The sequence below is a fragment of the Jaculus jaculus genome, chromosome 9 (genome assembly GCF_020740685.1).
Source record: "Jaculus jaculus isolate mJacJac1 chromosome 9, mJacJac1.mat.Y.cur, whole genome shotgun sequence".
In the NCBI taxonomy this organism is placed as follows: Eukaryota; Metazoa; Chordata; class Mammalia; order Rodentia; family Dipodidae; genus Jaculus; species Jaculus jaculus.
In genome coordinates, this window is record NC_059110.1 from 75103481 (window position 1) to 75169344 (window position 65864).

General features: G+C 38.9%; 1 protein-coding gene across 1 annotated transcript; it reads right to left on the reverse strand.

The window, feature by feature from the left end:
* Nucleotides 1-27526: 27526 nt before the first annotated feature.
* Nucleotides 27527-60686, reverse strand: LOC101614807 (putative ankyrin repeat domain-containing protein 19). Its single transcript, XM_045159522.1, has 13 exons — nucleotides 60442-60686; nucleotides 57900-58014; nucleotides 57565-57738; nucleotides 52455-52561; nucleotides 50443-50580; nucleotides 47590-47651; nucleotides 44385-44415; nucleotides 41489-41561; nucleotides 36583-36676; nucleotides 35820-35858; nucleotides 33564-33592; nucleotides 33398-33467; nucleotides 27527-27609 (listed from the first exon to the last, which is right to left on the reverse strand). The coding sequence occupies exons 1-13, from the start codon at nucleotides 60684-60686 to the stop codon at nucleotides 27527-27529; spliced, it is 1260 nt and encodes a 419-aa protein (XP_045015457.1).
* Between the last annotated feature and the right edge of the window lie 5178 nt (nucleotides 60687-65864).

A 65864-nucleotide genomic window follows, 5' to 3' on the forward strand; every position in this document is an offset into this window, starting at 1 on the left:
ACCAATGAAATACAAGAGATGATCCAGAATGAACCTCTACAGCCATCACCCAATTTCCCACAGGCATCAGGACATACACTGGGAAAAGACAGCTTGTTCTGGGAATGGTGCTGGCAAAGCTGGAGATCCACCTGCAGAAGAATGAAGTGAGACCAACATGTCTCACCCTGCATGGTTTCTACAAAGTAAATTGCCTATTGGCAGAGTGAACATAAACCTTAAGATAATGTGAATAAACATACCAGCTACACTTTAGACAAAAGGTTGCAATCAATAACATAAATAACTCAAAATATCCAATACACAACACCCCCAAACTGACCATCAGTAACTGGCTAAGAAAGTGAACAGGCAGCTCTCAAAAAAAAAAAAAAAGAAAAAGAAAAAAAGAAATGAAGAAGCAGAAGTTCAGTTGGCCAACATATGTTTATAAGTGCTTTAAAATGATTTGAAACTATATTGTATTGGAAAAATATTCTTCCTCTACCAGCTTAGGTCTTGTGATAAGGAGGATTATAAATTTACTGACTACAGATTAAAAGAACAGGCAAGATATATATATATATATATATATATATATATATATGTATGTATACACACACACATGCATGCAGAAGCAAGCATTTGGACAATGCTAGAGACTTACGTTTATAAAAAAAAAAACATACGAGAAAGGGAGGGATGAGAAAAGGCTTTCATATAAAGCAATACTATACAAATACATAGTAGAAGCTGGGCATGGTGGTGCACATCTTTAATCCCGGCGGCACTCAGGAGGCAGAGGTAGGAGGATCACTGTGAGTTCAAGGCCACCCTAAGATTACATAGTGAATTCCAGGTCGGCCTAGGCTAAAGTGAAACCATATCTCAAAAAACAAAAAAAGTAGAAAAGAAGAAGGGTTGATAGTTCGTCTACACCACTTCTCATCCTGGTGCTACTGGTGTTGGGTGTGTAGCAGCGTCAACCCTTGGAAGGCTACACCTCTACTCAGATAAGGGAAGCTCCAAAAGGCTGCTTTTCATATCTCTGTACCTTAAATTTTATTTCCCCTACTTGAAACTTCCCAGGAAGTTTTACAAAGAGCTGGGTTAAGTGTGGCGAAGAGGAGACCCAACCTATTAGTTGAAAGGAAAACTGAAAAAGAGAAGGAATGTGGACAACAGTTCAAGTGAAGTTGAGAAAAATCTGGTCTTAGAGTGCTAAGTGCAAGAATAGTGGTAGTCACAGATGAGGTAAGATAATAGAGAAAAATACTGCTTAACATCTACTTTGACTTATTAAAAGGTGTGAGCCCTATTTGAAACTTCACTTGACAAAAGATTAAGGAATTCAGTAATTCTTGATCAGATATTAACAGGTAAAATACAAGTAATCCTACTGAACTTGAAATTAAAACTTCATAAAACATACTTAACATAAAACCTATTTGTTGATATTGATCAGTTGATTGATAGTTTGATTAACTGCTAAACATGACAGTCCTACTTGACATTCACTTCCTCAATCCTGAATTGTCCAAGAACTACCAGCAGGCTTAGTGAGTAACAAGAGGCTGGTTTTATGTTCCCAATACTCTGAGGAGAAAAAAAGGTTGTGGTCGGCCTAGAACACCAGACTGGGTGATCATCTCTAGACCCTACGTATCTGCCACTGCCCCTCTTGTCAGACCTTCTGACCACTGGAACAGTAGTTCCTACACTAGCTGTTTACCCTGCTTATGTTATGACAAGAGCCACTGTCCCAGGAAACTTTTCCCCATGAACACAAGTCTTCACCCCAGCTATGGTTCAAATGACAGACCAAAGTACAATTATACCAATACCAGTTTGGTGAACCCATGAGTTTACTGGGGTTACTTACTGTGGTGGTTTGAATAGAATAGATGGCCCCAATATATTCAGTTGTTTGTTTATAGTTTGCATCTGTAGCCACCTGCTGGAGGCAATGTCACTGGGTGATCTTAAGGTGTGGTGGTGGGTTTCTGATTTCAATCTAAAGATATGCAAAGTGTGCCTAGCGGGAGTTCCTGAAGTGTGCTGTGGCTTTTGACCTTTAGGCTTGTGCTTCTCTCTCTGTCTGCTTGGGCCTCTGAAGGCAGGCCAGCTTCTTCTGTCATTATGGAACTTCCCCTGGATCTGTAAGCTTCAATAAATACCTTCCTCCATAACTGTGCCTGGTCTGGAAGTTCATCTCAGTGAACCTGAATCTGTCTGCTACACTTACAGAGCATGGAGAGGGGTTATTTATAGAAAGATGGAACCCTCAATGTCAAGAGACTCCATGTCAAGATTACTCCTTGGGGACTGGAGAGATGGCTTAGCAGTTAAGCACTTGCCTGTGAAGCCTAAGGACCCCAGCTCAAGTTCTGGAGTTCATTAGTAGTAGCTAGAGGCCCTGGTGTGCCCATTCTCTCTATTTGTTCCTCCCTCTCTCTCTAATAAATAAAAAAATTCTTTAAAAAAAAAAAAAAAGCTTACTCTTTGGATGCTCCTCCAACAACCACAGGGTGAGGGCTTGTTACAGAAAACCAACCCACAGTGACATGGCACTAGAATGGAGAATCAGAAAATTTATCCATGATGACAAGGACTCAGGGTAATAACTTCCAAAGCTTGAGTACTGAGCTCTGATGGCTAATAGTTTCAGAAAATTCCTTAGCAATAAGTCAGTGATAAGAAAGTACAAATGTAGGGCTGGAGAAATGGCCTAGTGGTTAAGGCACTTGCCTGAAAAGCCAAAGGACCCAGGTTCGACTCCCTAGAACCCACATAAGCCAGATGCACAAGGGGGCGCATGCATCTGGAGTTCATATTGCCTGTTTCTGTATCTCTCTCTCTCAAATAAATAGGTTAAAATTTTTTTTAGAAGAAAGTAAAAATGTAAAAGGAAAGCTGTTTGTTCATGGGTATCTGTGCCTGTGACTGCACTAACCAGATCCAAGCAGGGTGCAGCTGCATAGATAAGTAGGGTCATGCTGTCTCCCAGGTCAAGGCTGTGTTACAGAGGATATATGGGTCTGGTTTCTTTGTTAAATTTCTTCTACTACATTCTCCTCTTTTGATGTCTTTTGTAGATTTTATCAAAAGATATCACCTATTTTAAAGCTGGGCATGGTGGCACATCTTTTAATGCCAGCACTCAGGAGGCAGAGCTAGGAGGATTGCCAAGAATTCAAGGCCACCTGAAGACTACATAGTGAATTCCAGGTCAGCATGAGCTAGTGTGAGACCCTACCTCAGAAAACAAACAAACAACAAACAACAAAAAAAGATATCACCTAATTTGGTATTACCACATATCTTAATCCTCTGATATCCCTAAAGGAGTATTTGGAATTTTACAGATTTTAATTGAGAGGACACAAACTACAATCATATGGAGAATATAAGGACCAAACAGAAGAACCATGAAGAGCATCCGGAGGGGCCAGAAAATAAAAGAAGGAAGGATTTTCACCATGTGCCTGCCCCTGACTTCTAGAGCTTAATAGGGCACAAGCTGTTATCAGAAGCAGATAGTTTCCCTAATCAAGCATAGCAAACCCATCAGGAACATGGTTAGAACTGTTTTTTGTTCCAGTGGGACTGGCGGATAACATTTCCATTTTCCCCAGCATCCCATGTCAAATTTCTCAGGCTTCTGCTATTTTTATACCAGTCAGCTTCCAGGATTGCCACTGGAACAGGGCTGAAGACTCCTCAAGATTTTGCCATGTGCAGACTAGTCAGTGTCTGGAGTGGCTAGGGCCTGGCTATAGTCTCCCTCTCAGTGGGACAGGTGTCCTTTGGTGCATGACCCTGAAGAGACTCTTTGGGTCCCTGATACTTGTCAGATGTCACAATTAGCTGAGAACATTGTCCTCTTGACTCTGGTGTGATGAATCTATTTCATTTCTGGAAAGGCTGTCAGGTCTGGAGCAGTTATTAGATCTTTTTATTTTAAGGCAAACATTAGCTGATTAATCAGGGCCAGGCAGAGACAGAAGTCATGAGTTAATGTAAGAGTTTAGTATTGTAAGCTAGTATCAGACAGGGGAGCCTATTAGTCTGAATATTTATTTATATTGTGAAATTGTGTGGTTATATTCTCTTAATGCCTGCTTAAGACCATGTAGGCAGTCAAAATTAACTATGTATTGTGTTGTAGAGGTCAGTAATGGCTATGTAGCAGAGATGCTTAGGAACCTATGAAGAGCTCTATGACTCTCAGCATTGTGTCTTCCTTTTGAAGCATTTATTGTGACTCTCTTCAAGTCACTGACTTGAAGTCCATCTCCAGGTATCCATCTCCTCCCTGGTCAAGGACACAGGTAACTTACCAAAGGCTGGAAGCTAGAAGTGTCCCATCATCTCCTGTGACCTTTTGACCTAGGTGCAGAAACCAAAACATTGGTTATCCTTTTAAACTCCAATTTGGCTTCTATATATGGTTATTAGTCACTCAGAGAGACTATACACATCTGGTTAACAATACAGATCTAATTAAAGAAGTACATAATATATCTTATTAACATTCAAATTTAGTTGTCAAGTGACAGAATAAGCCATATCTACAACATAGAAAGCAGACATACTTTATCCCTTAATATCTGTCAGGTTCAAGTACAAGGAAAAACATGTTAGTAACCCTGGAAACAATATTTACTGATAACTTTAAACCAAATGATTTAATCTAGAAACTGTATGTCAGGAAAAAAGAAGTATAAAAATCTTGATACCTGTGTTTGAAACAGTATGTGTGGGTACCAATTGCCCTAAGAAAGCTAGAAGCAGAACAGTAGAGCTCAAGATCGTTTTTTGACGACCATTTGAACATGAAGCGTTATCCTGGAGCAGGGAACATGTCCTAAGGATGAATTTATCTATAAACACTGAACTTGAGTTACCAGAATTGAGACCATTACTTAAGCAAAACCTTGACTGAGACTGTTTAATTACACACAGCTTAAGAACAGAGCAAAACCTGGTCATGGCTGAATTAAATCAAGCCTGATTTTAACATACATTAATTAGAGACATTTTGATAGACATAAAGCAATTTTTTTTTTTTTTTTGAGGTAGGATTTTGCTGTACCCAGGCTGACCTGGAATTCACTATGTAATCTCAGGGTGGCCTTGAACTCTTGGCGATCCTCCTACCTCTGCCTCCTGAGTGCTGGGATTAAAGGTGTGTGCCACCATGCCCAGCTCATAAAGCAATTTTGTATACAAATACCTTTAACTATTGAAACACTTTTATAAGTTAACATAAAGCAATATTTATGACTGTTAGAATATATGAAGCTTAGACAACTATACCAACATTATTTGTACATAACAGGTTTTCTTAGGACACAAGAAGTTTCCTCAGTTCCATAAGAACAAAGTCACAATGACTAAGTCCCTTTTTGTAAGACTTGGATTATAACCTCAGTGATCATCTCCTGGCAGAACCAGCATGAACAAGACAGGAATCATCCCAAAGTTACAGTGTTTTTAGACATAATAATCTTCTAATAGAAAAATACTAATGATTACATCTTCAGAGTTAGTTTGTTTTAGTAGTCAAAAGATTTACATATAGAGGAATAGCTAACTTAGTTGAGCACTCTAAAATCAGTATTTTACAACCGTTATCATGGACAGATTGACATCAGTGATTTGAAGTTTTAATTTTAACCCCTTAAGGGTTACATGGTGACATAAATTTTTAACCTCAATACCTATAACCAGCCAGGATCATCCTTTCTTAGCTACAAGCCCTAGGCAAATTCAATAGCCATCCTATATAACCCAAGGAGTCTGTAATCTGATCAAGTACTTTAACTCAGTTTATCTATGTTGTCTTTTTGTCTGGTAAAAATCTTATCTGACAGAGATGTCTCCAAGTGACAAAAGGCAGAAGGGAAAATACAAATTTATACATACATAAAAATATATTTTTAAGTCTTGTTACTGTTTAAATTTGGTTTTTTTTCTTGTATATCATGTCTACATATGTCTTTAAACCCTCTGTTTAAGCTTACTCATACCTTTGATCTACATAGTTTTACCTGACAATCTTATGTAACCACTCTGTAACAATCTTATTTTATTTCCTTATTTAAGAGATAGAAAGAGGACAATAGAGAATGAGCATGTCAAGGCCTTTAGCCCCTGCAAATGAACACCAGACACATGCACCACCTACTGCATCTGGCTTTACATGGGTACTGGGGAATTGGACCTAGGTCCTTAGGCTTTTCAGGCAAGCACCATAACTGCTGAGTCATCTCTCTAGCTTCAACAATCTTTTTTTCTTTAAAGATTTATTATGGATTTAAGAATTTCACGAAAATCAACAAAAACTATTTATAAAACTAGAAAAGTTATTTGGAATTCAAAATAGATTCAGGCATTTTGTTATAAACTGTGTTTAAGGATTTTTTTCTTTCTCTTTTGTTAATTACTTTTTTTATTTTTTAACAGATTATACTCTTTTTAAAAAAATTTTTGCTTGATTTTAACTTATTTGAGAGAGGCAGAGAGAACCAGAGTGTGAGAGATAGAGAGAATGGGCGCACCAGGGCCTCTAGCCTCTGCAAACAAACCCCAGATGCATGCACCACCTTGTGCAACTGGCTTATGTGGGTCTTGGGAAATTGAACCTGGGTTCTTTGGCTTTGCAGGTAAGTGCCTTAGTCGCTAGGCCATCTGTCCATCCCAGAAGATTATAATTTTATCCTTTTCTCCTGTTTCCTTTTCCCTGGGGCCTAACAATCTTTTTTTTTATCAAACATTCAACATACAACCTTTAAAGTTTCCTTTTCAGTTGATCCTTTTAACCATTTTATCTCATAACTACCAACAAAAATCTTTTATTTGAGAGGAAAAGATCATGACATCAAAATAAAAGAGAAACTAATTGAGATGGGTTGGGGATATGATGGAGAATGGAATTTCAAAGGGGAAAGTGTGGGAGGAGGGTATTACCATGGGATATTTTCTATAATCATGGAAAATGTTAATAAAAATTGAGAAAAAAAAATCCTTTATTTGAAAAAAAAACTTTAATTATATAAACAAATCACATGTTTGTTTTATTTCCTTATGTTATTTTTTTTTTCTTTCTTATTCCCATTTCACTGAGGACCCTTCTCAGTGGGCCAGTCTCTGTGGGGGAGATAATGTCTCAGAATACTCCTTACAATTAGATAAGATTTTTTAAATTTTATTTTATTTATTGATAGAGAGAGAAAGAGAGAAGAAGATACAGAGAGAGAGAATAGGTGTACCAGGGCCTTCAGCCACTGCAAACGAACTCCAGACACATGTGCCACCTTGTGCATCTGGCTTATGTGGATCCTAGAGAATTGAACCTGGGTCCTGGGACTTTGCAGGCAAGCACCTTAACTACCAAGCTATCTCTCTAGCCCCCATAAGACTTTTGCTGTTGATTGTTTTTTTAAGGTAGGACTTTTTAACAAAATTACTTAAAGTTTTTTTTAAAGTTATTAAAAAGCTCTTTAAAATACCTTTTTATAAAAGAGTAAACCAGACTTTATTTATAATGTTTACCTACTATACATTTATATATTTTATCATTTGTTGATTTTTGAACCTCTTTCCTTATAAATTCTCTGAAAGACATTTTTAAAAGTATAAAAACAGGTTAGAACATTATTAGAAATTTTCTGCTGCCAGGCATGGTGGCGCATGCTTTTAATCCCAGCACTTGGGAGGCAGAGGTAAGAGGATCTCCATGAGTTTGAGACCACCTTGAGACTCCATAGTGAACTCAAGGTCAGCCTGGGCTAGAGCTAGACCCTACCTCAAAACACCAACAAAAAAAGAAAATTTTCTGACAAACTCAATATTGAATACACCTAAATATAAGCATAAGAAGTCTTCAAGCTGTGAATGCACAGTCTGATATATACAAAGAGGTATAGTGCTACAGCCTGTCATCCAGACATTTGGGGGTTCGGAGAGGCAGAAGCAGGAGGCAAATGAGTTAGAAGTCTAGGCCACATAGTGAGATTCTGTCTCACAAAAGAAAGCAAACAACAAAAACAACAGGAAAAAAAGAAAAACAAAAAACTTAAGGATCTAGAAAATTTCAACAGAAAATCAATTTAATCCAATCTTTTCAAAGTAATATATGTTAGTTTAATCTTGTATTATGGGAGACTGGCAGGAAGAAAAAAAGTTGGAAACAGAAACAGACACAGAGAGATACAATAGACCAACATTTGTTTTAATAATGGTTTGGATGAGATATTACAGTGGGAAGGGGAATACTGGGGACAAAAGGGTACAGCAGGGAAAGGGGAAGGAAGATGGGACTGCGGAAGAATAACTGAAACAATATATATGAAAATGCCATAAGAAAACCTATGACTTTTTAAGCTAATTTAGTAAATAATAATTTTTTAAATTTATTACCCAGTTCAGAAAAAAATGTGATACATCTAGAAACTGATATTTTCTTTTTCTAAAAAAAAAAAAATACTTTTATTTATTTATTTGCAAGCAGAGAGAGAAAAGAGACAGAGCGAATGGGCACAGCAGAGCCTCCAGCTGCAGAAAACTCCAGATGCATGGGCCACTTTGGAATTGACCTGGGTCCTTTGGCTTTGCAGGCAAGCACCTTAACCACCAAGCCATCTCTCCTGCCCCAAAACACATTTTCGATGTCATTTCAAATAGGGGACAATGTACTTTTCTAAAGCTTTTAAAAGATGGGTTTGTTTGCATGTGTATGTGTGTAAGCCTATGCATGCGTGCGCACGCACGCACACACACACGCCAAGACCTCTTGCCACAGCAAATGCCAGATGCTTGTGCCTCTTTTAAAAAAAAAATTAATTTATTTACTAGAGACAGAGAGGGGGAGAAAAGAGAGAGGGAAAATGCAAGAATGGGCACATCAGGGTCTCTAGCCACTGCAAATGAACTCCAGACACATGCATCACCATGTACATCTGGCTTATGTGGGAACTAGAGAATTGCACCTGGATCCTTAGGATTTGCAGCCAAGCACCTTAACAATTATGCCATCTCTCTAGCCCCTCGTGCCTCTTTTTGCATCAGACTTTTTGTGGGTTGTTTGGGAATTGAACCTGGGCCACCAGACTTTTCAAATAAGAGCCTTTAACCAGTAGGCCATATCCCCAGCTCCCACAATGTGATTTGAATTAGGATATGTGTAGGGAGTAAGGGTATTGTAATTACCTCATGTTCTAAGACAAAACACCCACCAAAAGTGCAGTTACTGGGAGGAAAGGATTTATTTTGTCTTGAAGCTTCATGATGGCAGGAAAAGATGGTAAAGCCGAGTCTGAATATCACCTCCTGCCACAGCAGGTGAAAAAAAGCAGCAAGTGAGTGAGCTGATCTATGATAAGGTGGAAGCTGGGTTTTAATTCCCCAAAGCTAGCCCCCCACAACTCACTTCCTCCAGCAAGGCTCCACCTCCCAAAGTGCCACCAACTGGGTTCTTAATAGGAGGAAAAATATGATTTGAGATTAAATATTTATATAATGGACATATGACTTTGGGAAATTACTTTAACATCTCTGGACTTTACTTTCCAGAATCTTCAAGGTCATTATCAAATCTTAACATGAAACTTGTAATGTCCGGGTCATACATAAACTAAAATCCTCCTGTTATCACTCCGTCTACAGACTTAGGATTAAAAAATATTCACTTTACATTGGGAGATAGACACACCTAAGGGAAGGAATAAGAGTTAATTGGAAATTGTTTTTATAATACCATGTCTAAGAATAGAATTTTATATAAGTACTTACCCATAAGATTAAAGGTTAAAGAAACATTTTTATCCCAATGATGTAGAAACAAAAATATACTGACCAGGGCTAGAGAGATGGATTAGCAGTTAAGTGCTTGCCTATGAAGCCTAAGGACCCTGGTTCAATTTCCAGTACTCACATTAGCCAGATGCACAAGGTGGTGCATGCATCTGGAGTTTGTTTCAGTAGCTGGAGGCCCTGGTGTGCCCATTCTCTCTCTCTCCTTCCCCCCCCCCCCTCCGCCTTCCTCTTTCTCTGTTGCTCTCAAATAAATAAATAAAAATTTTTTAAATGTGCTGACCAGAGAAGATGTCATTTTTGATTGTTTTGTTGTCATTCTTATTGCTTCTTTTTAAAATTGTTCTATGGTTTTTAGAAACAAAGTTTGCCATGCAACCAAGGTTAGCCTCAAGCTACAGTCCTCCTGCCTCAGCCTGCTGGGTGCCAGACATACACATACATAACCACCACACTCAGCTCAAAGCAGACGCCTTTCAAAATATTTATTCATTTGCGAGCAGAAAAAGAGATAGAAAGAGAGAAAGAATGGGCATGATATGGCCTCATACAAATGAACTTCACATGCATGCACCACTTTGTGTATCTGGCTTTACATGGGTACTGAGGAATTGAACCTGGGCCATCAGGATTTGCAAGCAGTCACCTTTAACGAATGAACTGTCTCTCCAGCCCAAAGCAGGTGTCTTTTTTTGGGGGGGGGGAGTAGAATCTCACTCTAGCCCAGGGTGACCTGGAATTAACTATGTAATCTCAGGGTGGCCTCAAACTCACGGTGCTCCTCCTACCTCTGCCTCCTGAGTGCTGGAATTAAAGGCATGTGCCACCACTCCCGGCTTAAAGTAGATGTCTTTCAATCTGCATGGCAACTCTTCTTGCATTAGCCAGGACTGCCAGAAGGTTGAAAGACTTTGGTGAGAGGACAGATTATTTCCTTGAGTGTTTCCTGATCTTGAAAAGCAAAGTCCTGAGTTTCTTGCCATTAAGTGTAGGCTTAGCTATAGGTTTTTTAAAATGTTAAAGATGGTAATGTTGGACTAAGGACATTGTTCAATGGATAAAGCAACTGTTGCTCAACTCTGAGTGCCCGGGTTCAGATCCCAAGAGAACACAGGAAATCAGCTAAATGAAATAAGTAGGTCAATACAAGATATTAACTACTGAAGGAAGGCTAGAGAGATTTCTTAGTGGTTAGGGCAGTTGCCTTCAAAGCTTAATGACCATGGTTTGGTTGTCCAGTACCCACATAAAGCCAGATGCACAAAGTGGCACATGTATCTGAAGTTCATTTGCAGTGGCTAGAGTCTCTGGAGTGCCTATTGTCTCTCTCTCTCCTGCTTTCTCTCTTTTTCTCTCTCCTTGCAAATAAATAAAGATTTTTAAAATACTGAAGGAAAACCAATTTGAAATATTGAAAATGGAAAACACAGTAAATAAAAAAAGAACTCTGTGGAAAATCTCATCAATATTATGGATCAAGGAGAAGACAGAATATCTGAGCTGGAAGGGGCAGTATAGCAGATAAGTAAGTAGAGGGTGGGAAGTCGGAGAAAGCTGATGGAAGAAAAGAAGGCATAGGAGGAGGTTCAATCAAAACTAAGTGGTTATGAATAAACCATATGGAAGCCTACTTACTTGTTAGCTAGTTTTAAAAACTGTGTAAGTTTTAGAGAGAGACTGGCAGAATTACCATGTAGGGTGCAAATGCAGGTTGTTGCAGAAAAATTTCAGTGCCAGGGTTGGGATACCTCTCAGTGAGTTTTTCAGGACCATAAGGTCCCCAGGAACAATACAGACTATTGCCCAGATGCTTGGTTGCCCACCAGAACTAGACTGCAAGATCCTGCTGCTGAAGACACCACATGCTTTGGACATAGAACATAGAAATCAAGCTGGAGCTGAGCTGGAAGCTTCCTCCCTGCTGACTAGCTGTCGTGGTGCTAGAAAGTAGTCTACAGCCCACTGGGAGATAAAAGTCACTAGTGCTCTTAACAAGGACCCCCAGGATACACAGCTGGGCAAATAGGCAAAATGTGCCCACTAGTACAATCATGGTATGTCTGTTATGGGGGTAACCAACTGCTAATTGGATATGAGGCCCACTCCATGGGGGAAAAAAATCATGCCTAGTACTGAAAACATAATCAAAAGCCTATAGCTAGAAAGTGCATAAGTCCTAATGGAAATTCCTGGTATCATTTGACTACATGGATACATTATTCCCAGGAAATTGCCCTCTTAATACTTAAGTTTATGCCTATGAATTAGTGTGCTCTCCCTTTTGGTTAAAGAAGCTTCTCTTCCACTGGGAAGACTTAGAACTTGTCAAGTGCTGGGAAGTGACACTTTAGTGTTCAGAAATTAATGAGACATCTCTATTACACCATCCAATGGATCAGGAACAATAGTGGAAGAGGTGGCAGAAAGAATGTAAAAGCCAAAGGATAGAGAGTTCTCTGGGATATTATCTCTCAGACACACACAAAATGGTCATGGTATTCATGACCTCACAGCAGCTCTTGTTACCTACATGAGGCCTGCATAATATTGGATTAATCAACATGGTAACATGGATGATGAAGTATGGGGGAAAAGGTATCAATATAGAAGAGGGAATAGTAAGAAAGAAGAGGGGGTTCACTGGAGGGAGTGGAGGAGGGGGTGAAAGGAGGGTGATTGTAGAGGATTATGTTAATTTTTAACAAAGTATTTTACTTTAACAAAAATAAAGAGGACAACCTACTCACAGTGTCAAGAGCCTATTTGAAGTGAACAGTATTATGCTGTCAGCATGCCATTCTGTCAAGCTTTCTCATTAGATAGGAAATTGCTATCATAATTATGCTTTTATTTAAATGTGCATTGTTTTCTATCTGTGGTGATTTGAATGTGAAATTCTCCTCCCCCCATAGCCTCATGTATTTTGAATACTTGGTCCCTAGATGGTAGAAGTTTGGGAGGTGAAGGCTTGCTGGAGGATGTGTCTTAGAGGGAATGGGCTTAGGGATATTATTGCCAAGTTCCCCTTACCAGTAGTCGCTCAGCTCACGCTTACTTTCTGCCAGCTGCTGTAGCAAGATGTGATGCCCACCCTCTGCTCTACTATTCTTTCCAGCCATCATGAAGCTTCCTCTCAAGACTGGAAGCCAAAGAAACTCTTTCTTCCCATCAACTGCTTTTGTGACATGTTTTGTCCCAGAAACACTATGGTCACTACAACACTATCATATTTCAAGTAACTTCTGTAGTGTCTTTATCAAACTGTTCAAAATATTCTCCTTAACTTTTTTCTTCTTTTATAAAGCCATCACTACTCTTTTCAAAACAGTCTATAGAGGGCTGAGATGGCTCATTGGATAAAGCACTTGCTGAGCAACTCTGAGTACCTGAGTTTGAACCTGTGAAAGCCAGAAACTGTGGAGGGCTTCTATAATCCCATGAGCCTACAGGCAGAAGACAGATTTGACAGAAGCTCATTAACAGAGCAGCAAATGAGAGATCCTTTCTCAAATAATGAAAGGCAAGAACCAACCCAAAAGTTGTCCTCTGACTTCTACACATGCACCCATATCACACATATACATGCACATACACATATACACAACAAATTAAAAATGAAATTTAAAAAAAATTAATAATCTCTAGGTATACAGACTTTAGTCATTCCATTTTATATCACTTTATGCATTATTGTAACAACTTCCTTCATCTCTATCTAGCAGCTATATCTAAGAATTAAAATTTTTTAATTACAGAGCATTCTGACAGCATTCTGAGAAGCACATACAATTTTTATTTCTATGCCAGTTTGCTCCTTTGCCTGTGGCTAGGTATATGCTCAAATGTAAAAGCAAAATATGTGCTGTCCTTTTGGCTTACTTTGACTTTAATTACCATGCAGTGGCTCCTTATATAGACCTCTTTCAGAGCATGTGCACACCTCTCTTCGTAGTGTGGAAGGACACCAGCAGCACTAGCCTCTCCTGAGAGCTCATTGACAAGGCAGGATCCAGGAGAGCAAAGTACACATTTGTAACCCGATCACCAAGAGGGACTCATCAAAATATGTGAGGTTCTGGTGACTATGAAGCCTCCTCCCAAACTACTTACCTTCTCTTTTTGAAATCTAAAGCTTCCAGTTCCCCCCAATTGAAATGGCCTTGGCAATGACATACTTTCTAGTTGGCTTTTCCCTTGTGGGTGACTTTCCTGACCTCTCCATAAGTAACCCATGATCTTATTTCCATGTTATTATTTCATCTAAAACAATTATCCTGGGGCTGGGAGGTTGCTCAGTGGCTAAAGGTGCTTGATTGCAAAGCCTGATGGCCTAGGTTCAATTCCCCATTACCCATGTAAAGTCAGATGCACAAAGTTGTACATGCATGTAGCATTCCTTTGCAGTAGCAGGAGATCCTGGTATGCCCATGTGTGCATTCCCCCCCGCCGCACTTTCTCTCTCTGTCTTTCCCTCTCCCTTTCTCTCACTACCTATTTCTTTCTGCTTGCAAATAAATAATTATATTTTTAAAGAAATACAAAAAAATTTAAAAAAAATAAAAAAAGAAAGAAATACCAACAGACCCAGTTATACCCTTACTGGGCATCTACCCTAAAACCTTCAAACCACAGGCCAGAGAGATTTGCTCAACCATGTTTGTAGCCGCTCAATTTGTAATAGCTAAAAGCTAGAATCAACCCAGATGTCCATCACTAGAAGAATGGATAACAAAGATGTGGTATATCTACACAATGGAATTCTATACAGCATTAAGAAAAAAATGACACAAAAAAATTTGAGGAAAAATGATTGAACCTGGAACAGATCATTCTCAGCAAGTTGGCGCTGGTTTCTGGCCTCTTATTGGTCACAGCTGGTGTAAATCAAGCACAGTGCGCATGCTCCAACCCGTCGTGGGCCGATGCTAATGAGGCATCCAGAAAGTAACCAATCACTGGTGGCCACATATCCGCAGTTGACCAATCATTTGTGGGTAAGCGGCCTAAAACCCTATATAAACAGTTGCCTTTCGTGGTTCTGGGTCTTCGCGTCTTCGCATCTAGCAGCTTGGCAGTCCCCAATAAAGTGTGTTCAGAAGAATCCTGATTGTGGCGTCCTCCTTGCTGGCGAGGCGGGCGTGACAAGTGGTGCCGAAAACCCCGGGAATTGAAGAACATCTTGCACCAGCGAAGACCCCTGTTTTAAGGAGGATTCAGAACTGACACACGGGACGGACGGATCCGGACTTTTTTCTGAGAGGTATGCTGCCCTGGGAGGTTGATGCTATTGTTATGATTTTCTTCTTGCCCTGTGTGCTCATTAAAGTGAAAGAGGGCCAGAGGACTTTAGCGGAACATCAGGACAGTATGTCAGAAACAGAAAAAAGGGAACAAAAAGGAAAACAGAATAAAAGGAAAGAACAAAATGTAATGAAGGGTAATGATAAAAAGGAAACTAAGGTTAAAGATTTAGAAGGTAATAAAAGGAAGGAACAAAATGTAATGAAGGGTAATGATAAAAAGGAAACTAAGGTTAAAGATTTAGAAGGTAATAAAAGGAAGGAACAAAATGTAATGAAGGTTAATGATAAAAAGGAAACTAAGGTTAAAGATTTAGAAGGTAATAAAAGGAAGGAACAAAATGTAATGAAGGTTAATGATAAAAAGGAAACTAAGGTTAAAGATTTAGAAGGTAATAAAAGGAAGGAACAAAATGTAATGAAGGTTAATGATAAAAAGGAAACTAAGGTTAAAGATTTAGAAGGTAATAAAAGGAAGGAACAAAATGTAATGAAGGTTAATGATAAAAAGGAAACTAAGGTTAAAGATTTGGAAGGTAATGATTTGTATCCTTTATTAAGTGAATTCAAACATTTACATGTGGCAAGCTCATCAAGTTCTGAGACTGCTTCTGTAAGATCTTTTGAATCTTCAGATAGCGAAGGGGAGTTGGACTTATATGATGAGGCTCTGTTAGAGGAGGAAGCTGACAGGTATCAGGCTGAGAGATATCGCCCTGACCCGCCTGTTGTGCCTTCCACCCCACCTTTAACAAATAGGGAAGTACTGAGATACATGGAGGGAACTTCTTTCTGCAAGCCAAAAGAAATAAGAAAAATTCAACAAATATTTCCAGTGTTTGACGATCCAGCTCAGGGCCGATATCATGAGCCCATAGGACATAAACAGTTAAAAGATCTTGCAGAGTCAGTTAGGACGTATGGGACTAATGCCTCCTTTACTCAGGCTCAGGTAGAGAGGCTCACTGCTCATGCAATGACTCCTGCAGATTGGTATAATACAGTGAAAGCCTGCTTAACAATGGGACAATATCTTGATTGGAAATCTATCTATCAAGATGCCTGCGCCACTCAGGCTAGACACATTTAATTTTTTAAATTTGGACGTGATGGGTAGGTCAGCAGCAGACAGGCATTGTCTGCCACCATCACCAGTTTCAGAAAAAATAAAATGGAAAGATGTTATATCTAATCAATGGAAGGGCCCGGATCTTGTTTTAATAAGATCCAGGGGAGCTGTTTGTGTTTTTCCACAGGATCAAGACAATCCCATTTGGGTTCCTGCCAGACTGACGCGAGTGGTCAAAGAGAGTCCAAAAAAGGATGAAGATCGTGATTGCTGTGCTGATGATATTACCCCTGTTCAACCTGCTGGAAATAGGACATTTACCTAATTACTACAGCCATTGTGGCTGCTATTACTATATGCTGTTTTCCTAGTTCTATGACTTTGTTTAAAACCAAAAGAAATTTTGGGATTACTACAGCCATTGTGGCTGCTATTACTATACAAACTGCTGCGACTTTGAATAATTTATCAGCTAATGTAGCTAATACTTTGGATGTTCAAACTTCTATTAATGCACAATTAAGAGGAGGGTTAATGATTGTTAATCAAAGAATTAATTTAGTGTAAGAATACTTTATGGTAATTGGCACAATTGGGATGTGAATGGAAAATGGATTGTGTATAATCTGTCACGCCAGTTATCACATTATTTGCTTACTAACTGGACTGCTGACCCATGTGAATTCAACATGAGTGGACTTGTTTTTGGTTATGGGATTATTGGACTGGATATAGAAAGCTACCCTTTATTTGAAGGAATGGGCTGGAATGGGTTCCATGATGCTGTTTATGATTGCTGCTGCAATCGGGTGTTTTTGGTGTTTCTGTAAAATGCGAAGTCAAAGACTCAGAGATATTGCTATGCTAGTGCAAGCATTTGCTGCACTGGAAATAGGACATTCACCTAACGCTTGATTGATAACTCTGAAACAATAGGGAGCTGAAACCAGTGATTGGTGCTTACTCTGGGCCTCGTTGGTACTTGCATGATGTGCCTGTGTGTAATTTTGCTATTGCTTGACCTGGACGTTTTCTCCCTTCGTTTGAGCTGTCTTGTGGCCTTTGCACCCTGAGAGCTTATTCTCATTGCACCAGGTTAGGCATAAGACTTTTAGTTTTATTTCACACTCAGCCTTTGCACATCCCTGAGGAATAACTCATTGCACAGGATAAGGTGAGTTGTGAGTTTTCCAAGGCCTTATAACCTTGATCGCCTGTTGCCAGAAGTGGGAAAGGCTAGATCGGTGATTTGGTCCCTTGGTGTCTAAATAATAAAAAAGGGGGAGATGTTAGGAGCCGTGCAGACGCTATTACAAGTTGGCGCTGGTTTCTGGCCTCTTATTGGTCACAGCTGGTGTAAATCAAGCACAGTGCGCATGCTCCAACCCGTCGTGGGCCGATGCTAATGAGGCATCCAGAAAGTAACCAATCACTGGTGGCCACATATCCACAGTTGACCAATCATTTGAACTTACCCAATCACAGAAAAAAAACCGACACATAGTCTCACTCATCTACAACACCTAACCTGAATCTACCCAAGATACCTTACATACCCAGCAAGCACCTCATGGACTAGACAATAGGATGGATGGGGAGGGCAGGGAGGGCATCGAAGGGTGGAAAACAGTAATCTGGACCCAAACGTCAATGGTACCATAAAATTCTACTTCCTAAAAAACAGACCAAATGGCTGAACCTTCACTAGACCCTTACAGGAAACACCTGAACCACAAGACACTGGAGAGGGTAGGATCAAGACTAACCTAAATCTTCTACATGTTCCCTCCCTCCCTTTCCCCCTCTCCCCTCTATCTCTCTCCTCTCTAACTCTTGTATATTAGATATGTTTTTCCTCAATTTCTTAGTGGGCACTGACCTGTAACCCCCACTTCCAGCTTGGGGCTACCATCCACAATGAGCTTTTGACCAGAGAAACCTACAATGTTTCCCAAAACAATGACAGACTTCTGTCAGAGTACTTGATGACCCACCAAAGGCCAGTGGTAAGACCCTATTGCTGAAGACTCCATACGCAGCTGACACGTAAAATGGAATGGCATGGCTGGAAGCCAGGAGAGAGTCAGTCCCCAGACAGTCAGCATGTCTAGTGCCAGAAGGTGCTACATGGGCGACTGGGGGAAATGACCAATATCTGTCTAAGCAACTCATTGTCTAACCTAATTAGCAACAAATAACCTGATGTGATGCCCACACAAGTGCAATAGTGGCACACAGCCATGGTGGGGAACCAACTGCTCTTGATTTGGCCAACTGATCCCCTCAGTGGTACGAGACCCATAGCTGGAGCTGGGAAACAAGTCAGAACCATACCCAAACACAAGCCCACTCTCCAATATCAAGCTACCATCAATCATGGGGTACAAGAGGGCCTACACCTATCAAACTCTCTATCAAAAAAGTAAGTGTTATCTCAATTTTCCAGGTGCTAACTTACTCTCCGTTGGAGAATCTGCTTCTCTTTTTCAGATAGATGCAGATCCTAAGGAGAGAGCTGCCCCAAAATACCTCAAAAGGGGCCCAATTGAAACTAAGGACAATTGGCAAAACAAGCAAGGGTGATGTTTTCCTGTGAACTGGATACCAGCACAAAGGGGAAGGAGACCAACACCGAGAAAAATCAACTCCTACCAAATCAGAGAGCCAGAGCCTCAGAGGCCCCCAACACCTCAGCACTGAAGCAGACCAAAAATGAACCCAACACAGCTCAGGGAAATTTTGCGGAAGAGGGGGCGGAAAGAATGTCAGAGTCACATGTTGGGTCATGATATGCAGACACATTTATCGTACCAATAACTGTGGGCTAACTCCACAATGCATGACCCATTTACATCAACAAGGAGGGTCCAATGGAAGGGGGTAGATCATGGATGAGCCTAAACAATGGTACCAAACTGCCTGTATTTGCTGAAAAGAAAACTAATAAATTAAATTTTAAAAAAATTAAAAGAAAAGAAAAAAAATAATGAGATGTTTAAGGGGCAGTAGGGATGGCTTAGCTGTTAAGGTGTTTGCCTGCAAAGCCAAAGGACCCAGGTTCGATTCCCCAGGACCCATGTTAGCCAGATGCATAAGGGGGCATCTGGAGTTCATTTACAGTGGCTGGATGCCCTGGCACACCCATTCTCTCTCTTTCTCTGTCAAAGAAAGAAAGAAAGAAAGAAAGAAAGAAAGAAAGAAAGAAAGAAAGAAAGAAAGAAAGAAAGAAAGAAAGAAAGAAAGAAAGAAAGAAAGAAAGAAGGAAGGAAGGAAAGAGGGAAAGAAAGAGATATTTAAGATGCTAGTGATAATAAGTCTGAGATCTTTGGAGCAGGAATTGTAGTTTTTCTTAAGACTATTACATAATATATAAATGAGTTGAGCAAAAAGAAAAAAAAAAAACCTAGCTGGGCATGGTAGTGCATGCCTCTATTCCCAGCACTTGGGAAGCAAAGGTTAAGAGGACTGCTGTGAGGTCAAGGCCAGCCTGGGATTACTGAGTGAGGTCAGCCTTGGCTAGTATAAGACCCTACCTAGAAAACAAAAATACAAAAAACTATCCTGGACTGGGGAAAAAGGCACTTTTTTCAAAACCTGTCAGCCTAGCCACCCACATAAATCTGGACAGGCATCCATTTGCAGCTGCAAGAAACCTTGGAAAGCCCATGTATATCTGTGCACATGCACACATGCCTGTGTGTACACACACACACACACACACACACACACACCACTTGCAAAGTAAGTACAAAGTTTTAAAAATGATCATATGAAGTTGAAACATATTATATGGCATTAAACTCTTTAAATGTAGGTCTGACAATACACAGTTTAATCCATGGTACATACAACATAGTTTTGCATTGGAGATACATAGTTCCAAATATGGTCTTGATGAATGTGAGGCACATAATAATAAAGAGAGGCAGATGAGTTTGTATGAGGCAGCAATGTAAAAACTCAAGAAGACCTGCACTGAATAGTTATGTTCTTAATTTTCCTATGTCTACATTTTAGTTACCTTTTAGTAAAGGAAAATATTTACTAAATGGTATTCCTCGAGTTTTCATTCTAATGTATCTTTTTTGTTTATTTGTGAGAAAGAGAGAGAATGGGTATTCCAGGGTCTATTTTTGCTGCAAACAAGTTCCAGATGCACGCGCCACTTTGTGCGTCTGACTTTACACGAGCACTGGGGATTTAGACCTTGACTAAACTCGTACGAGCAGGCTTCATAAACAAGCACCTCTGACCACTGAGCCATCGCCCCTGTCTTCTTATGCATCTTTAACCAAAGGTGTTTAGTTTCAAATATTACAATTTCCATTTATAATGAGCTCATGAAGAAATAAGGGCAGTGTTGGGGGGTACCTCAGTGGTACAGCATGCACTCAGCACGCAAGAGTCTTGGGTTTCATCACACCACTACCCCTAAATGAAGAAAGAGAGAAAAAAGAAAAAGTGAAAATGACACTTTTATGGATAAGTGTCCTTGGAATTACAGCTTGATGGCAATTATACAGCATCATATTTTATAATTTACTGTTATAAATATGATATATAATTAACTGATACAAAAAATATAGCACACTTTTAACTCCAGGTAACAAATAGACTGGATGACATTGTAGAAATAAAATTGGTTTTCTTTCTTTTTATGAGACAGTCTCTTGATTTCAGGACACCTGAGCACAAGAATCTCTAGGCATCTGACATTAGCAGGTACATGGCTTGGTAGCCATAGCTCCAGAAACCATTTTTTAAAATAGTAGCAAAATCTTACCATATATCATAGTTAACCTCTGTAAATCCTTAAGTAGAGATTAAGTGCACTGGGGAGTTTGGAACATAAAAGTAAAAACATCCAAGTTGAACATGCAGTTTTTTTTAATTTTAAACTCTTTTATTGAAATATATATAACCTCTCCCACTATACTCTTCCTCCCTCTAACCTACATTTTTTTGATGTCTCTATTTTATTTATTTTGCCTTCCTTCATCATCCACGATGAAATGTTGATGGGCCTATTATTATACAGGTAACATCAGCTACTGCGAGGCTATGAATGTAACAGCCACCAAGAGTCCTGAATTCAATGTACCAAAGTACTCCTCCATGTCCCATGGCTCTTGTGTTCCTTCTGCCACTTTTTGCATGATGTCTGAGTCTTGGTGGGTTTTATGGAGATGTCTCATTTGGTGCTGAGTACCTCTTCTCAGAACTCTAACAAATTTATGTCTCCTCTCTGGTCACCACCATCTGCCAAAAGAAGTTTCTCTGATCAAAAGTGAGAACAGCACTACTATATGAGCATAAACATAAGTATTTAGAGGATAATTTGATGGGAACAACATACCCATTTAGCCAACAGTAGTAGCTTCTCCACTAACATCTATGACCTTCCAAGCCATAGGCTATTGTCTAGGGTTTCAATGCCAAGAATAAGAGATGCCCAATGGAACAGGTCTCAAATGCAATCAAAGAGCAATTCATTATCCTCATAACTAACAAGCCATAAAGGCACCAGTTGGCACATCATGCCTGGCTGGTCAGGCTATATAGTTCTCAGGGCTCACTGCTGGGTAAGACTGTTGATGAGTTTGCTCCCCAGCAGCCTGCATAGCACTTTCCAGCCCTATGGCAGCTAGCCAGCAGGCAAGAGGCTTCATCTCAGCTCCAGCTTGATTTCTCTGTTCTACAACCAGTTCATGTGGTATCTCCAGCAATAGGGTCTAGTTATGGTGGTGAGATGGGAGTTGGCAAGAGCATATATTGTTTTGCAGGGCTCACGGGCTACCCTGACCAACATTTCCCTAGAAAGTTTCCCAACCCTGGCACTGGAATTATGGCTTGAATTTTGTTTTTGATTATCTAATGAGGAAGTAGTTTTCCATATAGTTTATTCATCTTACTGTTGTTTTTTTTGTTAAATATCTTTCACCCCTTCCTCTCCTCTATTCCCCTCCCCAATCACCTTGGATATTTGCACCCCCAGTATTCTGTCCTTCTACTTAAATATCTACTTTTCCCTCCCCTAAATTCCTACAATCTTCCCTCTTTCATGACCCCCTTCTAGTTTCTTGGCCTCTGTACTCACTCTTACTCCATCTTACATACAAACCTAAAAATTAAGTGCTAGGATCCACATATGAGAAAGAGCATGCACCATTTGTCTTTATGTATCTGGGTTTTACCTCACTTAGTCTATTTTGCAGGCCTGTCCATTTTCCTGCAATTTTCATACTTTCATTTTTCTTTGCAGCTGAATAAAATTCCACTGTGTACATGTACCACATCTTCACTATTCATTCATTAGTAGATGGACAAATAGCATGATCCCATTTCTTACATATTGTGAATAAAGCAGCCATAAATATCGTAGCAACTGTCTCTATAATATAGTGTAGAGTCTTTTGAATATATCCTAGGAGTGGCATATCTGGGTTATATGGTAGATCAATTTTTAATGTTTTTAGAACCCTCTATACTGATTTCCATATTGGCTGTACCGATTTTCACTCTTGCCAATAGTGAATAAGGGTGCTTTGTTTCCTATATAATTTTTTGATGACAGCCAATCTAAATGAAATGAGATGGAATCACAAAGTGATTTTAATTTGTATCTCCCTAATGGCTAAATATGTTGAACATTTTTAAAGATACTTATTTGCCATTTGTATTTCTTCCATTTTTATTATATTTTTTTCTGTGACTTTTTTTTTAATGAGAGGGCAAGAGAGAGACAGAGACAAAGAGAGAGAAGAGGTACACCAGGGCCTCCCGCCACTGCAATCGAGCTCTAGACATGTGTACCACCTTGTGTGCATGTGCGACCTTCCTTGCACACTGTGTCACCTTGTGTGTCTAGCTTACGCGGGACCTGGAGAGTCGAACATGGGTCCTTAGGCTTCACAGACAAGTGCCTTAACTGCTAAGCCATCTCTCCAGCTTTGCCTTTCTTCTTTTAAAACACTCTGTTCAGGTCCATGACACATTGTTTAACTGGGATTTTTTTTTAATTACTTAACTTTGAGTTAAGTATATATTCTAGATATTAATCTTTTATATTAGAATCATGTTATCAGCAAATAGGGATAACTTGATGTCTGTTCTTATTTATATTTTTTTCAAAATATTTTATTTATGTATTTTCAAGGAAAGAGAGAGGGAGAGAGAGAGTGATAGACACGCCAGGGCCACCTGCCTACTGCTCTACTCTTCCCCTACTTCTGGCTCAGAATTGGCTGCTCCCCTTTCTTGCCTAATCTGCTCCAGGTTTTGCTACACCTGCCCACTGTACCAGCAATCCCTGCCACAACAGAAGTGTCAGCAGCTAGAGTCTCTCTCTCCTGCTCTCCCAAATAACCCACTCCTCCCCTCTTGAACAAACCGCTCTGGCCAGCAAATAAAATGGATTCCTCCATACCAAGAAGTTGTGTCCCAGAACCTCATATTTTGAACAACAATAAAAATAGGAATTACATTATCTTCTCAGCAGCCCATGGAGCATTTTCCAAAATGGATTAAATGAGGCAATCCCTTGTATTCTTTCAGATTACAGTGGAATAAAAGTAGAAATTAACAAAAAAAAAATACAGAAGGTACACTAATTCTTGAAGATTGAATAACATTTTTGAGTGAATAATATGTTATCCAATAAATCAAGGAGGATATTTAAATTTTTCTATAAACAGGACTAGGGAGATGGATCTGTAGTTAAAGGCACTTACTTGCAGTCTGTCCACCAGGTTCAATTCCATAGTACCCATGTAAAATCAGATGCACAAAGTGGCCTGTGTATCTACAGTTGATTTGCGGTGGCAAGAGATCCTGGAGCATGCATGCTTGTGCTCTCACCCTCTCTCCCCATCTCTCTTTCTCCCTCTCTCTCAAATAAGTAAATAAGTAAAAGTACTTTATATAAACCCCTAGCCAAGCTAACAAAGGAAGAGAGAAAATTCAAATTAACAAAATCAGAAGCAAAAAGTGAAGCTATTATAGCAGTCCCCAATGAAATCCAAAACATCACTAGGAAGCACTTTGAAAAGTTATACTCCAAATGCTATAAAATCTAGAAGAAATGGTACAAATTTCTAAATAATAGAAATAGAACCTCCCCAAGTTGAAAGTAGTGATATTAATCACTTAAACAGACCCAAAACAAGCAATTACATCAAACATGACAAAAATCTTCCCACAAAGAAAAGCCCAGGATCAGAAGAATTCACAGTGGAATTCTACAGAAATTTTAAAGATGACTTAATCCCAACTCCTCAAGGTGTTCCACAAGATGGAAATGGAAGGGATACTTCCAAATTTATTCTCTGAAGCCAGCATTTCCCTGCTCTCTAAACTGGATAAAGACACAACTTAGAATGAAAACTTCAGACCAATTTCTCTGATGGACATAGATCCAAAAATTCTCAAAAAGATTCTTGCAAACCAAATCCAAGAGCACATAAGAAAATTATTCATCACAATAAAGTAGAATTCAGCTGGACATGGTGGCACATTCCTTTAATCCCAGCAGTCAGGAGGCAGAGGTAGGAGGATCACCATGAGTTTGAGACCACCCTGGGTCTACATAGTAAATTCCAGGTCAGCCTGAGCCCAAGTGAAACCCTACCTCGAAAAACAAAATAAATAAATAAAGTAGGACTCATACAAGAGATGCAAAGTTAGCTCAATATATATATAAATCAATAAATATAATACATCATATAAATAAATTTAAGGATAGAAATCACATGGTCATTTCAATGAATGCAAAAAAGTCATTCACAAAGTTTGACCCCTCTTCATGTAGAAAGCCCTAGAAAAAAGTCAAATAGATGGAAAATACCTCAAATAATAAAGGCAAAATCTATAGCCAACATTATATTAAGTAGAGAAAAACTGAAGCCATTTCCTTTAAATGCAGAAATGAGACAAAGATGCCTACTCACTCCACTTCTATTCAATTACATGCTTGAGGTCCTAGCTACAGCAATAAGACAAGGAAAAGACATACAAGGAATGAAAATAGGAAATAAAGAAGTTACACTACCCTTGTTCACAGATGCTATGATTCTATACTTAAAAGACTCAATAGAATCAATCAAAAAAAAAAAACCCTTAGAGTTAATAAATACCTTCAGTAAAGTTACAAGATGCAAAATTCAATGTACAAGAATTTTCAGCCTTCATATATACCAAAATGAACTCATAGAGAAAGAAATAAAGGAAATACCCTGCATACAATAGCTACCAAAAATTAAATACCAGGGCATAAGCCAAAGTTAAAATGTGAAAGATCTCTACAGTGAAAACTTAAGACACTAAACAAGGAAGTCAAACATTCCACACTATGGAAAGACTTCCTTTGCTCCTGGATTTGCAGAATAGAACAATGTGAAAATGGCTATCCTACCAAAAATAATCTACGGAGTCTCAATGTAATTCCCATCAAAATTCCAATGATGTTCCTCACAGAGTTCAAAAAATGAGTCCAGGAATCCATACGGAAGCACAAAAGACCACAAGTAGCCAAAGAAATCCTAAGGGAAAAGAACACAGCAGGAGGTATCCTAATACTAAATCTCAAATTATATCACAGGAGAGTAGCAGACTGCTGCTAAAACAGACATGTAGACCAACGAAACAGAACAGAGGATCCAGAAATTAAGCCACAGTAGTTTCACTGCCTAATCATTGACAAATGGACCAAAAACCTTCAATGTAAAAAGGACAGTTTATGTAAATGGTGCTAACAAAACTGGATATCCACCTGTACAAGAATGAAATTAGGTCCATATATCTCTCTGTGTACAAAAGTCAAGTTAAAATGGATCAAGTTAAATGGATCAAGGACATTAATCTAAAACCAGAAACACAGAAAGAGCTGGAAATATGCTCCAGAATATGCACATAGGAAAGAGCTTTCTGAATAGGACTCCAGTAGCACAGAAAATGGTCCCAGGGACTGCATGATATTAAGGTTAAAGAAATCATCACCCGGTTGGAGAGATGGCTTAGAGGTTAAAGCACTTGCCTGCAAAGCCAAAGGACCTAGGTTTGACTCCCCAGGACCCACATAAGTCAGATGCACAAGGGAGCACACGCATCTGGAGTTCGTTTGCAGTGGCTGGAGGCCCTGGAATGTCCATTCTCTCTCTCTCTCCACCTGCCTTTTCTGCATCTCTCTCAAATAAATAAAAATTTTTTAAAAAAAGAAATCATCACCAAAGTGAACAGTCTACAGAATGAAGAAAAAAAATCTTTGCCACCTACACTTCAAACAGTTGGCTAATAACCAGAGTTTATAACAAACTGCAGCAAAAATGAAACACCAAAAAAAAGTTAAGTTACAATCACAAAATAGGTGAATGAACTGAACAGACAGTTCCAAAAAAAAGAAACACAAAATTACCAAGAAGTATTTAAGAAATTGTTCAACATTCTAGCTTGGCATGGTGGCTCATGCTTTTAATTCCAGAGTTTTGGAGACTAAAGTAGAAGGATCACTGTGAATTCAAGGCCAGCCTGGGCTATGTAGTGAGTCCCAGGTCAGTATGGGCTAGGGTGAGGCTCTGCCTAAAAAAAAAAAAAAAAAAAAAAAAGAAAGAAAGAAAGAAGGAAGGAAGGAAGGAAGGAAGGAAGGAAGGAAGGAAGGAAGGAAGGAAGGAAGGAAGGAAGGTAGGTAGGAAGGAAGGAAGGTGTTCAACATCCCTAGAGATCAGGAAAATGCAAATCAAAACAACTTTGATATTCAATCTTATCCCACTTAGACTGGCTGTCATCAAGCAAATAGCAAATGCTGGCAATGATGAGAGGATGATGAGGAAAAAATGAAAGAAGAAGAAACCCTCCTCCACTGTTGGTGAGAATGTAAAATAGTACAGCTACTGTGGTTTTGAGGTATATAAAATTGTTAGAAATATCCAGACATGATGGCACATGTCTTTAATCCCAGCACTCAGGAAGCAGCGATTAGGAGGATCACTGTTATTTCAAGGCCAGTCTGGGACTACATAGTGAATTCTGGGTCAATCTGGATGATGTAAAAAAAAAAAAAAGTTAGAAATAGAACTTCCATGTGATCTAGTAATAACATCACTCCTGAGTATGTATCCTAAGGACTCCATACTCTACTACAGAGATACCTGCACATCCATGTTTACTGCAGCTGTACTTACAACAGCTAAAAATTGGAAATGGCCTAGACGCCCAGCAACAGGTGAATGAATAATGAAAATGTCATACATATACACAATGGAATTTTATTCAGCAGTATGGGGAAATGAAATTATGAAATTTGCAGGAAATTGATGGATCTGGAAAGAATCATATTAAGTGAAGTTACTCAAAGTCAGAAAGACCAAAATCACATGTTCTCTCTGATAGGCAAATTTCGTCTTGTAATATCATCAGTATGTATATGTGGGGGAGGGCAAATATCGATAATACCTATAAACATAGAGCCATAACTAAAAGTGAATATAAAGAGATAAGCTAGAAGGGAGGGAAGGGCAAAATGATACATATGGCATGTAAAGAAAAGGAGGATAATACAGGAGGAAATTGTGGGGAAAAGTGAGAGGGGCAAAGGGAAGATGGGAATTAACAAAAACAAGTTGTATGTGAAAATGATACAAATTAAAAATGTATTTCATCCATTCTTTTAATAGTTTTGTTACTAGGTTTATTTGTTTCTACTTCATTGATTTCTACCCTGATCTTGACTCTGTTTCCATCTGGTACATTTGGATTTGGTTTGCTCTTGTTTCTCCAAGGCCTTCAGAATCATCATTAACTTATTTGAGATCTATTTTGTTATGAAGATATTTAGAGCTATAAACTTCCCTCCTAGGACTGCCTTCAATATGTCCTATAAGTTTTAGTATATAGTGTTTTCACTTTCATTTAGCTCTAGGAATTTTTAAATTTTTTTTTATTTGAGTGAAAGAAAGCAAGAAAGAGGCAGAGAGGGAGAGAAAGAAAATGGGCACAACAGGGCCTCTAGCCACTGCAAACGAACTCCAGACACATGCACCACCTTGTGTATCTAGCTTTATATGGGTCCTGGGGAATCCAACCTAGGTCTTTTGGCTTTGCAGGCAAGTGCCTTAACTACTAAGCCATCTCTCTAGCCCATAGTTTGAGGAATTTTTTATTTTTTTTATTTCTTCAGTGAACCATTTATTGTTCAATAATATATTGTTCTGAAAGGCCCAAGAATTCAGAAGCCCAGAAATACTATCACGCTCCAAAGGGAGCTTAAGCGGGCCCCTGCATACCTCAAACTCCAGGCTTTACTCTCTGTTGAAAGCAAGTAAAGAATCCCTCTTCTCATTATATCAGAGCCCGCTCCTAATATAAAACTAGGTAAAAAGGGCATGAGATAGCCCTCAAGGATGGGAAATGAGTAATAAAGTAAACCACTTATTTGGTTTCTGTAAATAGCCTGCACCATAAGCCTTAATAGCCCACACTGTAAGCCTTAGTAGCCTGCACCATAAGCTGTAACAGCCTGCCCCAGACCACCAAGGTCATAGGAGACTGATACCACACTCTGCTACCCCCACCCAAGGACCTGCGCAAATGCTGACCTCCAACGTCATAGGAGACTGATATCACACTCTGCTACTCCCACCCAAGGACCTGCGCAAATGCTGACTACCAAGGTCATAAGAGACTGATTGGTCCATGAGGGGTTTGAACAAATTAAACTAATTGGCTTAGAAACTATGGAGTGGCACAAACTGACTGGCTCGCACCCCGTGGGCTCCTGATATTAAAAAAATGATTGGTCTAATGCACAGGCTTTGTTAGAAACCCTATAAAAACTGTCCCGTTCCTGCATTTGGGGCTCTGCAGTCCTCTACCCCTGTGCGGTGTACGACTGTGGGCCCCAGCGCGCTTGGAATAAAATCCTCTTGCAGTTTGCATCAAGACCGCTTCTTGTGAGTGATTTGGGGTGTCGCCATATCCGGGCAGAGCGTGGGGTCCTCGTTTTGGGGGTCTTACAGTTCAATCTCCAGAGATTTGTGTATTTGTCTTCTTGTTCATTTCTACTTATATTTCATTGTGTTCAGATAAAATACAAAGAGTTATTTCATTGTTTTCTGATTTTTTTTAATACTTGTTTTGTGTCCTAATATGTGATTTGTTTTAGAGAAATGTCCATGGGCTGTTGAGAAGAATGTGTATTCTATAGTATTTGGATGGAATGTTCTGTCTGATAAATGGTGTCACTTAACTCTCTTGTTTCTGTTTATTCTCTGTCTAGGTGACCTGTATATTGTTGATAGTGAGGTATTGAACTTGCCCACTATTATTGTAGTGGTATTTATCTCTGACTTCATACTCGGTAGGTTTAGTTTTATAAAATAAGGTGAATTTGTGTTTGGTGAATATGTGTTTATAATTGCAATGCTTTCTTAGTATATTTTTACCTTGATTAGCATGAAGTAACCCTCTTTATCATTATCTGATTTTGGTTTGAAGTCTATTAGCATAGCCATACCTGCTTATTTTCTAGGTCCATTTGCTTGAGTTATCTTTTTTTTTTTTTTTTTCGAGGTAGGGTCTCACTCTAGCCCAGGCTGACCTGGAATTCACTATGGAATCTCAGGGTGGCCTCGAACTCATGACGATCCTCCTACCTCTGCCTCCCAAGTGCTGGGATTAAAGGCGTGCGCCACCACACCTGGTTCGAGTTATCTTTTTTTAGCCTTTAACTTTAAGGTAGTACTTGCCTTTGACAGCGAAGTAAGTTTCTTGAAGGCAAAAGGATGGATCCTGTTTTCTGATCCAGGATGTTGGTCTGTCTTTTCATTTGGGTACTGAAATTATTTTTTTTTTAATTTTTTGTTCATTTTTATTTATTTATTTGAGAGTGACAGAGACAGAGAGAGACAGAGAGAGAAAATGGGCACGCCAGGGCTTCCAGCCACTGCAAACGAACTCCAGACGTGTGTGCCCCCTTGTGCATCTGGCTAACGTGGGTCCTGGAGAATCAAGCCTCGAACCAGGGTCCTTAGGCTTCACAGGCAAGCACTTAACCACTAAGCCATCTCTCCAGCCCAAGGGTACTAACATTATTAATATTCAGAATTATTGGTAAATGTGTGTTGATCCATGATGTTAACAATATTGTTGAGTTTTGTATTTTTTTGTTCTTCATTTGCTTAACAAGTGCTCTTGCTTTGGTTATTTTTTTCCTCCTATAGCTTCTTAAATATGTATTCTCTTCAATGTTAAGGATTCCTTCAGTGTCCTCTAGGACTGGCTTAGTGGTCATAATTCCTTTAACCTGTTTTTATCATGGAATGTTTTGCTTTCTCCTTCTATTAAGAGAAATGATTGTGCTGAGAATAGTAGTTTGGGTTCACAATTGTGGTATTTCAATACTTGAAGTGCATCATTTCAAGCCATTCAGGCTTTTAGAATTGCCAATGAAAATTTAGCTGTTATTCTGATGGGTCTGCCTTTGTATAACTAGATGTTTCTCACTTGCAGCTTTCAGCACCCTTTCTTTGTTCTGTGCACTATTTTGATTATAATATGACATGGGGAATTTCTTTTCTGGTCAAGTCCATCTGATGTTCTATCGGGCTCTTCTTCTTGCCATGGGCATCTCTTTTCTTAGATTTAGGAAATTTTCTTCTATAATTTTATTAAAAATATTTTCTGTGCCATTGCCTGAAGTTCTTCTTCTTCTATGCCCATAATTTGGACATACGGTTTTTTTCAACGTGTTTCACATTTCTCTCATGTTCCAATCATATTTTATAACTTCTCATTTGTTTTGACTAGTTAATCCAGTTCCTCTTGTCTTCAAAGGTTGGTACTCGGTCTTTCACTCCACCGATTCTACTGGAGAAGCTTTATAAGGAGCTTTCTGTTTGACTTGTTCTATGTTTCATTTCCAGCTTTATTTCATTGTTTGTTGTTTTTTTTTTAAGATTTCTACCTCCTTACTGAGTTCCATTTTCATATTTTTTTTAAAAAATTTTTTTTTATTTATTTGAGAGCAACAGACACAGAGAGAAAGACAGATAGAGGAAGAAAGAGAGAATGGGCGCGCCAGGGCCTCCAGCCTCTGCAAACAAACTCCAGACGCGTGTGCCCCCTTGCGCATCTGGCTAACGTGGGACCTGGGGAACCGAGCCTTGAACCGGGGTCCTTAGGCTTCACAGGCAAGCTTTTAACCGCTAAGCCATCTCTCCAGCCCCCATTTTCATATTTTGATTCATGTTGTAGTTACCTTCTTGTTGCTGGAACAATACCCCCAAAAAAGAAGGTAATGGGAGGAAAGTTTTGTATTTTGGCTTACAGTCTCAAGGGAAAGCTTCATGACAGCAAGGAAAACATGGAAGATCAGAGGCTGGACATAACCTCCTTGCCACAGCAAGTGGACAACAGCAGCAAGAGAGTGAGCTGAGCAAAGGGTAACTAGCTATAAAGCCCCTAAGCCTACCCCTAACAACACACCTTGCCCACGAAGCCTCCACCTTCTGAACTGCCATCACCTGAGAACCAAGCATTCAGAACACATGAGTTTATGGGAACATCAGATGTGAATAACCACAGTTAGACTTCCTCATTTTATCTAGTTTTTATTTGTATCCTCTTTGAGTTTATTCATAATTTCATTCATGTTTTTATTCAAGTCTCCTTTGAGTTCTTTGTACATATTTATAATCACTTTTGAGCTTTTGTCTAGAATTTCCTCTTGGTAGCTCTCATGGATATCCTCTGCTATGGTACTGGTATTTCTTGGGCAGATGTATTGCCTTGGACTCTCATGTCACATTGAGCCTTGCCCATTTGGAGAAAGTGTGTTGGTCAGGTCTTTCTGTGTTGGAACCTTACTTGATTTTTCTGTCTTCATTGTTCTCTGCCCTGCCTTGTACTTAGGGTTCCATTTTGGTAGGACTTGGTTCTACTTCATGGCCCAAGTAGTTGAAATGGTCTCAATTCAGTTACTGTTGTGCATGAACATGCATCTGGGTCCTTGCACAATTGGGATGATTGACAGTGGGATGGCAATTGCTGAAGAGCATCTGATCCTGAAACTCAGCACAGGTCCCAGCCTCAGTGGTGTTCCATGGTAGAGCTAAGATTCCTGCAGAGATTCTAAGTGCAGAACACAATTGTAATGTTGCATTATGTGCGCCTTCACAGGTGAGGGGAAGAAGATTTGCACAGATCCCACTCACAGTATAACCATATCACAATGTGTGTCTCTCTACAATAGCCAGTGATGAGGGTACATTCAGGTGCAGAAGCTGGGGACAGTATTCATGCCCTTCACAAACCTGTCTGTCTCTCCACTATGGCAGGTGGTGAGGAAGCACACAGGTGAAGGGGTGGGTTTGAGAGGTCTCATGCAATGGCTGCTAGTGAGTGTGCACTCAGGGGCAGGACGGGATTCATGCCCTAACAAACTTGTTTGTCCCCCATAGTCCATTTTTTTAAAATTTTTTGTTTATTTGTATTTATTTATTTGAGAGCAACAGACAGACAGAGAAAGAAAGAGGCAGTTAGAGAGAGATTGAGAATGGGTGCACCAGAACCTCCAACCACTGCAAACGAACTCCAGATGCATGTGTCACCTGTTACATCTGGCTTACGTGGGTCCTGGAGAATCAAGGCTTGAATCAGGGTCCTTAGGCTTCATAGGCAAGCATTTAACTGCTGAGCCATCTCTCCAGCCCAACCCATAGTCCATTTTTTATTTTATTTTTTTATTTTATTTATTTTTTTTTACAGTATTTGAAACCATGTTTATTAGAATAATATTACTATACATAGTCCATTTTTTAAATTTTTATCTAGTACTTGTAAAATACATGTTTTACAGAGGCTAGCAATGACATGTGCATGTTTTATGTCAAAACCTGCCATCAACTTGGGAAAAAATAAACCAACAGATATGGGGCCTGGGGAAATGGCTCAATGGACAAGACGCTTGCAAAGCCTGCTGACCTAGCTTTGATTTCCCCAGGACCCATGTAAATCAAAATATACAAAGTGGTGCATGTGTCTGGAGTTGGTTTACAGTGGCAGAAGGCTCTGGTATTATACCTCCCCTCTTTCTTACTAGCTCGCTCACTTTTGCTCTCTCTCTTTTTCTCTTTCTTTCTCAGACAAATAAATAAAATTTTCAAAAACAGAAGTGGGAAGACTGCATGTATTTCAAATACTTTAAAGTACTTCTATTGAAAATAATTTCTATTACAAAACTTACCTGACATGATGAGTGGTAACTCTTCTTCTCCTGGTTCTTTCAAAACAGATTCTTTTGCTTCAGTGTCAAACTGGAGGGTTTTAAAGAAGGATATTTAACTGTTGTATGCTTCCCACAACACACACTTAGCTTGTATTCAAGATAGAAAACAAAAATGATTGATTACCTTTAAAAGAGGAACAGTCTCATTCAATGCTAAAAAGAAAAATGGAGTACAATCATTTGTGTATAAATACAATTCCAATCATACTTACAAAGAGTTGGGATGGAATTAAATGCTCACTCTTATGTTTCTAAATGATTGAGTTGTCTTGAGGTCTTTTGTGGTTTTATTACAGGTCTGGACACCAAAATGACAAAAATATACTAATCAAAAAGTATGTAAACACTTATGCAGCATTTAATAAAAATAAAAATCTGGGGACTGGAGAGATGGGTTAGCAGTTAAGCGCTTGCTGTGAAGCCTAAGGACCCTGGTTCGAGGCTCAATTCCCCAGGACCCACATTAGTCAGGTGCACAAGAGGGTGCACGCATCTGGAGTTCATTTGCAGTGGCTGGAGGCCCTGGCGTGCCCATTCTCTCTCTCTCTCTCTCCCTCCCTTTCTCTCTCTGTCAAATAAATAAAATAAATAAATAAATAACAATGTTGGCATACCACAAATGAACTAAAGTTTACTCTTTCATAAATTAAAAATTTTTTAAATATTTATTTTTATTTATTTATTTGAAAGTGACAGAGAGAAAAAGAGGCAGAGAGAGAGAGAATGGGTGCGCCAGGGCCTCCAGCCACAGCAAAGGAACTCCAGTTGCATGTGCCCCCTTGTGAATCTGGCTAACATTGGTCCTGGGGAAACGAGCCTCCAACTGGGGTCCTTAGGCTTCACAGGCAAGCGCTTAACTGCTAAGCCATCTCTCCAGCTCCCAAATTAAATTTTTTGATAAATCACCTTATTCTTTGAAAGATTTTCACTAATATCTTATGAAAATATGAACTATCTTTATATAAACAGCTAATGCATAATGAAATAAGCCAGGCTTACAAAGACAAACCAAATTGTCTCTCATATTTGAAATCTAGATTTATATGTATAAAAGTTATAAAAGTATACAAGGGACCTAGGGGAATGGTACAAGTTGGAAGATTAAAGAAGAACAATACAGTTTAATGGATGATAAATGTGAACAAACTACAACTTGTATATACAAAAATATCATATTTAAACCCATTAAATTTTACACCTTAAAAATCACTTAAATGTTTTAAAAGAGTGTTTCTGAATTGAAATTAATCTCTTATGAATATGTAATATCAATTCAACCTACATGGTAGATGCCTGATACTTACGTAGAGGTGAAATGAGTGGCTGCAGTTTACCCCAATTCTAGAATTCCTTCCTCCTACCACTAATCCCAAGAGCAGTGTTAAGTGTGCCTTTGATTTGAAGGTAAATATATTAAAGTCATCTGAACTGAATCTGTAAAGTTCCACATCATTTATTCCAATATTACCTTCCTAGACTTTTTCTTCCTTCTTTCCAATAAAAAATTCAATCTTTTCAAATGTAATTTCCATACCTGTTGTCTTTATACTTTCCATCTTACATTGACTTCCAATCATAAGTTAACTCTTATTTATCATGTTATGTATCAGAATTGTGATTTCTATCTATTCCTCTCTATTTCTTCCATGTTTCCTACTATCATGCTCAGAAATAAAAACAAATATATTTCTTTTCTTGATCTTTTTGTGTCATGACCAATGACCCAATAGCTTTTTCTCTGTATATCTCTAAAATTTGATGCTGCTACTCAGAGACTGGATGAAGCATTGTTATTACCTTAGGAGTTATAGAAAATGTAGAGTCTCTATCAGAAAAGTGTGTTATTTTTAAACCATTCTCATATTCTGTAAATTTGAAGAACCACTGTTTTTTTATGAAGTCTACTTACATGCACATCCCTTTACCTCACAACCTATGTTTGAGTCTAGCCTATAGTTCTTCCCTATTAGGTCTTCAGTGCTTTTCCTGATCTTTTCATGCTGACTCAGCTTTTCTTCTTTTCTTTTGTCCTATATATATGTTACTATCCACTAAAGGACATGACATTGAATTCTATACATGTATGACAGACCACATATATTTGTATTTATCTATAGTAAATTAAACATATCTCTGCATGATAAGGTACAACTTATTTATGGCTTTGTAACAAAATAAGAAAGGAAGGGAGTAAAGATTGTTCTCTACTTCTCAAACAAGTTTTGTTATGGTAGGTAATATCAATATATTTCTCCACACTCCAAATATCCTGTCCTTCCTTTCTCTGTTGTTACTTCTTTTCCACTCCCCAAAATATACACTTGACTATTTGTCCTTCATTTACTCCTTATTCTTTATTTCTTCCTTTGTTATTACTCACTCTCCGTGTTCATGTCCTCTTCCTCATTCCTGATGTTCCCTGGGAATAAGCAAATGTGGAAATGGTAATCATAGTTTAGCTTCTTACCTAAAATTCTCAGGTTAAACTGTTATTGAAATTTGATGTGATATACAACGTTTGGGCATTTTACTTCTCTCCTACATTACAACCCATTAAAAGGGAAACTTACTTCAGCTTTTTAAATTTGTCATTGCTCATGTTATAAGCAGACATTCTGTTTTTATAAAACATTTTTATAAAATAAAAAGGCTCATAGATGAGGGAGGGCAGAAAAACATTAAGACCTGGAAAATATGGAGAAGTATGTGAAGTGCTGGTTTATGGACAGGACATAGTAGCTACACTCACTCAAACCAGCTAGTTTACCTGCACAAGACCTACACAATACAGGACCTTTCAAACTCCATCATGGAGCTATGCCCCTCCCCCAAAAGATATCAGCAGTTAATGGTTGCTGAGAAAGGGGGAATCATGTTCTTTAGTGGTGTAGACAGTAGTGAATAGCCTATGCTTCAGTAAGTAACCTCCAATTATTAAGCAACTTTCGTTTAAATTCAGTGAACACATAAAATTATGAGGGCTCTAGATTAAGAAGAAAAAGGGTAACAGCAGAAAAAACGAAATAAGACAAACCAAATTGTCTCTCATATTTGAAATGGAGGGAAATATGATTAACATACATTATATACATTATGAAATTATCAAAACTTAATATGATATTAAAAAAGTATAAGGGTCTTACCTTCTTCCGTATCATGTTTTCTACAGTTATCTCTGCTTTCTGGAGTCCCGGATGAATCACCAACAAACTTAGTGTCACTACTCTCATAAACATTCTGTCAAAGTTAACGTTAATGTGAGATGCATGACGTTATCTTATTCATTTCAAGATACATGAATTATATATTTTAAAACAATTGTATAAAAAAGAAATATACACTTTGAATCATAATATTTCTTTTTTTGAATCATAGTATTTCTACACCAAGCCATATATATATATACATCTCAAGCCTATCTTTTATCTCCAGGAAACCTAGTCATAGACAAGATCCTTACTCATGTTTGTATTCTATAAATGGAACTCATTTCAGATTATCTAACATACTCCACATCAAAATAAGAGGCTTTTCAAAGCATACATGAGTAAATAAGCCAGGGGTGGTGGCACACACCATTAATCCCAGCACTTGGGAGGCAGAGGTAGGATTGCTGTGACTTCTAGGCCACCCTGAGACTACATGGTGAATTCCAGGTCAGCCTGAGCTAGTGAGACCCTACCTTGAAAAATCAAATAAAAAGTGTACATGAGTAAATAAATTACTATAAGTATGCTTCTTATATTAAACTATTAGCCTAGACATTTAAAATACTTCTGATGACTAAAATTGTTGTGGTGTTAAAATAGGATATGTGGCTTAAAAAGAGATTTTGGAGTCTACTATGTTGAGTGCAAACAGAACATTCTAGAAGCTTTTACATTTAGTCAAAACAGGACCTGCTGAGCAGCTTTGTTTAGATGAAACATGTGCAGTGCTTTCTCAGGGTTTCCCATTCACTTGTGTTTCTGTCCAAAACTATAACATGTCCTAATCTGCCACTGTCACTCTGTGCAAAGCCCAAGGGTAGACACTGATAACAAGGTGAACTCAGAACCTCACCAGGAAGAATTCAAGCACCAAATGACCACATTCCTACAGGACAGATCATGAATGAATCACTGAGGGTTGTCACAATCCAAGACAGACATTTATGTGCCCTGTGATTATTCTATTACATTCTTGACACTAGTAAGATTTTACTGTCCTCAGGTTACAGAAAATGTCTTCAACTTATTGAGTCTTGAAACAAGCCTCTTTGCTTTTTTTTTTAAGATTTATTTTTATTATTTTTCTTTTTTTGAGAGAGAGAGAGAGAGTAAGCAGGACCTTCAGCCTGCAGCAAATGAACTCCAGATGTGGCTCATGTGCGGCATTGTGTGCTTGCATTCCTGTGCATCTGGCTACATGGGACCTGGAGATTTGAACATGAGTTCTTAGGCTTTGCAGGAAAGCATCTTAACTGCTAAGCCATCTCTCCAACCCTTAGAAAATATTTTTATTTATTTATTTGTAAGAGAGAGGAAGAGAAAGAGAGAGAAAAAATGGGTGTGCCAGGGTCTCCTGCCAGTGCAAATGAACTCCAGACACATGTGCCATGTTTTGCATCTGGCTTTACATGGGTACTGGACAATCTGACTCTGATCCTTAGGCTTAGCAGGCAAGTGCCTTAACTACTAAGCTACCTCTCCAACCCAGGCCTTTATTCTTATATAATAAATGTATTTTACTATCCATAAGGTATTTTTGTTATTTCCTGCCACATTTTTCATTACATTCATGGAAAATGTATATGGTAGCATCTTGAAGTCACAATAATTGTATTGACATTCAAATCAGCTTTACACAGCCTTATTTGGTTTTCCTATGATACAGTGGGTCCTAAGTGACAGATTTAAGATTCTAGTAGGTCTTCTATCTTCAACTACTGTTCTCCCATGACTATTCAACAACTCCTTAAATCTAAGAAATCAAGGGAGGGAGGGAACTACCATGGGATATTTTTTTATAATCATGGAAAATGCTAATAAAAATTTAAAAAAAAAATCAAGTTTCTAAAGAAAAAAAAAAGAATACAGTGCAGAGAGGAGATGTCTAATACAGAGTGTCACAGGTTTGCTCATCTTCCAGGAGAGTGCAGGAAATGGCCAAGAAGGCTTGACAGGTTTGGCTTAGGCTGAATCTTGAGAGCTGAGGAGGAGTTTGCCAGTTGGTGTAGTGAGGAGGGTATTCCAAAGAAAGAGAACACTTTAAGAACACTGTGGTAGTTTGAATAGATGGCCCCCAATATATTCAGTATTTTATTAGTTTGTAGTTTGGATCTGTAGCCACCTGGCTAGAGGAGGTGTCACTGGGTGGATCTCAAGATGTGGTGCATATCTAAAGATATGCCTAGTTCCACCTGGAGTTCCTGAAGTGCGCTGTTCTGTGTGGCTTTTTGGCTTGTGCTTCTCTCTCTGCTTGGACCTGTGAAGGCAGGCCAGCTTCTGCTGCCATGATGGAACTTCCCTTGAATCTGTAAGCTTCAATAAATATCCCTTCCTCCAAAAAAAAAAAAAAAATCTAAGAAATCAAGCCCCCTCTATTTCTTTACATAGTTACTCCTTAAATATCTTATCAAAACCAGGCATGGTGGTGCACACCATTAATCTCAACAGTTGGGAGGCAGAGGTAGGAGGATTGCCATGAGTTCAAGGCCACCCTGAGACTCCATAGTGAATTCCAGGTCAGCCTGAGTGAGACCCTACCTCAAAAAACCAAAAAAAAGTATATATGTGTATAGATAGATAGATATAGATAGATAGATAGATAGATAGATAGATAGATCTTATCAAAATTTCTATGTATTATGAGAATGAACATCATAAACATACTCAAAGCATTTAATTATCTAAGATGTTTTGCCTTAATTAAATGTCACACAAAAGAAGATTGTTATTATGGGTTTGATATGCTGTTCAGTGGTAGAGCATTGCCTACCATAAGTGAAGTATTGGGCTTCATCCACAATATTGCAAAAAAAAGTTATGTGAAAGAATGTAACACTTATGTTCATAGTATATCTTAACAATACTAATGTTTATCATAATAAAGTTACATCTTGTAAATATTACTAAAATAAACTTAATTTTCATCACTGTATAGGAATTATTTATAACCATAGTTATTCACCATAAATTGAAAGATGTAACAGAGCAGAAAGAAATAATAGTAAACCAGGCATAGTGGCTCATGACTTTAATCCCAGCACTTGAGAGGCAGAGTTAGGAGGATCACTGTGAGTTAAAGGCCACCCTTCGACTACACAGTGAATTCCAGGTCAGCCTGAACTGGACTGAAACAACACCTTAAAAAACCAAAAAAGAAAAAGAAAAAAAAACATAGTAAAAGAAACAATCTTTCAAGTTTCCATTTATAGAAAATATTGGTAGGCAGGATTGTAATACATGGGTTGAAAAGATATATCTGAAAAAATTGGAATGTGGCTAATTTTCTAAAGATCCAATCTAGTACATAAATATATATAAATCTAAGACATTAGGTAGACTATGTGTCTCTCCTTTCCTACTTATAGTATTTCTCTAGTTTTCCCTTTTAATTTCAACATAGTTCCTCAAGCTAGTTCTTCCAAACCTATACATAGTAAGTATTGAAAGAGAATAATACTTTTAGAAATTGAATAGAATGTGTGGTGGTTTTATTCAAGTGTCCCCCATAAACTTGGTGTTCTGAATGCTAGGTTCCCAGCTGATGGAGATTTGGGAATTAACACCTTGTGGAGGCAGTGTACTGTTGGGGACAGGCTTATGGGTGTTACAACCAGTTTTCCTTTGCCAGTGTTTGGCACACTCTCTTGTTGCTATTGCCCACCTTATGTTGGCCAAGAGGTGATGTCCACCCTCTGTTCATGCCAACATTTTCCCCTACCATCATGGAGCTTTTCCTCAAGCCTATAAGCCAAAATAAGCCTTTTTATTTTCCCAAAAGCTGCTCTTGGTTGGGTGATTTCTGCTAGCAATGCCAACCTGTCTGCAACAGAATTAATACATGCACCATGCATATTGGGCTGTTTATAGCTGTCTGTAATAGATATATGGTTGTCTATTCACAGTTATTTCTACATACAATGAAGGGAGGTAAAGCACTACTACATTTTAACCACATAATTGAAATAAGAGCAATAAGGATTGCTCAGGTAGTAAGGTGCTAGTCTTGCAAGGATGAAGACTGAGTTTGATCCTGAGTACCCACATAATTGCTAGGTGTGATGGTTCATGACTGCAATCTCAGTCTGAGAAGGGAGTTACAGGCCAATCCCTAAGGCTTGCTGGCCAGTCAGTCTAGTCGAATTTGTAAGCTTTGAGTCAATAAGAAGCCTTATCTCTTTGGGCGTGGTGGTACACGCCTTTAATCCCAGCACTTGAGAGGCAGAGGTAGGAGGATCGCTGTGAGTTCGAGGCCACCCTGAGACTACAGAGTGAATTCCAGGTCAGCCTGGGCTAAAGTGAGACCCTACCTCAAAAAACAAAAAAAAAAAAGGGGGGGAAATACTGGAGAGATGGCTTAGCAGTTAAGCACTTGCCTGTGAAGCCTAAGGACCCTGGTTCGAGGCTCAATTCCCCAGGACCCATGTTAGCCAGATGCCCAAGGGGTGCACTCATCTGGAGTTCCTTTGCAGCAGTTGTAGGCCCTGGAACATCTATTCTCTCCCCCCGCCCTCTCTCTCTCTCTCTCTCTCTCTTTCTCTCTCTCTCTCTCTCTGTCTGTCACTCTCAAATAAATAGACAAAAAAAATTTTAAAAGAAGCCTTAGCTCAAAAAGAGGAGTATTACATTCCTTAAAATGACACCAGAGGTTGTGTTCTGGTCCCCAGATGCAAGCAAAAAGTACATGCACATGCATATGCCCATACACGTGGCACCAGCACACATATTAATGGGCATATAGATACATATACACTATATACAGACACACATACAAAACATAAGGAAACATAAGCAGAAACAAATTTCAGAGACAGAAAATTAATTTCACAAAGGGCCTTCTTACCTTGGTTTGAAAATGTTGTTCATTCTTCTTACTGGCATGCCATGTAGTCCTAGAAATATGGTTTTTGAATGGCCTACAGAACAAAAGTACATAAAACGTGTATGAGCATAACTCTGTAAAAAAAAATGATAAAAATTCAAATGTCTTCATGTAAAATAATGCAGATATAGATAGATATGTGTGTGTAAGATAAGAAGCTAACATATATAATATGTATAAAGAAACATATACATACATATATATATATATATATATATATATATATATATATGCCTACATATAGCCCACAGAGATATATATGTATATATATGTATATGTATGTATGTGTGTTCTTATCTTACAAAGCTTGCAATGACCTCTTTGTTTCCTCTAATTCATGGTAAATATTCATTGAAGACTGAGTCTTTGTGATATACCAAGCAGTGATAGCCCATATGTAGGCAGGGCCCAATAAATGTTCCTCATGAATTGTATGTTCTCAATGAAGCACTAAAAAATGATTAATGGTGTGGTGGTTTGAATCCTCCATAAACTCATGTATTTTGAATGTTTTGATCCCCAGCTATTGAAAATTTGGGAGGTAGAGCCTTGGTGGAGGAAGTGTGTTTCTGGGGGTGAAGTTTGAGTTTTATTAGCTCCTAACTTGCCAGTTTTAGCTGGTTCACTCTCCTGCTGCTGTTTTCATCCTCCTGTGTCAGAGGTCATTTCCAGCCTCTGCTAATGCAATGCTTTTCTCTACATCTTGAAGCCAAAATAAAACACTTTCCTCACATCAGCTGGTTTTGGTCAGGTAATTTGTCCCAGACTGAGAAGGTAACTAAAACAGAAAATTGGTACCAAATGAGTAGGGTTATTACTGCTAGAAACCTGTGTGGTTCTTGGCCTTTTGGAACTGATTTGCAGAAGGAATGTAAAAGAATTTGAAATTTTTATCTAAGAAATGCTTTGCAGTGCTGTAAGCAGAGTTTGATGGACTTTTCTAGACAAAGTTTAAAGACTTAAATATAGTTAAGAACTATGAACTGTTCAGGTTTGCCTTATGAAGGGAAGAAAGAGCATAATTCATGGAGTAGGCTAGAGGCAGTTTGTATGATAGGCTAGCTGCATTCTGACCAAGTCATGACAACTTAAGCAGAGTTGAATTTAGAATAAATGGACTGGTATGAGCAGAAAGAAATGAACATTTCTGGTTAAAGACAATAGCTTGGTTCAGCTGCCATTGGTTGTGAGATTACCATCATTGAGACTGGGCCAGCAGATTGCACTGGGATGACTGAAAGAATGCTGACTCTTTTGAAAGTAGGGAGTCTGAATGCTGAAGACATTTTCCTACTTTCTAAAGTCAGCTTTATTCCCACCTGTACTAACAAATTTGGTAGGCCACCTGCTACTATAGGAGTATTAACAAATGCCAGAAAGAAAGGATCATTGATTTGCAATAAAGTTTATTTTTAGAAATGGCCACTGGAAGATGTGAGGCAGGGTTGTTGGAGTTCCTACATAGAGACCTGATGGAGCCATGAAGATGAATCATGGATTGCTGTGGAGACCCAAGGATTATTAAGATGCCAAGACTGTGGGATAGCCACCAAGGAGAGATGCTGGCTCAGGATGGATGTTTCCCATGCTGTGAACAGGACCACTGGAGGGGTAGAACTGAAATCCCAGAGACTTTGATACTTGTTACAGATGTTGGACTTGAGGCTATAGCATTTGATGCTTGTCCTATTTGTTTTGGGTATTGCACTGGTTCAATCTTCCCTTGTGTGGTGGTTTGAATCAGATGTTCCCCACAAATTTGTGTGTTTTGAATGCTTGGTTCCCAGGTGGTTGCAATTTTAGAGGTGGAATATTACTGAAGGAGGGGTGTTGTTGGGAGCAGGCTTAGAGATTCTACTGCCAGCTTCCCTTTGCCAGAACTCACTCTCCTGCTGTTGTTTCTACCTCCTGTAGCAGAGGTGATATCTACCCTCTGCTCATGCCATGCTTTCTCTGCCATCATAGAGCTTTCCATCAAGACTGGAAGCCAAAGTACACAACTCTCCACCCATAAGCTGCTTTTGGTTATGTACTTTATCCTAGCCCTAAGAATATAACTACAACAAATGTCTTACATAACTTGTATACTTTAACTAAAATAAACCTGATGCCTAAAAATGAATCAAAAAATACTTAGCTCATATACTTTTCAAAAATAGAAGAAATTGGATGGAAAACAGAAAATCAGTAATGACATTGTATCTAAGAAAACTGAAATAAAAACTAGATGAAATAAAATACTACATTGAATGTAAGGATGGGTTAGAATCCTGAAGAGCATGAAAATAACCACTCAAAATATAATAGAAATCACATGGTTCACACTCAAATATTCTTTACTTACAAGAGAATTATTTTTTCCCCTGGAATTGGTCCTATGGTCACATTTAAGTGAGGTTAGCCCTAAAACTATTGATGTTACAAAGAAGGCACTGATTAACCTTACAATTGTCAAAATGATAGGAATGAACTGTTGACTATAGCTGCACGTCTCAAGAAAATTTTAAATAAATTAACACATAAACTTAGCTTTTAAAATGGCTCTCATATGGATCCCAAGACTACAGAGCTCCTTCAACCTATGCAAACAAGCAAGAGAATGCATGGGTAGCCCAGCACGCTGACAGTCAAGTCACAGGGGTGCTGCTCTGAATGACAGCTACCTAATACGTTTTTAAAAATAGGTCATGCAAGTGGATACTTTGCATATCTGTTATCATGATTATAATAACAAATTTTAAACACAAAATATGGTGCCTATATCTATAACCAAGGAGAATACTAAACAAACACTTGTTTCTCATCTACTCATGCCCTAATTCTAACACACAAGCTTAGAAAAACTTCAAAATCTTACCTGGCTATTGAGTTGTCCTTAGAGTGCTTTTCTTTTATGAAAGAAAAATATGAAATTCATTTTAAGTAAACAAAAGAAAAATATAATATCAAAAATATATGACTCTGCAACTATGTTGGAAGCCCTTCCTTTGGGACCATCCCTGGCATGCCCATTCTTTCTCTCTGTCTCTCTCTCTCAAGTAAATAAATAAGTAAATAAAATCCTCATTTAAGAAAGCTTAAATGCCAGGAGTGATGGTGTGCACCTTTAATCTCAACACTCAGAAAGCTGAAGTAGAAGGATCACTGTGAGTTTTAGGTAACCCTGGGCTAGAGCCAAACACTGCTTAAAAAAATAAAATACTCAGGGTGGAGGGATGGCATAGTGGTTAAGGCATTTGCCTGCAAAGCCAAAGGACACAGGTTCAATTCCCCAGGACCCATGTTAGCCAGATGCACAAGGTAGCACATACATCTGGAGTTCGTCTGCAATGGCGAGAGGCCCTGGTGCACCCATTCTCTCTCTCTGTCTCCCTCTTCCTCTCTGCCAAATAAATAATTTGTAAAAACAAAATAAAATAAAATACTCCACATGATTGTCACTTAAAAATCTTGCTGGATCCTAGGCCTGAGGCCAGCATGGGTTACATGGCAAGACCCTAGATTTCATCTCTTTCTCCTCTTCCTTTTTTAGGCTTTTTTTTTTTTTTTTTTTTTTTTTTTTTTTTGAGGTAGGGTCTCATTCTGGCCCAGGCTGACTTGGAATTCACTGTGTAGTCTCAGGATGGCCTTGAACTCATGGCAATCCTCCTACCTCTGCCTCCAAAAGGCTGAGATTAAAGGCATGTACCACCATGCTCGGCTTCTTTTTTAGGCTTTTTGAGGTAGGGTCTCACTGTAGCCCAGGCTGACCTAGAATTTACTATGTAGTCTCAGGCTGGTCTCGAACTCACAGTGGTCCTCCTATCTCAGCCTCCCAAGTGATGGGATTAAAGGTATGGACCACCATCCCCAGCCTATTAGCTCTTTTTGTTTGTTTTTTCAAGGTAGGGTCTCACTTTAGCCCAGGCTGACCTGGAATTCACACTGTAGTCTCAGGGTGGCCTTGAACTCATGGCAATCCTCTTACCTCTGCCTCTCAAATGCTGGAATTAAAGGCGTGAGCCACCACACCCGGCCCCAGCCTATTAGGTTTTTTTTTTTTTTTAAGAGTTATTTTTGCCCCCAGACACAAAATGGCCTGGATATCCATGATCTCACAGTGCCTGACACTACCTACAAAAGACCATCTAATAGGAGGGAAAGATAATGACATCAAAATAAAAGAGACTGCTTGAGAGAGGGAGGGGGTATGATGGAGAATGGAGTTCCAAAGGGGAAAGTGGGGGAAGGGAGGGCATTACCATTGGATATTTCATATAATAATGGAAGATGTTAATAAAAAATATTTTGAAGACAAAAAAAAAAAGAAATCATGATAGAGCTGAGCTGAAAACCTCCTCTATGTAGACCAGCTGACAGAAAGCTAGAAAAAGCTATGCTTCATGCAGTTCTATGGAAGAGAGAGAAGTCATCTGTGGAGATAAACTACAGTGGACACTGAAAGCCTTAAGGTTGGCCAGCCAGACTGAATGAGCCAACCAGTACAATAGTGGCAGGTCTGTTATGGGGAAACCAACTGCTCACCAACTGGACTGGAGGCCCACTCCATGGGAGGGAATATATGCCTGGTATTGAAAACCTACGATGGAGATATCATGAGCCCTAGAGTTGTAACACCTGCTGGTGTCTGGCTAAATGTATATACTATGCTCACCAAACTGCCTGGTAAGCACTTCTCATAATGTTCATACCCATATTTTAATGCTATTCTCTCACTTGTGGTTAGAAAAGCTTCTCTTTTCAGATGGTAGTAACCTCTGGGATGACTCAAAGGCACCATAGTGCTGAGAAGAAGTGACAGAGGAGTATTCATCACTGTAACATCTCTCTCATACCCTCCATTGCAGAAGAGGTGGTGGAAAGAATGTAAGAGCCAAAGAAAGGGTAGGACTCCTTACAATGCACTCTTCCAGACACAAAATAGCCTGGATATTCATGACCTCACAGTGCCTGGTACTACCTACACAAGACCATCATAAAAGGAGAAAAAGATGATGACATCAAAATAAAAGAGAATTGTGCAGGAAAAGTGGAGGGGGAAATTATCATGGTTTATTGTCTGTAATTATAATAAAAGTTGTCAATAAGAAAATTAAAAAATAAAATAACATAAGCTTGGGACCCTGTGATCAATCCCGAATTCCATGAAAAAAGAATTAATTTTAAGTAAGAAAGCTTGCCCTGAGGATACATGTCTATAATCTAAACACTTGGGATTTCAGTATAGGAGGATCAACTCAAGGTCCGACTCAGCTACACAGTGAGTTGGACACTAGCCTGAGCTGTATGAGACAATGTCTTTAAAAAATTAAGAAAGCAGGGCTGGAGAGATGATTTAGTGATTATGATGCTTGCCTGTGAAGTCTAAGGACCCAGGTTCAATGCTCAGTACCCACATAAACCAGATGCGCAAGGTGGCACATGCATCTGGAGAGTTCATTTGCCGTAGCTAGAGGTCCTAGCATGCCCATCTCTCTCTCTCTTTCTCTCTTTTTCTCTCTCTCACAAATTAAGTAAACAAAATATTTTTTTAAAAAATTAAGAAAGGTATTGAACTTACTACTGCTATGTATTATAGCAAGAAAAAAAAATCACTTGAGATTACATATAATTTTAAAAACTAAATAAGACAGATTATTTTAATTACATGCTTAGGAAAATAAAGTTTATGTTGTTTTAGTGGTATTATTTATTGACACATGTAACTGTAATAATATTCATTTAATAAATGTAATATATTCCTTATTATTATTGTACAAGTACAAATTACTATAATATGACAACTGCAAAATCATACAACATATCAATTTTAAAAGTCATTTTATGTATAAAAAGATAGGTAAGTACCAACTATTTTTTAATCAGACAACACTGTCAGATTATATGCTTCATGTAATTAAGGTCTAAAATGTGTGACCTGAAAAGTGTAACCTATAAATTATAAGGAAAGATATCAATGGAATTTATAGTTTTTTAAAACTGCACCTTTGGAATCACAATTTTCTTGGTCTGGCATTTTGTGGAGGTTAGGACTATAAACAGTAACTTATCATAAATCTTACTTGAACAGGGAGCTGCATTCCTTTTAAAATATTTTTCTTGATGATCCAAAATTGTGCTTTTACTGCAAAGTGCAAAAATGTGATAAAATTACTATTTTAATACTGATATGAAAAACAGCCCCTGGTTAGATTAGATTACTAAGAATATAAGGGATGGAGTTGTAACTCAGTGGTCAGAGTGCATGTTCAGCAAGCATGAAGCCTCAGGTTCTAGCACCTCATAAAACCAGATATGGTGGTACACAACTGTAATGCCAGCACTTGGGAGGTAGAAGCAAGACTGGGAGTTCAAGGTCATATTTGGCTATGCAGTGTGTTCAAATCCAGGAGACTCTCTCCATAAGTGAAAAGTAATATAAAATAGGAATATTTCAGACAATATCAGAAGCACTACCAGAAACTTTTACTATATGTTATACAATTTGGGCTCTAATTTGGACTGGGATTGCAGACATGCATGGCCATGTCCAGGTGCTGGAGAATGGAACTGGGGTGGTCTTGGCCTTCTCAGTCCCCTCTCACCTATGCAGCAGGCACTCTTAACCACTGAGCTATCTTCCCTATTCCTCTAACTCTTTTTATCAATCTTATAATAAAAGAAGAAAAATGAAGTGAAAAGATCACAAAATGAGAACAAGAGCTCAGTGCATGAACCAGATTATCTTGATACTAGAAAGTATCCTGATGTCAGAAGAAATCTTAGCTTTGCAAGAAACAGCTCTTCTTATTGTATATGTTGGTTCCCATAAAGTCAAGGTGTTATAAAAAAAAAAATAACCTAAGGGAGAACTGTAGAGATTGCTCAGTGGCTAAAGCAGTTGAATACAGAGCCTAATGACCTGGGTTCGACTCTCCAGTACCCAAATAAAGCCACATGCCCAAAGTGGCACATGCATCTGAAGCTCATTTGCCACAGCTGGAGGCCCTGGTGCTCCTATTCTCTTCTCCACTCTCTGCTTGAAAATTAATTTTTTTTTTAAACATAAGGAATGAGAGTTGGGGGAAGAGAGGCTGGGGAAGAAGAGAGGGATTGAGAAGCAACTAAAACAAGTAGTGTTTGAAAATGCCAGAATGAATAAAACCTTAATCTATGTGCCAACTAAAAAACTTCAAATAAATAATAATAAATAAGGATTTTACAGCTTGGGTCAGTAGGTTGCTATGAAGTTGTAAATAATGTAAAAGCATACACAGAGAAATAATAAAACAATAAAAAATTCACTTCCTTATGCTGAACTAGTTTTCACTCCTAAATAAAACCCAATGTATATTTCTCTGCTGTGTCTAATATATAAACTTACAGCTATTTAGAAAACAGTAAGACTTAGTTTTGGTTATTAGCTTTTTTATTTTTATGGCTTGTAATTCAGAGAAAATGAGCTATTTAGTAATTCTAAACTAAATATTTTATAATATTTATCTTTCAATCAAATAATATAACTGCCCACTATTACTGAACTAATCTATCACACCAAAGGCAGAACACTTATAAATGACAAGACCTTACTCTGTGTGTTCCTAGGTTTTCCCTGTCCATCAAACTCTGAACCAACAGGCGTGTGGGTTTAGAATAATTTCCAATTGTCATGTTCATCTTCAACTGATTTGGAGGCAAAACCCTCTTGATACCTGGATGATGATGGGACATGATAAGACTCTGTTCTCTTAAACTTAGCCATTCTTCTTCAGATCCAGAAGAATAGGATTAGTGGCCTCCTTGTGGGGAAGAATTCAAAATCACACCCAAAACTTGAGACAGACTCAAGCAGCTTCAGAGATTGTTACCATAGGAAGTAATGATCACTAGAGTGGCCAATCAAAAGTTGGCACTTACCCTGTGAGGCTCATATTGGGCATCCCAACACCTAGGAATTAGCATACACTGGGTACAAAAAGCCTTTGAGTATCAATCTTGTATGAATAAATAAAAGAAACTCGCGATTTTTCCTGCCCAGTGATTGAAATGATCAGGACAATGTATAATGCTCCCAGCTCACAGGAGATTTTAAATAGGTGGAGTCACATTGCTAACCTTGAGGATAATGCAAATTCAAGGCCCAGCCATCAAAGAATGGATGATAGCATTGTTTGGGACTAATGTCCAAGCTTAAAACATATATACATGTGTACTTAAAATACTGTTACTTTTAATTCTCAGTGTGCATTGCCATAAGGAACCAGAGATCTGATTTGGTAAGGACAGCCTAGAAGTAAAGATGATTTATTATTAGACTACATGATTAGTTTGAATAGCAACATGGAAGCAACACAATCAATACAAACAAAAGAATGAACAGAATATTCTCTTCTTTCTGTTCCATCTGACCTTTCAAAGATGACTGGCTTACCTAACACTAAGGAACCCCTTCAGTTCTTGGAGATCAAGAAGTAGGGTGTGTAAGATAGTGCCCAAGGGAAAGTTATGTGATTTTTATACTCAACTGGACATTTCAATACTCAAAGCTACTTAGAAAATCAAATGGATGACACTATTTACATTGCATTTGTAAGTTTTGTATTTGCTTTGAAATGGAAAATGCTGGGATCTGTAAGGTTAATAGTGTAAAACTTCTTGAGTAGGAGATATGTCTCAGTGATAGAAGACTCCTATGAGATGCTGGCTCAGTCTTCAGCATTAGCAAAACAAGTCCTGACATGATGAATCTCAAATCCATGCCACCTATATAGTGTGTGCCTTGTTTGGTTCCTGGTTGATAAACTGGACCAAGTCATTTCCATTCTCAAACTACCTAAAGTAAGCAATGAAACATCACCTTATGTATAAGATGCCATAGTTATAATTATTTTGAACCACAGTTTAATTTTAACTGGTGCTTCAATGTAAACACTTACAAAGTACAATGGCCTTCAACAGCATAACGTAGCGCAGTCCAGTCAAAGATATCTTTATAGAAGAAGTCAATACCTTTCTCAATAAGTAATTCAAACAAATCTAGTGAATTGCATCTTACGGCATACATGAGTGCATTTCTAAAATAACAGAGGGATAGGTTCACTATTGTATAATCAATAGAGTTAGTTAAAAGCAACTTGAATACATTTTACCAATTTAATGTCTTGTCTGCCTATGAAAATGAACCATTTACTTAAAGTCATAAGTATCACACATTGCTTCATTTTGTTAACTATGTCCAAGGGCAAAGGGAGAAAACAAATAGGAAGTCTCTTGTTCCACTGGTACATTATGTAACAGAATTCCTAGGTTCATGACCTTTGATAGAAAATAACTGTGCTAAGTTCATTCATTTGAAATAGGTAACATCTTCATGAGGAATTCTCTATTCTTCCCTAGCGTAATACAATATAGTCTAGTTCTTAATCAGCTGAAGATCAAGTAATTACAAACTATATCATTTAAACAATAATCATAATATTATTAAAATATGACCAATGGGCTGGAGAGATTGCTCAGTGATTAAAGCTTGCCTGCAATGCCTAACAACCTGGGTTCAATTCCCCAGTACCTATGTAAAGTCATATGCACAAAGTGGTACATATATCTGGAGTTCATTTGCAGTAGTTAGAGGCCCTGGAACATCCATATTCTCTCTCTTCCCCTCTGCTTATAAGTAAATAAAATTTAACATTTTTTCAAAAATATGACTATAATATAATTTATAGTAGTTACTGTTAATGATGCCAGTAACCATACAGTAAAGCAGTGAATTTAATGCTACATATAATCTTATCACCATTCAAGGATATTATCCTCCTTTTAAAATCATGGAACATATTTAGTGGTAACATTCTGGATATGACACACCTAACAAGTGGGGAAAAAAATCCAGTCTTGCATGAATCTAAAGCCTTTTACTACCTACCTATATGTGAAACCCATTAGGTTTTACCTAGTTGAAGCTATTTTTCTTTTTTTTTTTTTTTCACTGCCATGCAAATATAAACACTTCCAAACAAATAACATAGGGTCAACAGAAAACACTGAACAGCATCTAGAATAACAATTAATAGTTTGTTTGTTGGAAGAATATGATTTTCCAATCATGTGAATTGAATTGATGATGTAGTCACACAGCATTTTTTTAAAAAAGTATATAAGGAGGAGAAGTGAAAGTACTATAAAATTATTTTCATTTTGCATTAAAAAGTAAAGTTAAAAAATTAAACTAGGGCTGGAGAGATGGCTTGGCAATTAAGATGCTTGCCTGTAAAGCCTGAGGACCCAGGTTCAATTCCTCAGTACCCACGTAAACTAGAAGCACAAGGGGGCACATGCATCTGGAGTTTGTAGTGGCTACAGGCCCTGATGCACCCATTCTCTGTGTGTGTGTCTCTTTCTCTCAAATAAATAAAAACAAAAAATTAAACTAGGGCTGGAGAGATGACTTAGTGGCTAAGTCACTTGCCTGCAAATCCAAAAGACCCAGATTCAATTCCCCAGGACCCACATAAGCCAGATGCACAAGGAGGTACATGTGTCTGGTGTTCATTTGCAGTGGCTGGAAGTCCTAGTGCACCCATTCTCACTCTCTCTCTCTCTCTCTCTCTCTCTCATTTTCATAATAAATATAAAATGTTTTTTTAAAAATTAAACCAAAAGCTCATATTTTTTTAAAAATGAAATCATTATAAAGCCACTTAGCTAAATAAGACCATATAACCAACAAAGTCAGATTGTAAATAATAGACATCAGTGAATCTGACAAAGGGACATGCTCACATCCAGTAACTTCTTTTCTCATATAATAGATAAAACTCATGATGGTTAATGTTGATACTCTCACTATATCTCTATAAATTAATCCCCTGCTTCCTATTAACTATTTCTCACTGGACTATCACCACGCCAAAATGCTACTAAGTTTAAAAGCAACTTACATGATTACCTTTCATACTCGTCTGCTGCTTTAATATTTGCTCCTGTATTTATTAAAAGTGCTGCCACCTTTGTGCTGTTCTCTCTGAGGGCCAGTAAAAGTGGTGTGAGACCCTCCTGCAAAACAACAAAATCAATGTACAATTCAAAAATTATATAATTCTCAACTGAATCCTGTGAAGGAAGGCCAGTTTCTTCTGACATTATGGAACTTCCCCTGTAAGCTTCAATAAATACCCTGTCTTTCATAACTGTGTCTGGTCTGAAAGTTCATCTCAGTGAACCTGAAGCTGTCTGCTACATAACTTGGTACCAGGAGTGGGTGAGGTGAATGTGACCATGTGGATGTTGATCTTTTGGAACCTTTTGTTTTGAAGGAATGGGCATGGACTTGGTGCTTACAACTGAAGATGTCTTCTGGAGTGGTAAGCCAAGTTTTATGGACTATTCTGATGGGACTTTGAGAATGCTAAGTGCAGACAATATGGAACTTCAAGGCTTGGCTTATGAGCTTTCTAGGGTGAAGGAAAGACTAAAGAGGACTTTATTGGAACTGGGCTACTGGCATAAGGGCTGGCTGCATCCTGCTGCCCAGGCCCAGAGAGTTTGATCAAGGTTACATTTGTTACAGACTGATGTGCTTGGCTAGAGATATTGGACTGAGAGATTCAAGATTTTTAAGCTGGAAAACTTTAAGCAAGTTAAATTTACTGGCACAGAGACTGGTTTTAGGTTACTGAACCTGCTATTGTCAAACACATTAGCAATCTTAAGGAAGATGGTCCAACTGCTTTACATTAAAACAATGGAAAGGATGCCTGGGGAAGGAGTCTCATAGAAATGCAGACTCTTTTGGAAAGATTTGACTGGAGAAGGAACCTGCTTTTCAAGGTTATGATTCATTTCATCTGTGAATTAAGAATATGGCTGTGTCCTGCACACCTGGTATTGGTTTCGGAAGCATGAAAAATGCATGGAGTGGTTGTGAATTACACAAGGTTCCAGAAGCTGCTGCTGAGATGTGGCATAAGGCAGGGCATGATGCCCTGATAGGCTGAAAGAGCATTTGGAAGATGGACCATGGTTTGCATGAAGACCTGAAGATGTTTTGGATAAACCAGGACTATGCAAGGGGTACCATAGAACACATTGTTGGCCTGGCTACTCTGCCTAGCTGGAGGGGCAGGATTGGAAAATCTAGAGGCTGTCAGTCTCTGGTTATATTGAACTTGAACTGCAGAAGTTTGATGTTTGTTTGATGGTGGTTGAGTTTGCATTGTTTTAATCTCTCCTTGCTATGCATTATACCAGTTGAAAATGTTTTCTCTGTGCCTTTATATGTTAGAAGTGTTTAACTTGTTTGATTTTGCAGGTCTTAATGTCTTAAATTGGTCAAGAATGTGGGAACTTTTGAAATTAAACTGAGTACAATTTACAATGTGTGATGGTTATAAGTCTATTGGGGGCCAGGAGCAGAATGTGGTGGTTTGAATAGATGGCCCCCAATATATTCAGTTTTTTTATTTGTTTATAGTTTGCATCTGCAGCCACCTAACTGGAGACAGTGTCACTGGGTGGATCTTAAGGTGTGGTGGTGGGTTTCAGGTTTCAATCTAAATATATGCAAAGTGTGCCTAGCAGGAGTTCCTAAAGTGTGCTGTGAGTTTTGGCTTTGGGGCTGGTGCTTCCTCTCTCTCTATGCTTGGTCCTGTGAAGGCAAGCCAGTTTCTTCTGCCATTATGGAACTTCCCCTGGATCTGCAAGCTTCAATAAATATCCCTTCCTCCATAACTGTGCCTGGACTGAAAGTTCATCTCAGTGAACCTGAAGCTGTCTGCTATACCCTGTGAACAGAAACATGTGATAGACAGTCAAGGGTCTTGCTTCTCACACCACTGCATTTTCAGAGGCTCTGCTCCTCCTCTCTATGTTCTTCCCTTGCCTAAGACTGTCCCATGAACCCCAGTCCCACCAACATTGACTTCAAACCTATACTAGCTAGATCTTTACCTCAGTAGCTTTAAACAGGACTTCAATATGTTTTTGGATGGATTGGTTCCATTTTCATATGTGGATCAAGAATTTAAGCTGAGATTTGCTTGGGCCTCAGACAACACTGACACTGTGCATGGGCACCAAGGAGCACAAAGGGCTCCAGGGAGAATGGGCCTAATTTTTTACCAGCAGCTTGAAGGCCTGGGAAACAAACTATAGCCATGGGACACATTGAGTTCGTAACCCCTGTGTTTTCATCTTTGTTCTGGCTGTGTGTTTCAATGTGTCAGTACAATGCAAGTATTTGCATGTGAAATTCTTTTACTTATATTTTACAGAAACCATCATTCCCTCACAATGTAATTTTAAAGCTCATAACACTTGGAATTTTGTAAGCACTTGTTGATTTGTACCCTAATTGTTAAGTTCTCCCAGAGTGTTGATGAGGTGAATTTCTCCTTGCATAGAACTACTGATGCTAAGTTATTAAGATGATTTTCATCACTGTTGTTAAACATTTTGTGGTTTTTGGTGTTTACAGCTGCCATGCTTATGATACCTAGGCTTTATGAACTTAATAGGTACACACTGAGATTCCTGCAACACAGCTTCAACTGACAAACAGAGTCATAATTTACTACTTTTCTAATGGATACAGCTGTGCTTATAAGTGTCATTTCTGGATCACTTGACCTGAATAATCAGGAGGCACGATGGAGAATGACAATAATTAAATTTTCAAAGACTTTCTAAGAATAGTGAATTATAGATTGCTAGAAGGAAAGAGGTTTATTCTGTAAGCTGGCAATCAATGATAATACTTTTATTTTCCTAAAAAGAGAGCAAGAAAAGGAGACAAATTAGGCTGATGTTGGAAAAGACACACTGGAAGGAAATGGAACCTAATTAAACTCTAGCTCTTTTAAAGGTGTCTTAGGGTTGTGCAATCTGGAGATTTATCAACCACTACCACCATCACTATCATAATCAATTCACTGATTTTTTTTTTAATTTTATTTATTTATTTGAGAGCGACAGACACAGAGAGAAAGACAGATAGAGGGAGAGAGAGAGAATGGGCATGCCAGGGCTTCCAGCCTCTGCAAACGAACTTCAGACGCGTGTGCCCCCTTGTGCATCTGGCTAACGTGGGACCTGGGGAACCGAGCCTCGAACCGGGGTCCTTAGGCTTCACAGGCAAGCGCTTAACCGCTAAGCCATCTCTCCAGCCCAATTCACTGATTTCTTAATCTAGGAGTTGTTTCAGAATCTCAAGGAGATACTTTTTAAAAATTCATGCCCATGAATTGTTAAATGAATGGAATTCTGCACAGTTATAGTTGAGAACTAGAGAAATACACACAAATAACTTCAGTCTCATCTCTTACCCGCCTCACTAATTCTCTTCATCATTTCGTTATTTCACTAAAAGGAAGAAGGAATCAGGTCAACACTGAAAACTCTGATTTCCCTAATCAGGGCCAGAACAGGAAACAAGACCTCAGAATGCAACTTGATTTCAATGCACAAAAATACAAATTGCACATCACCCTCCTCCCAGAGTGTAGGTTTGAGAGAAGAGTTTAGGCTTTGAGTGTCTATTCCTTCCAGAAAATATACCATAGAATTATTTCATACTTCCTCTGGTTTTCCACATAGTCACCATTTAGTCACTGCCAACCTGATTTCCTCAAAGTCCTTCTACAATTTATCTGTAGGCATGTTTGTAACTAAATAACTTTCTCAAATTTGAGTTGCTACCTTCAAATCTGAGAAGCACTCTATCAACACTTATTAACTCATGTTTTTAAATTTTATGTTGTTTTTTAAATATTTTATTTATTTATTTATTTATTTATTCATTCATTCATTCATTTATTTATTTGAGAGATGGAGAGAGTATGGGTGGTCCAGGGCCTCTTATGAACTCCAAAACTGCACCACACTGTGCATCTGGCATTATATGGGCACTAGGGAGTCAAACCTGGGCTAATAGGCTTTGCAAGCAAGTGCCTTTAACTGTGGAGCCATCTCCCCTGCCCAACTCACTTATTTTTTAAATGTCCTCTTGGTATATGCCCTTAATTGCTTAATTTCATAATGAACCTGCATATTTCTGATCAATTTCCCTTTATATATTTCCTTTTTCAGCCTTACATTACTTGGATAACTTATCAACAGCATTAAGATTTGGATTTCACATAAAAGCTTCTGTTATATTTGAGTTTTAAGATACACTCATTGTCAAGGAAATCTTTTCCCACTTGTGTTCTGCACAAAATTTAGAAAAAACGGTGGAAAAGTACATAGAAAAGAACAATTTTAGGGGTGGTAATTGTAACTTGGTAGTGTGCTTGCCTGCCATGCACAAAATTTAGGGGGGAAAAGTGAAAAGAGGGGCTGGAGAGATGACTTAGCAGTTAAGGCACCTGCCTGTGAAGTCTAAGAACCCAGATTCAATTCTCCAGGTCCCATGTAAGCCAGATGCACATGGTGGCACATGCATCTGGAGTTCATTTGCAGTGGCTAGAAGCCCTGGCATGCCCATTCTCTCTCTCTCTCTTCCTCTCTCTCTCTTTCTCTCTCTCTCTCTTTCATTCTCTCTCTAATAAATAAAAAATAAAATCTTTTTTTAAAAAATAGTGAAAAAGCATATAGAACAGAAGAGCTTTAGGGACTGTGGTTTTACCTCAGTTGGTAGTGTGCTTATCTGGCATGTACAAAACCTTGGGTTCCATCCTTGGCACCACAGAAATCTGGACATGGTTGTTTACACCTGTCATCCCAATACCTGGCAGGTGGCAGCAGAAGGATCAGGAATTCAAGGTTATCTTTGGCAACATCAAATCTGAGGCCAGCCTGAGATATATGAGATCCTGTCACTGAGCAAGAGAAGAGAAAAGAGGAGAGGAGAGTTTACCTGTAAGAAATTCAATGCTTTCATAAACACTTGTCACAAATGGAGGAAATCTGTACTTCAACACTTCTTTCAGAGTCAATATTTGACTTCATATATTTTTATTCAGGAAATGCTTGAGTTTCTAAACCTGAAAATTTTTACCATACCTCCACCACTGCTAAGTCATATGTACTCCATATATTTTGAGAAGTTGGGTGAACTATACCTGGGTTTTCTGTTCAATGTCAGCATTGTGTTGAAGCAGAAGTTCAGTCATTTGTGCATCACTATTATATATAGCAAAGTGTAAAGCTGTGTTGCCACAGTTGTCCTTAATGTTGGTATCAGCTTGGTGATCTAACAGAATCCTCGCACACTTCCTTTTATAGCACTGCACAGCCTGTGAACATTATACCAGGAGATAGAAGGTCAATTCAAAGAATTCAGGGTAAACATTCCACAGTTCACCAAGAAGTTACATGTAAACGGGGTAAATTTCTTTCTGTCATTAGCATTTGAGGCAAAACCATCTCACACTTAAATCAATAGCTGCAATCTAACCTTCATGAGAGGCGTGATATTGTTGTTGTCACAGGCATCAATCTCACAGTTTCTCTCCACTAGGAAAGCCACTGCTGAATCACAGCCATAAGCACAGGCAAAATGGAGAGGAGTCCTGTGGAAATGAGAGGGGTTCATTCAATTATAGAGCTCTAGCCCAAGATTCACAGTCATGTAATGTTTTTTTGTAATGGTTTTTATGAGAGAGAACAAGAGCAAGGGAGAAAGAGAGAATTGGTGGGCCAGGGCCTCCATCCACTGCAATCGAATGCCAGACACATGTGCCACCTAGTGTACATGTGTTACCTTGCATGCTTGCATCACCTTGTGCATCTGGCTTACATGGGACCTGGAGAGTTGAACGTGAGTCCTCAGATTTTACAGGCAAACACCTTAACTGCTAAGCCATCTCTCCAGTTCTCAGTCACATAATTTTAACATTAAATATCAGGTCATTCCTCTACCTTCTAAACAACTACTTAACTTTCTTCTGAAGATAGGACAATATTTATGAGCTCTTATTCCAGAAAAAGAAAAGGCAGCATATTTGACTGAATTCTTTGTGTGTACTTGTGAATGGAATGCATGGCCTCCCTCACACTGGGAGAGTGGTTTGCTGGTAGCCCAGAGTAGCTTGCATGGTAAAAGAATAACCTGTGGGTTTAGGTCTAACTGACCTTGGTTTTCTCTCTGTTCATTATTTGTTTGTGTGTTTATGTATGTGTGTGTGAACACATGGGCCATGGCACACATGTGGATGGAGGTCAGAGGACAACCTCAGGGTGCTCTTTCTGTCCTTCCAACTTCTTTTGAAACATGGTCTCTTCTACCCCTGCTGCTTGTAGGCTCCAGATTCTCCTCACTCTTCCTTCCATTGCAGAAGGTGTGTTGGAATTACAAAGGTGTTTTCCACCGTGATTGTGTACTGATTTGCTAGGGTGCTAGCTAGCAGACTTGCAAGAAAGCACCTTTAACAGCTGAGCCATCACCCCAGCCCCATTACATTAGGCTTTAATCCGCTGTAATCTAGGTTACCAACTAGGTATCTCTTAGCCTTTTTATGCAACAATTTTCTCATCCATGAAATCAGGATCAAATTATGAGACTAGAGGGAAAATGAATGGATCTGGAAAAGATTATACCATCTGAGGTAACCCAAGCTCAGAAAGCCAAATGATACATGTTCCCTCTCATATATGAATTGTAGCTTCAAATGTTGAGATTTATATGTATGTGAGTTAAAGTCAAAGTCAGTAGTAGAGGCCAAGAAGCTAGAAAGGGGCCATGAGGGAGGGAGCCGATGGAGAGCTTAAGAGAAGCGTATAGGAGATATGTAAGTAGAGGGGCAGAACACTGGGGGTGGAATGGTGTAAGAGAGGTTGGGGGAGGGGTGGAGCAAAGGAGGAGGTGGGAGGGGGGCCAAACAAAATTTAAGATGTTATGAATATGCCATGTGTAAGCCTATGTCTTTACTAGATAAATAATATATATGTTAAGGGAGAGATTTGGGGCAAAAATGCCCTGTTGGGGTGGATAATGCTGTGCCCCAAAGCCACAGATTGTTACTAAAAATTTCAGTGCCAGGGGTGAGATACCCTCCAGTTGGTTGGTCAGGAAGGTTCCCTAAAGACCCCCCCCCCAAGTGACAGGCCACTGCCAAGCCTCTTAGTTGCCCACCAGAACTAGATGATAAGACCCTACTGCTGAAGACACCACATGCTTTAGTGAGAAATCAAGCTGGAGATGAGCTGGATGCCTCCTCCTTGTAGACTAGCTATCATGGTACTGGAAAGATCTACAAAGTTATCTGTTTGGAGAGAAGATTCATTCATGGTCTTAACCAGCAGTGGACCTTGAAAACTTTAAGGCTGGAAAGCCAAGCCAAATGTATCAAGTGGTGCAATGATGGCATATCGGTTATGGGGGAGACTAACTGCTTTCTGATTAGACTTGAGACCTGCTCCACAGGAGGAAATATATGCCTGCTACTGAAAACCCAGTTAAAGTGTATGGCTGAGGAGGTCATAAGTCCCAGGAGGGAAACTACTGTTGCTGTCTGGATAAGTATATATATATTTTATGCACACAAAACTGCCCTCTAAATACTTACGTTTATACCCATATATTAAATGCAACTCTCACTCTTGATTAGAGAAGTTTCTTGTTTTCAGATTGTGGTGACCACTAGGGTGACTCAAAACTCACCAAAGTGCTGAGAAGAAGTGACAGTGGAGTGTTCAGCACTAGGTGAGGTATCTCTGTCACACCCTCCAAGACTCAGGGACCCTTACCCACGAGGTGGCAGAAAGCATGTAAAAGTCAAAGGGTGGGGAGGAGAACTTACAATACTGTTTTTAAGACACAAAGTTGACATGGTTGGTGTTCATGACTTCACAGCCTGGGTGGGGAAAGGCACATCCAGGGCCTCTCCACTAGGCTCCCTTCCCCAGGCCCTGGGCCCAGCCAGGGCAGGCAGCTCACCTCGCACGGGGGCCACCCGACCCCTCGGTGGCGCCTCGGGCCTCGCCAGTGAGTCTATTACCTTCCCTTGTAGTCTCTGTCGTTCACGAGGCCTTCCTCGAGCGTGACCATGACCTGCAGCTGGGCCACGTCCATCTCGCCCGAAGCGGCAGCTCGGTGAACCTTTCCCACAGGCTTGTATGTGTGGTGGTATCTGGGCTGCCGCTTCTGAGGATCAACGAAAAAGCCCACGAGAGTCCTCTGCTGGCCATCGCAGAAGCCCAAGGGCGTCTTCTTCACACTCCTGTTGCCAAAGATCTTCTTCATGGCAGAGGCCCCTGCTGGCCTCACGCCCCCTCCCCTCCTGCTCCTCGGCTTCCCCGCCCCCACCCCCCCACCGCAATCCAATATTAGGTCTTCATGAAAGCTAAAATTCGCCAGCCCCGAGGTCTCCCCAGAAAAGCTCTGTGCTTTAGTGTTTGTTGGATAACTGCAGAAACCGCTGGCAGAACTCCGGTTGCCCAGCAACACTGCCAAACAAAAGTGCGCACGTGTTACTAACAAGGGGCGCCCAGGCCAAAGGCAGGGGTGATGGTGGTAAGGATGCTCCCCACTCGCACAAGGCTTTCTGTGGCAAATCTAAGCTGCAAAGCACACCTGTGTTCCATCACATGTCAGTGGAAATGGATGTTTACTTTGCGGAGTATAGCCATTTTCACAATATTGATACTTTCTACCCAGAAGCATGGAAGGCCCCTCCCTAGTCTGGTATCTTATTTCTCTTTTCATTGTCTTTCAACCACTTTAATTTTTTAGCACAAGTTTGAATGGAACATTATTCCTCATTTTCTCATCAAGCTCATGCTTGGAGGATATGAAAGCTACAGACATCTACCAATGCAATTTCCATCAAGGACATTCTTCTCAGAACTAGAAAGAAAAAAAAAATCCAACAACTCACATGGAAACACAAAAGGCCATGCATAGCCAAAGGAATTCTAAGCAGAAAAAACAAGACCCAGAAACCGACGGCAGTTTCTGACCTGAAATCATACTATAGAGTGGTAGGGACAAAGCACAGAACTGGCACACAAGCATGGGCACCAGTGGGACAGGAATAGAGGATCCAGAAATCACACACATGTATCACCCAGTTATCCACAAAGTCATCATGGAAGCCAGCACTGGAAAAAGACGGCTTATTCTAGAAATAATGCTGGCAAAACTGGAGACCCACCTACAGACAAAGGAAGTGGCTGCATGTCTCACCCTGCACAAAGATCCATTCCAAAGGAATCAAAGACCTGAATGCCAGCAAGGCATGATGGCAAATGCCTTTAACCCCATTAAGGAGGCAGAGTAGGAGAAGCACTGTGAGTTAAAGGCCAGCATGGGACTTACAGAGTGAGTTCCAGGTCAGCCTGGACTAGAATTTGACCCTACTTCAAACAAACAAACAAGCAACAAAAAAATGCCTCAATGTCAAACCAGGAATCTTGAAATTAGAAGAGGAAAGCAATAGTAAAAAAAAAAAAAAAAAAAAAAAAAAGAGTAATTTTAATACTTGACTCATACCAATAGGTAAGTCTTTTATGGCCTTTTGTATTTCCATGTGAGTTGTTGGATTTTTTTTTTTTTCCTTATAGTTCTGAGAATAATGTCCTTGATGGAAATTTCATTGGTAGATGTCCGGAGCTTTCACATACTCCAAAATCAGAGTTAATTTACACTATATTTCAAATGGAATCAATAGGTATCTGCAGAATATTCCATCCAATAACAGCAGTGTCCTCCAAAATGGATCACATCTTAGGCCACAAGGTAAGTTTTAATAAATGCATAAGCTCTAAATACTTGGGTTAGAAAGATGGCTCAGTGGTTAAAAGTGCTTACTTGCAAAACCTGATGGGCTAGGTTCAATTCCCCAGTACCCACATAAAGCCAGATGCACAAGTTGTGCATGCATCTCGAGTTTGTTTGCAGTGGAAAGAGGCCCTGGAGTACTTATTCTCTGTGTGTCTTTCTCTCTCTCTGACACTTCTTGCAAACAAATAATAAAAATACTTTTTAAAAGATTGAAATAGGACTGAAGAGATGGCTTAGAGGTTAATGTGCTTACCTGCAGAGCCTAAGGACCCATGTTTGACTCTCCAAATCCCCCATAAGCCAGACACACAAGGTGACACAAGCACGTGAGGTTGTATATGTGCACAAGATAGTGCACACATCTGAGTTTGACTATAGTGGCTGGAAGCCCTGGCATGCCAATTCTTTCTTTCTCTCTCTCTCTCTCTCTCTCCCTCTTGCTCTCACTCTCAGTCTCTTGCATACAAAAAGGCCAGTCTATTGGGCTTGCCTCAAAAAAAAAAGACTGAAATAATTATATTTCAGGTCATAATGGAATGAAACTTGAAATCAACAAATATATAATCATGGAACTTCTACAATACACTTTTGTTTGTTTTTTTGTTTGCACACCTTTAATCTCAGCACTCAGGAGGCAGAGGTAGGAGGATCACCGTGAGTTTGAGGCCATCCTGAGACTACATAGTGAATTCCAGGTCAGTAATGTTGACTATAGGTTTGTCATATATAGCCTCTATGTTTCTTCCATTGAAAATTTCTTCAGGACTTTTATCATGAACTGATGTTGAATTTTGTCAAAGGTCTTTCTGCATTAGTTGAGAATAACAGTGTTATTTCTGTTCATAAGTCTCTGTACTGTGTTACACTATGGGTTTGCATATGTTGAACCAGCCTTGCATCCCTAGATTTAAACAAACTTCATCATGGCAAAAAGTATATGTATATATTAAAGAAATATATCTCAAGGCCTTAGAATTGAAACAAGTTATACTCAATAGCAACAAAAGGAAAGATATAATTATGATCAGTTTAAAGTTAATGGAATAGGTTTGAAGAAACATTTCAAAGAATCAATAAAACAAAGAGTTGGTGCTTTGACAAGATTAACAAGACTTACAAACCCTAAACCAAACAAACAAAAAGAAGACCCAAATTAACAGAATTAGAGACTGAAGATGCAATATTACAACAGATATTGCAGAAATCTAGAGAATCATCAGAACTTATTTTGAAAACTTGTCCTCTAATACATTTAAAAGTCTAGGAGAAATGCATGACTTTCTAGATACAGATGGACTGCCAAAATTGAACCAAGAAGACATAAAAATTTTATACAGCTAAATAGAAAGAATAAGAGTGATGCAATACTTTTTTTAAAATTTTTTTTTAATTTGTTTTATTTATTTATTTATTTGAGAGCGACAGACACAGAGAGAAAGACAGATAGAGGGAGAGAGGGAGAATGGGCGCGCCAGGGCTTCCAGCCTCTGCAAACGAACTCCAGACGCGTGCACCCCCTTGTGCATCTGGCTAACGTGGGACCTGGGGAACCAAGCCTCGAACCGGGGTCCTTAGGCTTCACAGGCAAGCACTTAACCACTAAGCCATATCTCCAGCCCTGATGCAATACTTTTTAAAACTGTCACCCATCAAAGAAAAACCCAGAACTACACAGACTTGACTTTTATTAGTCATAAGTAACAAAGACCAATGCTCAAACTATGCCATAAAATACAAGGGATGAAACTTTTCCCAACTCATTTCATTAAGGCAGCATTACTCTGACTCCCAAACCAAATAAATATGCTACAATAGAAAGAAAATATAGAACAGTGTCCTTGGTGAACATAAACACAAAAATACTTAAAAACCAAATTGAATTACATGTTTTGAAAAGTCATATACTATGGGCTGGAGAGATGTCTCAGCAGTTAAGGTGCTTGCCTGCAAAGCCTAAGGACTTGGGTTTGATTTCTCAGTACCCACATAAAGCCAGATGCACAAGGTGGTGCATGCATCTGGAGTTCATTTGCAGTGGCTGGAGGCTTCAGTGTACCCATTCTCTCCCTCTCTCTTTCTCTCACTCTATTTATCTTTCTCTCTCAAATAAATAAATAAGTAAAATGGCTTTAGAAAATCATATACTATAGCCCCATGATTTCATCCTAGAGATGTAAAAATTGTTCAGTATATTTTAATCAATAAATAAAATATAGCATAGAAATATAATCAAGGAAAAAAATTCATAATCTTTTCAATACAGCTGGAAAAGGCATTTGACAAAATTCAGTATTCCTTTATATTAAAAGCACTGAAGAAGGCCGGGCGTGGTGGTGCATGCCTTTAATCCCAGCACTCAGGAGGCAGAGGTAGGAGGATTGCCATGAGTTCAAGGCCACCCTGACATGACAGAGTTAATTCCAGGTCAGCCTGGGTTAGAGTGAGACCCTACCTCGAAAAAACAACAACAAATAAAATAAATTAAAATAAAAGCACTGAAGAAACTCTGTATAGATTGACTATCTCTCAAGATAATAAGGCTATCTATGACAACCTTATAGCCAACATCATACTGAATGGTGAAAAACTAAAAGCATTTACTCTGAAATCAGGGATAAGACAAGAATGTCCTCTCTTACTACTCTTGTTTAATATAGCACTTAAAATTTTAATCAAAGCCATAAGGCAAGGGAAATAAACAAAAGAGATAAGTAGGAAGGGAAATAAAATTATCCATCTTTGCAAATGATATGATTCTATCTTTAGAAGATCCTAAAGATTTCACTTAAATATTTTTGTACCTGGTTAAAAAAATTTAGTAAATTATCAAGATAAAAAAATAATGCCAATAATTAAATGAAAAATAAATCAGGAGGCAATCCCATACACAGTGGCATCAAAAATAATAAAATATCTAAGAATAAACTGAACCAAGAGTGGGAAAATTCTCTGCAATGAAAGCTGTAAAGCATTGAATTGGGATATTAAAGAAGACAATATAAAATGAAAAGACACATGCTCATTGTTAATATTACTGGACAATATTACTGAAAATATTTATAGATTTCATAGATTTAATATGATCTCCATCAAAACCTCAGTAACATTCTTCACAAAAATAGAAAAGAAAATGGACCAGAGGGATGGCTTAACAGTTTAGATATTTGCCTTCAGAGCCAAAGGACACAGGTTCAATTCCCCAGGACCCACATTAGCCAGATGCACAAGGGGGCACACGTGTCTGGAGTTCATTTGCAGTGGCTGGAGGCCCTGGCATGCTCACTCTCTCTCTCACTCTCTCACTCACTCTCTCTCTCTCTCTCTCTCTCTCTCTCTCTCTCTTCCTTCCTCCCTCTTTCTCTGTCAAATAAATAAATAAACGAAAATAAAATATTTTTTAAAAATTTTTAAATAGAAAAAAAATCTAAAACTTAATGTGAAAGCACAAAAGATCCCCAATGCCCATACAACCATCAAGCAAATGGAGCAGAGCTGAAAGTATCAAAATATCTAATTTCAATTTATTCAATTAAGCCACAATAACAAAGACAGATGATATTGGCACAAAAAAGATCATATGTAGATCAATAAAAAAAAAGTAACCCAAGCATCTGGAGCCATCTGATTCTCCACACAGAT

Bases quoted from the DNA above. Each gene is read 5' to 3' on its own strand.
- LOC101614807 (XM_045159522.1), bottom strand. From the start codon at position 60,686: ATGAAGAAGATCTTTGGCAACAGGAGTGTGAAGAAGACGCCCTTGGGC. The intron at 41,562-44,384 runs GTAAGATTTTGA...TTTGTTCTGTAG, and splicing joins AAGGACAACTCAATAGCCAG to GCCATTCAAAAACCATATTT. The intron at 27,610-33,397 runs GTAAGTTTTGTA...CTATGTTTATAG, and splicing joins GTTACCACTCATCATGTCAG to GTATTATCGATATTTGCCCT.